This window comes from Heteronotia binoei, chromosome 10 (genome assembly GCF_032191835.1).
Source record: "Heteronotia binoei isolate CCM8104 ecotype False Entrance Well chromosome 10, APGP_CSIRO_Hbin_v1, whole genome shotgun sequence".
In the NCBI taxonomy this organism is placed as follows: domain Eukaryota; kingdom Metazoa; phylum Chordata; class Lepidosauria; order Squamata; family Gekkonidae; genus Heteronotia; species Heteronotia binoei.
Genome location: NC_083232.1, coordinates 42,286,912 through 42,359,000, shown reverse-complemented (window position 1 = coordinate 42,359,000; position 72,089 = coordinate 42,286,912).

Here is a 72,089-nt window from a genome sequence, read left to right as displayed (position 1 = left end):
TCCTAGCTCTATTCAAAGTACATTTATCACTAAAACATTGCGCTGCTTTTTCTTTCTTTGCTTTAGCTACCCCTGATGTTTATTTTTCTCCCCCTCTTTGCAACAGTTCCTCCTACTCTTGAATCCTTGATCTTCCTGCCAAGCGAGGCAGCTGAGTCCAGCCCACCAGGTGGTTGCTGGCACTGTTCGGCTACATTCTGTTCTACCACCTGCTGTTCTTGCTGAAGCTTGCGGCTGATCCATAAATCCTGTCCCCCAAAGGCATTGGTTGAGAAGCCCACTGCTTCTGGGGATGTTGCAAGAGGCGGCATCAGATTCTTTTTACCCCTGATTTAAGGGCAAATATATACTACTGGCAGCGATCATTTTTCTTTGAACTTGGTGTAGCAGAATTGTGATGCAAGTCCCAGTCAAAGCATTTCATGAAGATGAATGCACTATAAATTGTTAACTGCTGGAAAACTTGGCACTTAAATCACCACGAAGAGCAAAGTAAAAAGTGTCTTCTAATTAAACAGAGGTAGCTGCTTTATGGTAACATCTTCAATGGGCAATAAATGTCTCATTTCCTCCCACTAGATAAACGCTTATAAACTCTTATATTCCTTGATATAGTCATCTTTAAAAAATCTGGGCATAAGAAGTTTAAGTTCAAAACGCTCTTAATTTCCTGGTTTCCCCCATTAAGGAAGCTGCAGTCGGGATCTATGGTTCCATAACCCTAAGCAAACCCATCTCAACAATATGCATAATTTTGGAAGGCTGCTTCAGAGAGCTGGTCTCATTATCAGCATTAATTACGGCAAGCTTTGTAGCAAAAATGTTTGGCAGATGAACATACTATGTTTATATCAACAATCACTTGTGAACCAAACCTTGGATCTCCTGCCTCACCACCATACTTGAACCCTGTTGGGGCTGCACAGTAGCCAACGGTGATGCAGTTTTATTTCCTTGCAGTCACTTTTGCAGCAGTTCAGCAGGGAAAATAAATTTTCCCCCTAGGGTCATGGATGAATGAGTTAGGTTATTAAATGGCTCCTGAGAGAGAAACTGTGACTCTCATAAGACTCCCATGCCATGAAATAACAGCAATGGTAAAATAGCACAGCGTCAAAATAGCACAGTGTTTGTTTATATAAGCACTAGTTGGTTTATTTGCTAACAATAATTTATATGATTGGCTGCTGAGGAGTGAGGAGCAATGATGACAGTTTTGCTGGCACTGTTTGGCTACATTTTAAATTGGTCTTTTATTGTTTTTACTGTTGATTGTTTTTATGATGTAACCCACCCTGAGCCTGTCCTACGGGAAGGGCGGGCTAAAAATCAAATCAATAAATAAATATAGTGGGGGGAGGAAGTACAACCTGCATTGGATCCTTTAAGAATGCACACATGAAAAATACTGACGACTATGGGACTGTACTGTTTGAATACATGAAAAGGCTCAAGCTGCGGGCAAAAAGCAAACTGCTGGACAGAACAATTGTGACTGGAAAAAAGAAAATTGGCATAATTAGCAAGAGTTCATCCCTAGCATTAATGATAAATCAATTACTGAATCAGAATTTTTTTTAGGAGGTCCAATCATCATGAGCCACTTCATGAAAACAGATGATGAAAATGAGGATGAGGTATTGCCTGTGTGGGCAGCTGTCAGAGTTACGAAATTGCCTAGGCAATGGGAACAAGCTCTTCTAGGAGGTGGCTGGTATGATGTACATCTTATATGACAGCATAGCACTAAAATGGATTTGCAGTATGAGATTCAAACTTAGTCTTATATTTCTCTGGCTCAGTACTGGCTTGTACATTCTCAGCCACTCTCTTCTCCTATGCTCTCAGTGGTCTTCCATCATGCACATAGGGAATGAGACTCTGCTACTCCCTTCCTTTCAAGGAAAAATCTTCCTCGCACCAAGGAAATGTCTTTAAATGGAATCAGGGGCTTGCAGCCTGCAGCACAGCTGCTAGGCTGCTTTAGCCCGGTTTGCCTCCCTGGGAGGGAGGAGTCAGGGCTCGCCTGGGGGCGGGGTCTAGCGTCTTAACGGCTAGCTCCCCGCTCCCTCCTGGCATTCCGTTTGAGGATCGGCCCTACCGCCCGCCCTGTCTGTTATGTAGGCATTTGCTGGTTGCCTCATTTGAGGAGCCTAGTGGGAATTTTTTACGCCCCAGCGGATTGGCTGTTGTTGGGGTGTGGTTTTTGCCTACTCTGCATAGCAGTGCAGTGGATTGTGGATTGGGCTATTGGGAGGTGCTGTTAAATATGTGGTCACTTTAGTTGGCAGGTTTTTGGGGTTTAGGGCACTATGCGGCTAGGGGAGGACTGTGAAGCATCCCCCTTTTGGGGAACTAGGGGTCTGGCATGATCAACCTTGGGGTTTGGAGAATTTAGACTGTCCTGGAGCTCGGCTAGAGGGTGCCTTTCCATCGAGACGTGAGTCTGGGTTTGGGCCCTCTGGTGCTTGCCTCCCTGTTGGGCCTGCCTGGAGGGAGCTGAGTCACTCAGCTCCGGCTGGGGAGCTGGGTCTCTCGCCCGCTAATGGCAGGGGAGCAGTCGCGGTGACCCCTAGCCCTGGCCAGGCTGCTGGTTGGGTGCCCTTGCTGTTTGTTTTGATATTTAATAAAGTGGCCCAATTTTATTCCAATGCATTGTGTCTGACTCTTTATTCCCACCTTGGGGGGCAAAAAAGTTTCCTCCCTCCTTACTTAGCAGAAGAGAGTCAGTGAATTCGTTCCAATGTAAAGACTACTGAACATGTGTAGACCCAAATAAAGGTGAAATAAGTTCTTCACCTTTTTTGGGGGCAAGAGCATCGCATTAATTGGGAGTAAACACACACAAGCATGCATACAGAGATTTTTGGAGCATGTAAAGTGGATCTGTGGCTGGGGTAAGTACATGAACTAGACCTTTTTAAATTTATGTTTGGATAGCAAATTGGCCTGGAAAAATTCATTTTCAAGTGAGGGCAATGTTTTATTGACCTATAACTTTAAAATTGCTTTATGGATGCACTTCAAGGTTTGACAACCATTCTTTTCATTTTACAGTAGTTCTGGCAGTTTCCTATGAAAACCAGATTTAGGTTTCACAGCTTAAATGCAGCTTTGTAATAGAATGTAGTTAAATGTGCAGCTACTCAGAAGGAATGCCTCCATTTCTGCAGACAACTCTGAAGTGTCGCGGATTAAATTGGATGATGCATGTAACTGGTCTGTGATACACTTGCTGTTTAATAAGCTCACCAAATAATAATTTTTTGCTAGTGTGACATTATACCAGAAGGCCAAATTCATCATCCAGCTTCACTGTTGACCTCCTACTGTGTTTTGCATGGAGAACTGAGCCAGGATGTTACTCTTGGCTTAAAAGTTATTGCATGATACAGAAGTCTGAACACTGAGGTTTTGGGTTCTGAATACCCTGGCACAAGACAGTCAATATGCAGACTGGAACATGGAGATACTGCACAGATAACCATGTCTTACCTCAAATGTTATTTATTTTGTTAATCTGTGTTGATAATAAATGGACTTGCCAGAATGTCATTCAGTTCTCTATGAAATCATTCTTATTTTCATCTGTGCTTCATTAAAGACTATTTTATTAGCACTGAGATCCTCTGCATCTATCAGCCAACTTTTACTCTAAGCTGGTCAAAAGAAGTTTAATAAGATTCAGATGGCATACAAATGATTGGAGAGAAATAAAATCCTTGAGATGCGCAACAACAGCTCCTGTTCTTGGTACATTACTGTTTCGGCAGACTTCATTTCTGCTTTTTGTTGACTGTACATGATTTGGTTCACAGCTAAAGTACATAGGAAATAAAAGTATCCATACATAAACACTGATACGGAATGAAGGTCTTTTACAGGAGCAATACACCGTAAAGAAAAGCAAGCATTAAACAACAAGAACAGTCCCATCGATGACTGATACTCAAGAGGAAAAAATGTTCTTAATTGCATAGCCTCATCTTCATTTTTAAAAACTGCTTGTTTTTAATAAGCTTTTTTTCATTATGCAGTATAAGTGAGATGATTAGCTTAAAAATGCCCCATGTCCACGAAGTGTCCAGCCAACCTTACCATCTCTTTCCTATATTTAACTTTGCTTGCTTAATATATTATTGGAAGTTTGATCTAGAATTAGAATTCATTCATTGAAACAGGAGAGGACAGACTTTATGTCTCTGGGACTGGCTGCATTTTTTACAAGAGCCTTGGGAACTACCAATCACAAAATGGTGGCTTGGCGGCTGCATCCAGTTAAAAAAAAAAAAAGGCAGTTTCGTGAGTGTCGCCAGCCACTAAATTGTGGCTCGGTGGGCAAAGCTAGTCACTAAAGTGTGTGGAGCAGCCAATCACAAAATGGCAATTTGTACAAAAACTATAGTGTTTCTAAGTAGGCCTGTAGTGCTTGTATTGGGAAACCTTTCCTCTGCCATTTACTTAAAGCAGAACCCCATGTAAGTTTCCCTGAAAGGGGGGAAATATACTATTATCTCAAGTACCTGAGGACAAAGTTTTTACTGTACTCTCAAGCTTCATTTCCAAATTAATACTACAGTAATTAGGCTCACAATTTGTATTAAGGAATTGCCACTATCTTTTCTTGTGGTAGAAGTGTTTTAAACTCCATCAAAACATTGTTTTTTCCTCCTGCTTCAAACATGAACAAGTGCAATGAAAATTGTTATCTACCAGTTCAGTCAACTCCAAAATATAGACAGCTATACTGAAAGATTTAATTCTATTCATTAAAATTCAAACCGTTATAAAGCCACAAATTTTAACTTTTTGGTTCTTACATTACAGCTGTTGGAAAATATCCATTATACACACTGGAGCAGTAAAAACTTCATCTTTGGTGGTCAGGATTTTCTTTAAAAAAAAAAACCTTTAGCAAGAGTTTGAATAATCAGATCCAAGGGAAAAACGTTATAATCTGTCATTATATGGGGCTGGTAGACTATGCCTTCCTCAATTTTTGGAAAGCTTAGCTCGTTTACACAGAACATGTACACTGAGGGATCATTCTGGGTGGTTGCTTGTGCATGTCATTTCTAAATTGCTTTCAGGTCCTAGACCAAATCAAATAGCCGCAGAACACACAATGCTTAATAAACACATAAGCTCATTGTGTGGTGCTTAAACTAATCGTCTAGAAACACTCTTGAATCTTGGAGCCTCTTCTTACATAATGAAATCTTGCCACTAGACTTTTCAGAAATTCATACCTCTCTGACATGCCATTTGTTTCTCTTCTGATCACTGTCCCCCAATGGGGCACCCCAATCCACATTTCAAGAAAGTGGACAAGGTCAATACACAGTGTTGAATCGACGGATTCAAGAACGAGTCAAAGTTGATACTAAGACCACATTTATTGATAATTGGTACTCTGGCGCAAGCCTCTAGCTTTCTAAGAATGAAACCAATAGATTGATACATGGGTTTTAAGATACACTTCAAAAACATTCCTACGGGGGGTGGTTTACAGGAGGAAAAATTCACACATAACTACTAGATACTTTCTCAGGCGATATCTAGCAAATGCCCTTGAATTGTTATGCAAGGCTTCCTCCCACCTCAGGCCCTGAGAAGGTGCCGACTAGTTCCTCCACACCAGTTACAAATCAAAATAAGAAAGGGGGGGAAAGGGAAGTAACTAAGGTAAAACATTAGCAGCAGCGAATCCATTATGATTTTAGCAGGGCCTATTTCTTAGGCCATGATCCCCCAGTCTTAAGTCATTATTAAGAACATAAGAACATAAGAGAAGCCATGTTGGATCAGGCCAACGGCCCATCAAGTCCAACACTCTGTGTCACACAGTGGCAAAAAATGTTATATACACACATACACTGTGGCTAATAGCCACTGATGGACCTGTGCTCCATATTTTTATCTAAACCCCTCTTGAAGGTGGCTATACTTGTGGCCCCCACCACCTCTTGTGGCAGTGAATTCCACATGTTAATCACCCTTTGGGTGAAGAAGTACTTCCTTTTATCCGTCTTAACCTGTCTGCTCAGCAATTTCATCGAATGCCCACGAGTTCTTGTATTGTGAGAAAGGGAGAAAAGTACTTCTTTCTCTACTTTCTCCATTCCATGCATTATCTTGTAAACCTCTATCATGTCACCCCGCAGTCGACGTTTCTCCAAGCTAAAGAGTCCCAAGCGTTTCAACCTTTCTTCATAGGGAAAGTGCTCCAGCCCTTTAATCATTCTAGTTGCCCTTCTCTGCACCTTCTCTAAAGCTATAATATCCTTTTTGAGGTGCGGCGACCAGAACTGCACACAGTACTCCAAATGAGACCGCACCATCGATTTATACAGGGGCATTATGATACTGGCTGATTTGTTTTCAATTCCCTTCCTAATAATTCCCAGCATGGCATTGGCCTTTTTTATTGCAAACGCACACTGTCTTGACACTTTCAGTGAGTTATCTATCATGACCCCAAGATCTCTCTCTTGATCAGTCTCTGCCAGTTCACACCCCATCAACTTGTATTTATAGCTGGGATTCTTAGCCCCAATGTGCATTACTTTGCACTTGGCCACATTGAACCGCATCTGCCACGTTGACGCCCACTCACCCAGCCTCAACAGATCCCTTTGGAGTTCCTCACAATCCTCTCTGGTTCTCACCACCCTGAACAATTTAGTGTCATCCGCAAACTTGGCCACTTCACTGCTCACTCCCAACTCTAAATCATTTATGAACAAGTTAAAGAGCATGGGACCCAGTACCGAGCCCTGCGGCACCCCACTGCTTACCGTCCTCCACTGCGAAGACTGCCCATTTATACTCACTCTCTGCTTCCTATTACTCAGCCAGTTTTTGATCCACAAGAGGACCTGTCCTTTTACTCCATGATTCTCAAGCTTTCTAAGGAGCCTTTGATGAGGAACTTTATCAAAAGCTTTCTGGAAGTCAAGGTAAACAACATCTATCGGGTCTCCTTTGTCCACATGTTTGTTCACCCCCTCAAAGAAATGCAACAGGTTAGTGAGGCAAGATCTTCCCTTGCAGAACCCATGCTGAGTCTTCCTCAATAACCCGTGTTCATCAATGTGCCTACTCATTCTGTCCTTGATAATGGTTTCTACCAACTTTCCCGGTATTGAAGTCAGACTGACTGGCCTGTAATTTCCCGGATCTCCTCTGGAACCTTTTTTAAAGATGGGGGTGACATTTGCTACCTTCCAGTCCTCAGGAATGGAGGCAGATTTCAATGAAAGATTACAGATTTTTGTTAGAAGATCCACAAGTTCAACTTTGAGTTCCTTCAGAACTCTCGGATGTATGCCATCCGGACCCGGTGACTTATTAGTTTTTAATTTGTCTATCAGTTGTAGGACCTCCTCATTTGTCACCTCAATCTGACTCAGGTCTTTCAATTATTAGTCGATCTTGACATACTGCCCCCCTTAAGCTGACCCTCTCAGCCTCTGAGGGTGTTTAAATAGAAATTTCTTGATAAGGTCAGGGGCTGACACATCCTTTTCTGCTACCCACTCATTTTCACTAGGAGGGAAATGTTTCCATCTAATTAGATAATACAGCTTCCCATGTTTAAGCTTTGAGTCCAGGATTTCCTGGATCTCATGGTGACTCTGGCTCCCCTTCTGGATAGGTTGAGGTGTTTTCGGCCGAGGATGCCAAGAGGAACAACCAGGGTCCTTCTGAAGAAGACTGCAATGAAAGACAGGGTGTACTTTACTAAACATCTTTGATAACTCCAGCTCTACTGTAACCTTATTTATCACCCTTTTGATCTTAAAAGGACCCAGGTATTTGTAAGCCAACTTTTTGGACGGTTGAGGAAGTGGAAGGTTCTTTGTGGACACAAATACTGAATCCCCTACTTTGAAATCCCAGGCAGGGACACGGCTTTTGTCATATTGCTTTTTGTAAGCTTCCTTGGCTATTTCCAGGTTCTCCTGTATTTCCTTCCAACTCTTAGTCAGTGTGCCCCACCACTGATCAAAAGGGCTCGCCTCTTTCTCTACATCTCCCCCTGGTAGCAGAGGGAGGGGTTTTCCCTCATACCCACTCACCGTTTGGAATGGTGAGGCTTTGGTGGAGCTGTGGACACTGTTATTATAGCAGTACTCCGCAAAGGGCAATAGATCCACCCAATTGGATTGTTGATGGTTTATGTAGCACCTTAAGTATTGCTCTAAAAGCCCGTTCACACGCTCAGTCTGTCCGTCTGTTTGTGGGTGGTAGGCGGAACTCAACCCCTGCTCCATGCCCATCAGTTTACAAAACTCCTGCCAGAAGTTGGCAACGAACTGCGGGCCGCGGTCACTGATTACCTTGTTAGGGATTGAGTGTAGCTTGGCTACGTGGTTGAAGAATAAATAAGCCAGCTTCTTTGCGGTGGGGAGTTGGGCACAAGGAATAAAGTGGGCTTCTTTGGAAAAAGTATCTCCTACCACCAATATTACTGTTTTGTCATGAGAGGGTGGTAGCTCTACAATAAAATCCATGGAGACTATCGACCAGGGTCAAGAGGTGGTCTCCAGTGGTTTTCCTCCCCGTCTCTTGGCCATTATGCAAATAGGACACGTAAACACAAACTCAGATATATCCTTTTTCATGGAGGGCCACCAAAACTGCCTGTTAACCAGATGCAATGTCTTGATGTACCCAAAATGCCCAGCCAGTTTGTTTGAGTGACAAAACTGTAACACTTCTGATCTCATAGTCTTGGGAACGTATAGCTTTTCTCCCTTGTACCATAGCCCATCCTCTCGTTTCTGGATTTCCCCTGCCATTCTTTCTGGCCCCCACCCCTGTAGCTGGCGTTTCTTTTGTGACCGTGTAGTTACAACTGCGGCCACTTGGGTGGGCGGAACTAAGGAGTCCACTACCTCCTCTCTTTGGCTGTTGTGCTGGGGCAGGCAGGACAAAGTGTCTGCGAGAAAGTTCTTCGTGTCGGGGATGTGCTTTAGTACAAAATCAAATTTAGAAAAGAACCCGGCCCACCTAATTTGTTTTTCACTCAATTTCCTCTTCCCTGTGAGAGCTTCGAGGTTTTTATGGTCGGTCCATATTTCGAACGGCACTTTTGCCCCCTCTAACCAGGACTGCCATGTTTTTAGTGCAAACATTACTGCGAACGCCTCCTTGTCCTACATTGACCAATTCCTGGGGGGTCTGTACGCATGCGCTAAGGAAGCCGGCTGTTTGCTCGTCCTCCCCTTCGGATTGGAATTTTAAATAGCTCAAAAGAATGTAAATAGCCTTTTGGCAAGACTATTTGAAGAAGGAGCTTACTTTCGAAGGTCTGAAGAACATAAGAATTCCTTTCTGGGGTCCCAGAGGGTAAGATAACGACTTTTACTATCAAATTAACGAGGCAACGCCCAGGTTAATTACTCAGTGGTCGCGCGTAACTCCAGAAAAAAACAACATGGCTAAGACAATTAAAGAATTATCAGAGCAAATTACTGCTTTCCAGGCTTTAATAATGTCGTCCCAGGACCAGATAAGATCTGAAATTATATCAGTCAGAGAAGCAGTTTCAGAGTTGACTGCGGAGCTCAAGGACACACGGAACATCGCTATTTCGGCTAATGAGCTTGCCTTATCTAACAAACAGAAAATACTCCAGCTGAACTCGCAGCTTACAGAGCTCTCTGACCGTAACAGAAGAGTGAATTTGATCCTGGGTGGAATTTCAGAGGAAATAAATAATAAACTGCTGGAAGGAACTCTTATAGACTGGGTGGGTGAGCGAGGAGTTACTCTGCAATCTCAGGATATTGAGAGAGCTCATAGACTGCAAAGGAGACAAGATGGTGGTGCCCCAAGGGAAGTCATAATTAAATTTTCAAGGGAAAAGACTCAACAGATAGTTTTCAAGACTTTAAAAAAAAAGAAAGACCTTTCTTTTAGAGGAAGGAAAGTTTGGGTGAGAGAAGACTTCTGCCAGGAAACTATCAGAAAGAGAAGGCTAATGAGACCTTTTGGGCAAAAATTATATGACAATAAGATTAAATTCTCTTGGGGGTACCCCTCCTCAATAATTATTTTTAAAGACGAAAAAAGGCTGGTGGCCCGCAACCCTAAGGAAGCAAGAGATCTCCTCACTTGCCTGGGCATCGCCACAGACGACCTGAGAGACCCGAGAGAGGAAGAAGAAGAAGAAACAGTGGATCTCGATGTGGACCCGGGAGAAGGAAGCTCAATTAGACAAGAGAAAAGGCCAAGAACGGACTACTAAAGGGAAGTATAAAACATTTTGAGCTAAATTTAGCTAGAAGCTAGAAGGGGAGGGCGGGGTGCGTACCCCCTGGAAGGTGGAAGACAGGATGATTGTCTCATCCAGAAAGTTTTCTGTGCCACAGGGGAAGGGAATGGGGAGTGGGTTTTTAGTAAGAAGTATAGTAAAATACCCTCAGCCAATAGGGCCCAAGTTTGTTACAAATAAAGAGAATGGATAGATCTTTAAGAGTCCTTTCACTGAATGTGAATGGTCTAACATCAAATCATAAGAGATTCAGAGTAATTAAAATGGCTAAAGAACAAAGAATAGATCTGTTGTGCCTACAGGAAACTCACAAAAAAATAAATGATAGAAAACCATTGATAAAAGATTTGAGGTGGCAGGTTTTAGCAGAAGCAAGAGGGTCTTCCAAAACTAGAGGTGTGGCTACATTGATTCGTAAGGATATTAAGGTGGAGAACATTGAAAAATTAGTAGATAAGGAAGGTAGATACCTGTTAGTTAAGTTTAATCTGGAAGCCATAAAAATCACTATAGTAAATGTTTATGCACCAAATAAAAGACAAAGGAAATTCTTAAACTTGGTTTTTAAGAAGATACAACAGTTTTCAGAGGGCGAACTAATTGTAGTGGGCGATTTAAATACGGACATAACCAAGAACAATAGTATTAAGCTAAGAGATTGGGGCTTGAAGGACGCTCATGAGTTTACCGACACGAGACCCAGCCCAACACACATTTCTTGTAGACATAAAACAGCATCCCGCTTAGATTATATAATTTTGGAAAAAAATAATAATATGGTGGTTAAAGAGATCAAGACCCATCCAATTTTGATTTCTGACCATGCCCCTCTAAGTATAGAATTAGAACTAAATCTTCCCTCGACAAACAGACCTTGGAGGTATAACAACCTGGTAATGGCAAAAGAAGAGGATAGGGAATACTTAATGACACAGTTAAAATTATATTTTAGGGAAAATAGAGGAACTGTGTCAACTAATATATTATGGGACGCTGCTAAAGGTTAGGTTAGGAAAGAAAAAGACATAAAAAGAGAATGGTATAAAAAAAGGCAAACAAAACTTAATGAATTGGAGGAGTTACAAAATGAAATAATGGGAAAGTGTAATCCTAGTTTACAGATTAGAATTAAAGAGATTCAAAAACAGTTGGAGGTCCTAGATATGGCAACAATGTGGAAAAAGGAAATAATGGTTAGGAACGACTTCCAGAGGAATAGCATTAACACAGCAAAAAGGTTAGCTAATTATTTGAAAGTTAAAAAGGCAAAACAATCAATTAGAAGTATTAAAATTAATAATAATACAACTCAAAACTCTAAGAAATCACTAAGGCATTTGAAGACTTCTATAAAAATTATATATGAAAAAGAATATAACGGAGGTGTGGGACGCACCTAAGCTAATCATAGAGGAGGAAGCAAAAGCCTCACTGGGAGCTGATATTACACTCCAAGAGATAAAGGAAGTAATAAAAGCGCTCAAAAAAAGTAAATCACCAGGGCTGGATGGCTTTACTTCTGACTTTTATAAAGAAATGGTAGAAATTATAGCACCCGAATTGCAGGTAGTCTTTAACGAAGTCTTGGAAGGAAAGAAAGCCCCGGACTCATGGAAGGAAACAGAAATAATTTTGATATTAAAGCCCCAGAAAGACCCAGAAGAAGTAGGTTCGTATAGGCCCATTAGTTTACTAAATCAAGATTATAAGATCTTTGCTAAGGTTTTAGCAAATAGACTTAAGAGAGTTATCCCGTCAATCATAAAAGGGGACCAATACGGTTTTATTGAGGGTAGATCTATTGCCCATCCCATTAGAAATATTTTAAATGTACTGCACCATGGCCAAAAGAAAAAAATAGCTCTGTTAAAGTTGGATGTTTATAAAGCCTTTGATACTCTCTCACATGAATTCTTGTCGCAAATATTAAAGAAGATAGGTTTAGAGGAACGGTTCTTACACGCTATACAGGAAATATACAACGGAGGTAAGGCAAAAGTTAGAGTCAACACTGACCACTCACAAGCGTTTTCAATTCAAGGGGGGGTAAGACAAGGCTGTCCACTATCCCCGCTCATATTTATAATAGCTATAGAACAACTAGCAGAGCGAATTAGGAATGCGGGGAGAATAGAGGGGTATAAGTCAGGTAACGAAGAAATGGAAATTAATTTATTTGCGGATGATATCATAGTAATTATGTCTAATCCAAAAGACGGAGTTAAAGAGATTAAGATAATTTTAGATGATTTTGAAAAGTGTTCAGGGCTCGGAGTGAATATGGCAAAATCAGAAATTCTATACCTTAATGTTAATAGAGAGGAAAAACAGGAAATAAATAGGATTACGAATATAGGAATGGGAGCCAAGAGACTTAAATACCTAGGGATAGTCCTGCAAAAAATATGGACAAAATGATAAAGGAGAACTATGGTAAAATATGGAAGAAAATAGAGAGAGATATGAATAAATGGAATCATAAAATACTAGGGATATCAACTAGAATAAGATCTCTTAAAATGTTCTTGATACCAAAGTTAATGTATTTATTCCAAACGTTGCCTTTAGGTTTGAGGGAAAATCAAATTGAACAATGGAATAAAGCAATCAAAGTGTGGATTTTTAATAATAAAAATTGTAGGTTTCATAAGAGAATTCTATACAACCTTAAATCAGAATTAGGTTGGGGAATCCCAGATTTAAGTAAATATTATGAGGCCTTCCAACTAAGAGCGTTACTAGATCTGAGTGAGGATAAGGTACAGAAGTGGATTAATTTCGAGAATGCAGTCAACAGTGGTATTGGAAGATTTGGAATTTTTTCCACAGTGTCGACAAAAGATCTAAAATTAGCTATAGGGCCCAGAAGAGTAGCATTAGAAACCTGGATGAAATGGTACCCACAGTGGCTAAAAAGGTTTCAAGGTGGAGTCCCCTAGAAGCTATTGTTAAGGAGGTGCATGCTATAAAATGGTGGGAAAGGCTTAAAAACAAAGGCTATTTTAGAGTGGACGATATGTTTAGGGGTGGTAAACTAAAACCCTTACAGGAAATTACAGAAGATTTAGGTAATCAATACTGGTTAAACATAGCAGGCTTGCATAAAATAGTTAAGAAGATCAGTGAAAAGGGAGAGCTTTGGTTAGACGCTCCAATGGAAGAGATATATAAAGTAATGGCCAAACAAAGGAAGGGTCTAGTGGGGTTACTATACAGAAAAATGATTTCAAATAAAGATAAAATAATAGTACATTTACAAAAGATTTGGAGTCATGAAGGTCAAGTTAACAGAGAGGTTGGCTGGGAAAATCTTGGAAGGACTAGAAGGGATTAAAGTAATCAAATTTAAAGAACTGGAATATAATTTTTTCACAAAATGGTACAAAACTCCCGCACAAATAGCCAATATATTCCCAGGAATGAGTTCCAAGTGCTGGCATTGCAAACAATTTAAGGGTTGGTTTGCACATATGTGGTGGGAGTGTGAAGAGGTTAAACCCTTTCGGGGGGAAATTATTCAATTTATTAGAAAAGTCTGCAATGTACCATTAACCATTGGCTTTAATATGATGTTGTTAAGCACAATAGGAAGTCCGGAACTAAGTAGACCCACTCAAAACCTTGTCAAGGCAATGATACTAGCGGGGAAGGCGGTCATCGCTTTGGGGTGGAAAGATAAAAGTAAATGGTCAATAGAAATCTGGCACAGCTATTTGTTTGATTACATACAGTTTGACATCGTGGCAACAATCAACAAGGATTCCACGTGGGAAGATAAAGTCAAGGAAATCAAGACCAGATGGAACCCTTATTTAGAATGGATCTCAGGAGAAACAAGGAAGGACATTCAGTGGAAGATTAAGACTTTGTGCCCTTGGCCGAGGGGAAAAGACTAAGAGAAGATGGGGAGGGTTGGGGGGGGGAAGGGTTATTTGTAATCCCAACAGTCATATGTTGTAATGGTCAATTGTACAAGAGTCAATAAAACATAAAAATATTTGTAACCCCCCCCCAAAAAAAAACATTGACCAATTCCTTTGTTCTGCTGCGAATTTCTTTGAGATGTAAGCACACGGCCTCAGCTTCCCTTCCTCATCTTTCTGCATGAGAATGGCTCCAACGGCTACATCGGAGGCATCGCATTGCACAACGAAGGGTTTGAGCTCGTTGGGGTGGCTCAGGACCGGCTCACTTGTGAACAGCCGCTTCAATTTGTCAAATGCTGATTGGCAGTTTGGTGTCCAATTTAACCATGCTCCCGGTCGCTTGGCTTCCGGGCCCTTCCCCTTTGTTTTTAACAACTCAGTTAGGGGGAGCATAATTTGGGTGAACCCCGGTATGAACGTCCTATAGAAATTTGTGAACCCAAGGAACGATTGGAGTTGTCTAAGTGTCCTCAGAGGAGCCCAATCTAGTATGGCTTGCACTTTCTCTCGGTCCATTGCCAAACCCCTAGAGGACACTCGGAAACCCAAGTAGTCCAACTCTGTTTTGTGAAACTCACCTTTGGACAGTTTAGCGTACAATTTATGGCTCAACAGGGTGCTTAGTACCTCCTGCACCAATTTCACATGAGACCGTTCGTCTTGCGAGTAAATAATGATGTCATCCAGGTACACCACCACCCCCTTAAACAAAAACTTTCTCAATACATTGTTTATAAAACTCATGAACACCCCGGGGGCCCCTTGTAGTCCAAACGGCATCACCCGGTATTCAAACTGCCCCAGTGGTGTGTTGAATGCCATTTTCCACTCATCCCCCTCTTTAATGCGCACTCGAAAAGATGCGTCTCTCAAGTCCAATTTTGTAAAGATTTTCCCCTCCGACACAGTCTTTGATGAGAGGGATGGGGGGTAGGCGTTGGAGGTTGAAATCGCGTTTATCCCATGAAAATCTGTGCAAAGTCTAAGCGAGCCATCCTTCTTTTTCCGGAACAGAACCGGGGCTGCGTGGAGGGCCGTGGCTGGCCTAATAAAACCCCCGTTTTAAGTTTTTGTCCAGAAATTTGCACAGCTCCGCCTTCTCTGCCCATCCCATCGGGTACAGTTTGGCTTTGGGGAGCGACTCCCCCAGTATTAACTCGATAGCACAGTCCGTGTCCCTATGGGGTGGCAACTCATTGGCGCCCTGCTCACTGAACACCCCCATCAAGTCCCGGTATGCCCGGGGGACTTCCGGGACTTCTTCCAGTGTCAGGAACACCCTCTCGGTGGAGGGCAGGGGGCGAGGCCCCCACTCCAAGTTCCATAGGTGATCTTTACACAACAGGTCTATTAATCTTATGGTTTGCCTTCCTCATCGAATGTCCGGTTCGTGCCTTGCCAGCCACCCTACCCCCAGCACTACCGGGTAAGAGCAGGAGGGGGCTATTACAAAAGACTCCTGCTCCCAATGCTCCTCGATCCCCATGGGCAGAAATTGCGTCTCTGAGGCACAGGGCTCCCTCCGCATCACCGACCCATCCATCTGTTCGAACCGTATGGGGCAGGGGAGGGTTGTGCTAGTCAGGCCTAAAGCCTCTACTATTTTGGATGTTATTAACTCCCAGTTGCACCCTGAGTCAATTAAAGCTCTCACTTGCATAAATCTCTTGAGTTTGGGGTTCAACAGTCTCACTGGTACAAAGTATAGCGATCCAGTCACTCTCACCCTCACTGGTGCCGGCTCCTCTGCGACCTGCTGGTGGGCACCCTTCAGAGCAGGTCGTTCTCATTTCCCGATGGCTCCTCCATCCAGCCCAGCTCTCTCAGCTCATTGCTCAGGAACGGGTCCTCTTCCGCCTCCTCGATGGCCGCCACGTTGCCTTTCGCCGCATTCTTAGGGCGGCTAGGGACCTTCTTCGGCACAGGAATGTTCTGCATCGGGGCACTTGGTGGTGCTCGCGGCGGGTTCGGGCAGCTGCTTGCTAGGTGCCCGGGGTCTCCACACCGAAAGCACTTGCGGGGCCCGGCAGGCTTGCCCTCACTGGAACCCCTGGCTGGTTTCTTCGCTTGTTTTCGGGGTTGCTTTCAGGTCCCGTCCTCCTTTCCCGCTCTGTTGCTGGCGTTGTATGGTGACGCGCTTCATATTGGTCTCAACCTCACCCGCTAACTGGATCCAACCTACCAGCGTGGTAGGTCGGGCTTGGGTGAGGGCCCGATCCAATATGCCCGCATTCAGCCCCCGGGTGAAGTGCTCGATCTTCATCAGCTCACTCCACCCTCGCACCTTCGCTGCGTTGGCTCAGAAGTCTGCAGCATACTCCCAGATTGACTTCTGCCCCTGTTGCATGTTGCGCAGGGCTGCCAAAGCCCGGGTCTCCTGGAAGGGGGTCTTCGTACTGGGCCAACAGAGCCTGTAGGAACGTTGCTACATAGTCCAGTTCTGGGCTCATGGCTTCGTACAGACTCACGTACCATCTTTTAGCCGCCCCTTTCAGTTTCGACCCTAGGTAATCCACTCGGCTGAACTCATCCGGGAAGGTGTTCCCCCAATAGTGCATGTAGCTGTTCGCCTCGATTGTGAAGTATTCTACTTCGTCAGGGTCCCCATCAAAGGTAGCATCGATCTCCCTTCCTCTCCCTCCGTCTCGAGGTGCAGTAGGGGGAAGCGCCTGCCTGGGCGCTGCAGGCGGCGCCGGGGCCATGGCCGGGGCCGCTGGCACTGGAATCGCTGGTGCTGGTTGCTGCCGGATCAAGGGTGGTTGAGTCTCCCTTCTAGGCCTAGGCAGCCCTAGAGAGCAAGAGATTTCCCGGGTGATCTCTCCCGCCATGCGGTTGGTCATGGCCTGCATCTCCATCTTCAGGCCCTTGACCATGCTCTCCACTTTGTTGCAGACCTTGGCTCGAAACTCCCTGGCAGTTTCGTCCTCCTCGTCCTTAGGAGCCGCTGCACCCAGCTCTCCCTCGTCTGGCTCCGGGCCTTCTTTGTGTAGCGGGGCCACCACAATGGTGTCGATCTCCTCCGGCTCCATGGGTCCCGGATTGGGCCCTTCTGCGTTCGCCATCCACCTCCTTCACATATGCTGGGTCAGGATGGCTTTGCGTCTCGCCGTGGCCTCATCCATTGTACTGGTGGAGGTCCGGGGCTGCCACTGCCTCGGGGTGACGAGCAGTTATTGGAACTGTGGAGGAGATGCTGCTACTCTCTGGGCATCCAAGACGTGCCAGGGAATGGATGGCCCTTCTTCAGTGTTGGGAAGCTCACTGCCTTCTGGTATCTTTTCAGCTATTTGCTACAAAGTGGCCAGGGTGGTTAAGCTTCAAAGTTGATTCTTAGCAAAATGTCAAGTCGACGGATTCAAGAAGGAGTCAAAGTTGATACTAAGACCACATTTATTGATAACCGGTACTCTGGCACAAGCCTCTAGCTTGCTAAGAATGAAACCAATAGATTGATACATGGGTTTTAAGATACACTTCAAAAACATTCCTACGGGGGGGGTGTTTACAGGAGGAAACATTCACACATAACTACTAGATACTTTCTCAGGCGATAGCTAGCAAATGCCCTTGAATTTTTATGCAAGGCTTCCTCCCACTTCAGGCTTTGAGAAGGCACCGACTAGTTCCTCCACACCAGTTACAAATCAAAATAAGAAAGGGGGGGAAGGGAAGTAACTAAGGTAAAACATTAGCAGCAGTGAATCCATTAGGATTTTAGCAGGGCCTATTTCTTAGGCCATGATTGTCCAATCTTAAGTCATTATTAGTCGATCTTGACAGTGGCTGGCAGGTAGTTTCCACCTTGAAACAGTAGAGAATGGAGGAAGGGCAAGCAGTGAGCCTCCCTGAGCAGCAAACCTCATCTCAGGGATGATGGTAAAGGGCCCATCCTCGTCAGCAATGCTCCATCTTTCTGTACAGCTTCTGCACTCTCATACTAACACTCACATGGTTGCCAAGTAGACAGCAAACTAGCTTCAGAGCAGATGGTACAAGCCCCACAATGGCAGCCACCCAGAAGAACAGGAGATTGGCTGTGGTGAAATGGTGGTGGGTTTGCTTACCTTGCTCCATGGCTAGCTTAGGTGCCTTGACAATGTCACTCTCTTGTCTGAGCTGCTGTGCCTCATGCTAAGAACAGAGCAAGAAGGCAGAGAGGCAAACCCTTTCACTCATTCCAGATATACAATGGCTGGCTAAGTTTCAATAGTGGTGGAGAAAGACACCGTACATGCTCAGAGGTACCTCAGTAGTCTAAAAGTTTGTAGTTATATATGTATTATTAATATTTGTTATTGTATATGTGTGTTTCTGTGGCGATATGGCATACCATAATCATGTTTCGGTTGATAGTAATCATGAATGTGGGGCTCTACTGTCACATAGCCTCCCATTACCTAGTAACTCTCAGTTAAATATGTAAGATGCCATGCTCCTGTTTTAAAAAAATGTTCATGAGATGCAAAGTGATAGGAAAGTTCTGTCAATGAGTGCTACTTCTCATGCACAAGTCTTTACTTGTGTTGTATGCATTGAATCATGAATGTCCATGTGAGAACTCACCTGAAGTCAGAATGGAAAATGTTCTGTGGAAATTATAACCTGCTCCTGAAAATGTCAAGACTGTGATTTTCTTTGGCCTAGAAAAAGCCATGAAAAAATTAATTCAATCAGGACACGATGAGCCACAAAGAAGCATTTGTAAAACCATAATTTGTCACAACAATCAACTCATGATGTTAAAACATGATCATGTGAATAGTTTCTCAGAAATTCCAGCTAAGCAACACAAAGGGACCTTTCCATCAAATGTCTTTCATAAAATCACACAAGTGCTCCACAATTCAAATTAACCAAAGCATAAGGATTTAAGCCAATATAGATGCAATAATATCAGGGAAACTTAAAAGTGATCAGGCAATTTCATCTAAATTAACTGTTTTACATGTGCATCTGTAATTGCTTCTCTAACAATTTGGGTGCTTGAGATTTCAATCTGAAAAGCTGATAGAGAAGCAGTTATATGTGCAACAGTGTTGGGGTAACAAAATGCATTACAATCTTTTTCATGATTCTTCTTATTGTGTAATATATTTTACAACCACAGTGTATAAGTTGGTGATGCAAAACCTCCATAATCTCATTTTTCAGACAAGAGACTGAGAATGTGGCTTATCCAAGCTATTCCTGACTCAAGACTTTAACCTACCTCTCCTACCACCAAATAGTCTGCTAGATTTTCTTTTCTTCCTGTTTCTGCCTTGATTGACATTATGCTTTCAGAGAAAAAATAGAAAACCTGGGCTCAAAGTTTGGTCAAACCAGTTCCCAGGGTTTTGAGTCCATCCTGTGAATTTAGGGGGAGGTATTTATGAGTTTCCTGCATTGTACAGGGGGTTGGACTAGATGATCCTGGAGGTCCTTTCCAACTCTATAGATGATCCTGGAAGTCCCTTCCAAATCTATGATTCTATGATCTCGAATTAAATCCTGAACAATCTCTTTTATATGCCCAAATAATCGTAATATATGTTGTTTGAGATATCATGAATTAAATACACAAGGTGTTTAAGATTCAACCACGTTAGTTATTTTTTTTTTTTGGATCTGAGACACTAGCAAGATTTGTAGCATGGAATGGCATATATCTATATCCATTTACTTATTTCTTTCATTGTCTGCCTTTCTCATTGACACTCATATTACAGAATTATAAAACAGTGGAGTAAAGATTAATATAATACCTAGAATAAACAGTGCAATAAAGTGGATTATGCAATTAGAGAACAATGAAATAGAATAGTATAATATAGCCAGTAAAAAAATAACTATGTGGGAAAGTGTGTGTGGGAAGCGAAAGCCTACAATTTTCACCAACAATTAATTAAGACTAAGACAATTAACAATAAAGTCTATTCTTTTTATTAAAATGCCTTCTTGAACAATTCTGAGTTACACAATCAGTTAAACAATTGAAATATATAGTTGTTATGACCTCATCACCAGGCAGGCCATTTCACTTGGTGGGAGCCACAACAGAATGTTCAGGTACAGGCAGCTATTTACAGGATGGCACTTCCAGAAGGCTTTACTCAGGTAAGGGAAGTTATTCTAGTGGAGCACGCTGAGAGATATAATTAGGTTTGCCAACCTCCAAGTAGATCTTGAGATCTTCTGCAACTACAACTACAGAGATTGGTTCTCCTTGAGAAAATCTGCTGCTTGAAGGGCACTGGTGTAATTAGTAGACATCAAAGCCAGCAAGTAATACACCATCTTTCAGTTTGCAAAAATATATTATAAGGATTGTGTACAACACATAATAAACAATACAATAATGATAGAGGCCAGTGGTGCTAGGACCTTTTAAAGTAACAGAAACCCAAAGAGGCCAAAACCCCCAATCCCCAAATGAATAGATATAAGTCCAAATTTAGAAATAGTCCAACAGAAATTCACAAGGTGGGTGCTCCTGAGGAGTGTAGCTTCAATGCAGCTGCTTTCTTAAAAAGACATCTCTCTAGATTTTGAAGACGTTTCAATTCTTTCTTCAGTTTTACGGCTCAATTATTTAGGAACCCCATTCTACATTATCTAATCACAGCATTAAGCTTCTCATTTCAGTGTGAACATCGGGTTCTTTCATGATATAAATAGATATAAGTTTGGACTTAAATCTATTCATTTGGGGTTGGGTTTTTTTGGCCCCTTGGGGTTTCTGTTACTTTAAAGGACCCTAGCACCGCTAGCCTCTATCATTATTGTATTGTTTATTATGTGTTGTACACAATCCTCATAATGTATTTTTGCAAACTGAAAGATGGTGTATTACTTGGTGGCTTTGATCAGTCCCCTGGAGAAAATGGCTGCTCTGGAGGCTAGACTCTATGGCATTATACTCTGCTGAGGTCACTCCCCTCCCCAAACCCAACCCTCTCTAGGCTACACCCCCAAACATCCAGGAAATTCCCAACCTGGAGCTGGCTACCAAAGAGGCAGCTCTGTAAATATGTACCATAAGGCCCATGTGACCATGAAGATCTTGGTAGGCAATAACCAATGCCTTGAATTGAACCCATATATTTGTTAACCAAGGGAATGACTTCAAAATTAAAGTAATACTCATATTCTGCCTAGCATCTGATAATGAGTATCACTATTCTGTACTAAATGGAGTTTCTGTTTTTTCAGACATACCCATGGAGTGTGCATTACAATAGTCTAGCCTCAAAGTTACTGTGGCATGGATATATATGACCCTATCAGCCAAGTGAAGGAAGGGAGCCATATAGTGGACTCAGTGAACAAAAGGCCTCTTCCCAATGCTTGTGTATAATCCCCAGTGAAACAAAGGAAAGCATCACATAATCAGTTGCAATGGAATGAAGATTTGTATTGCTGTTTATGCTCCAAACCAGTGTTTCCCAAATTTTTCTTTTTACACTTCTCCTTCGTGGCCCATTAAAATTTGGGGGTGGAGCCAGGAGACTTTGGGGGTGGATCCGGGAGTCAGGAATTATGTCATTTCCTGTGGTGTCACTTCCAGGTCAAGGCCCAAGTGATGTCACTTCTGGGGCACACTGAACCAAAACTCCACCTTTTCCTGTGATGTTGAAGGGGGACCCCTGAATAATTAATGAATACCCCTATGATAATGAATAAAAGCATGCTTCTGCCTTTAGAACTAGGATGTCTGATGCAACCCTTCATTACAAGCACAGATAGCCCCAAGTGGGTGTGAATTCAAGCTTTTATATTAGATAAAGAGACATTGACCTCATTGAGGCCTCTGGATGTGTATTAGATAACAAAGGGGCCTCAGAGAAGCTTCTTGCTGGAGTTGATAAAGGAAGGAGTCAGGAGGAGTGGAAAAGTACTAGAAGTTACAGGAGGGAGGAGAATGTTGAATTAGATAAGCCTGTATGAATAAAACGGTCTGTATGTAGAATGATGGGAACTTAGTCATTTTGGGGGCCCATGTCCGACTAAGTTCTGCTCTTGGTGCCAAAGGAAATCTCGTTTCATACCAGTAATGTGTGCGGACCTCGTTATTTCTCTGCTTCAATGTCACTTCCAGGGCACTCCCCCAAACCTGCCTTTTCTTCTGAAGTAACTTCATTTTCTGAAAAATCTCTCTGAAACTCATGCTGAGCCAAAATGGGGGTGGAAATTGGGTGGCCTGCAACTTTTTCATACATTCTCAGGGTCCTCTCTTTCCACCCCCACATCTGCATGCACCTATCTGTTTGTGTGTTCTTCTCCAGCTTGCAATCACTCCTAATGCCCATGTTCAATTGCCTGCACCACCTACACTCCCCTTCCTAAACAGCATTGGCCAATGTATGCAGTTGGGAGTGCTGTTGCCACTGCCATTAGGAATGCCAGCACTGTGTACCACCCACACTGAGCCCTGGCAGCTGCTCTACCTCAAAATATGCTAACACATTAAGTAGGCCCTTCCTTCAGCTGCTACTACTGGAAACCTGCCTCAAGCTACAACCAAGCTTGCTTGGTTTCAAGAAAATCTGTTGACAGCTATTTTTCATACTTTTCCTTGGCTGAAACACTGGGAAATTGGTGTGAAAGGTAGCAGAGAATTGTACTGCAATTAATGAATTAATTTCAAGTTCTATGAAGTTCATACAAGCTTTTTTGCAGTTATCCCAAAAAGGATATTTATGAGGGGCTTAGCGTCTTTTACTGGCTGTGTTTCCCATGCCTTTAAAAGGAACCTGTTGTGCAGATATTTAGCCAGTGAACTTCTTCCATCCTTTTTAATATCTACAGGAGGAGTTTAATTTTTGTGTCAGACAGCTGTTAAAAGCAGGACCAGTAAAATGGTGCCAAGTTCATAGTACCATCACTTTCAGTGCTGCTGAGATATACAGCAGTCATCTCCAATAATCTCTTTCTGCCCCACACCTCTCACTCTCACTCACTCACACAGAAATCTCATAGAAAGAGCTCCTGTGTCTGCAACAACAGTATGGTGAACAGAAAAGTTTCACCCAGTAAAAAATGGAAGGAAAGAAAGAAAGGGAAAGAATGAAATGGAAGGAAAGGAAAGGAAAATAAAAGAAAAACATGGAAAGAAAGAACATAAGAACATAAGAGAAGCCATGTTGGATCAGGCCAGTGGACCACCCAGCCCAAAATTCTCTCACACAATGCCCAAAAAGCACCAGAATGTCCACCAGTGGGGCCAGGGCACTAGAAGTCCTCCCACTGTTGCTTCCCCACCCCCAGCATCAAGAATACAGACACCGCATCACTTGCAGGGAAAGAAAGAAAGAAGGGGGGAGGGACAAAGGGGGAAAAAAGCCTTACTCACCATCAGATGATCCCAGTCAGCAACAATTCTACCCAGGGGTCATTTGGTAAATTAAAAAAAAGCATTACTGGAATGCCCACTCCCTGCCCCTCCCAGCTGAAAAAAAACCACACACACCCCTTCTTTGCCGCCCAGGCCACCCGGGGAAATCTGCCCAAAAGAACATACTGCAAGGCACATGAAAGCCCATACCTTGAAGAACACTTCATGGATCTAAAGAGCCAGTGGACTCCAGCTTTTCTGTCAAACACTGGGAGGGGGGGAGAAGGAAGGAGAGGCAGCCCAGCTCCTCTCTACACAACACAGAGATGGGGGAAGGAAGGAAGTGAAATGGAGCTCAGGCTTTGCAGCTTGTGTCAATCTTCAAGGCTAGCTTTTCTCTGCACAGCGCAGAGACAGGGGAAGGAAGGAGGCCAAATGGAGCTCAGGCTTTGCAGCCCGTGTCAGTCTTCAAGTCTAGCTTTTCTCTGCACAACAGAGAGACGGGGGAAGGAAGGAAGCAGAGCAGAGCTCAGGCTTTGCTGGGGATGGGGTTAGCGTTGGCTTTTCTTGTGACCTGGAATCGAGGCTTCCGTGGCCTGGTACTGGGTCATGACCCTGCAAATGGGAAACACTGCTCTAAACAAATAGCTGTCTACTAGCCCTTGACAGAGTTGCCAGGTCCTCTAACCTTGCTGGTGAGGGCCTTTGGGGGACATTCCTGGGAGTGGGTGGAGATATCCCACCCCCAAATGACTTTTTGGACCTGCAGTCATTTTATAGTCAGTCTTGCTCCCACTTCTAATTTGGGAGAGGGGAATGAAACTAATTGCTGAAAAGGTTAGCAGCCTGCTTCAGGGGTGGTACTTTCAGGTTTTTGGCCCATGGTTTTACCAGAAGTGGCCCCAAAAAGTCATTTGGGGGTGGGATCTCCCCTGCCAACCAGCTGGCCAGTGGTGGGGGATTCCGCACATGGACTGGGTGGAGCTGGGATCTTTGATGTTTAATGATCAGAAAGGGTTAAATGAACATGATAGCCATGGAAATTTCTTCAGCCTTAATGTTTTCTCCTTACTTTCCATTGCTGTATTGAATGTCCTTGTGACAGAAAAGAAAGAACAAACATCAAAAGTACCTTTTAACTTTACAAATTCTTTCTATATTTCTTTAAATTTATAGGCGATGCAACTGACTTTCTACCTTCAAAGCAGGCACAAGGATGAGTGTCAGATTAAAAAAATATTTTGAATAGTTTAATAAAAATATGAAAGTGAATTGTATGACCCATGGAAAACTATGTGTGAATGAAACACTGTAGCATTAATTACACACACTTGATTTTTTCTGCCCTTGGTAGTTTCAGTGCTGGTAATAATAGTATAAGTGTTATGAGTACTTGGGAACACATATTATGCAATCAAAATTGGTTTCTTTATTCTTAGATGATGAGTTTGATCCCAACCTTCCATTCTGCTAATGTTGGAGCCTTTTGGTGGTGGAAGGAGTTTTTCATTGACTGAACATCTCTCTTCCTTTGGAGCAAGGTTCCTGTAATGCAGCATGGTTCCACAATTATTGGAGCAAAATATTTACATCCACTGCAATGTTTTTAGAGAGTCAAACCTGGTAAGCTACTATATTCTCAAATACTTTTACATTTCTAGGAAAGACTGTGCATGGTGGACCTCCATAGGGGAAGCATTTCATAATTCCTCCAAATCCAGCCTTGTTTCAAGTATCTGTATACTCTTGCTATGATGCTGTTTGTAGCTTACTGTAAGTAGGCTCCTATTATAGAATTCTTATACTGCTTAATGCATCATGTTAATGGAACAATAAATTTCTAATGCCACTGATGTTTGCCATGAGCAAATGAATTCACTTTCCTTCTGGAGATAAAAGAGTATTGAAGCACTGTACTCTCTAGTTCAGGGGTGTCAAACATGTGGCCCTATTGGGTTCCTATTGTGCCCCTGAGCAACTGGCTGTCATCTGCTTCCTTCTCCCTCTCTCTTGCTTTCTTCTGCATAATAGCTTTCTTTGCAAGACTTGCACAGGAACTACAGAGCAAAGCCTCTATTTTCTCCATTGGCTGAGGCTCCTCCCTTGGGGAGAAAGGGGAGGAGGGATAGCTTGCTTTGCCAGGCTCTCTCAATCATACAGCAGAGCTACTGAGCCAAGCCTCTCTTTCTTCTATTGGCTGAGGCTCCTCTCCCGCCTCATCCCCTGGGGAAGGAAGGAAAGAGCCAGAGCTTCCTTTGCCCAGTTCCATGGGAGAGCTACAAAGAAAGCACCTTTAAAACCGAGTGCTAATGTTTTAAGTTTTTTTTAAAAAAACCTTTAATTGTGGTTGTCTGTGTCCTTTATGGAATTTATGTCTCTGCTACCTATGCTACCTAATCTTAAATAGGTACACACATGGCCCAGCCTGGCCCAATATGGCTCGGTCAAACGAGGTCGCAGTTATGTCAGATTGAGCCCTCATAACAAATGAGTTTGACACCCCTGCTCTAGTTTGTTATTAGGGATGGACACAAACTAGGAAAATGCAGTTTGGTTCATGGCATGCCACAGACTTTTAGGCGTTAGAAGTTTGTGATGTAGTAGAAAAGCCCCCCCCCCCCCAACAGTGTGTTAGAGCCGGCAAACTTGCAGGGGATCTCTGGCTGACTTTTCTCTACCTACCCTCCAGGTTTGGTGAGGACTAGACTTAGGAATCTGAGTTACAGCCTTTTAAGTTAAGGCAGTAATGGAAACCAACAGTACAACATTGCAAATGTCAGGTTTTTAACTTCCTCTTTTGTATATCGTATCAGTATCCACAAACTTACTTTCCCAAGACAGATCAGCCAACTTTCTTTAATAATAGTAACTGAATGAGTCCACACAACTACATGCCTTGCAAAGCTGAAAAAGGAATGCCCTGAGAACTCCCAAACAGAGGGTGTTGCTGTAATGGCAAATGTCTGAGATCATACCTATAAAGGACCTGACAGCATTAGGAAGAAAAACAAAAATCTGGATTTAGACTAAAAAAAAAAACCCACAGGAAATTGAAAACATCTTTGTGGATAGGTCAGGTCTTGTTTGAAATTAGCAATAGATAGTTTTATTGGGGGTTTTGAGACAAAAATCTATGTTTTTTAGCTGTCTGGAGCTTTTGGCTGGACAGCTTGCAACTTAAATATTTATCTTGATGCAAGGTTATGACGTTAAGTACAAAGGGTGAAAGGGTTTACATTTTTCCAATTCTTATATTTCCAGAAACACATGAATCATCTGTCTCGGACTGATAGTGCCAGGGTACAGTCAATGAAGCAACTGGCAGATTCAACCACACAACCTGCCTCAGGCAAGACACTGTCCAAGTAGAATTAAAGAAAGATGTAAATTCCAGTCATTGCTATCACCAAGTATTTCAAAATACTTGCTCTAAAAATGAAGCCTTGAAAGAGCAAAACACATACAGTAAGCAAATGGTCATGTGTCAAGTGGTAATAATGCCTAAATTTGCTGTATTATGGTCTCAGTAGGGTGCTAAGCATCTGATGGGTACAAGGGATCCTCGACTCCCAGGTCCCTTGGTTCCACAAGTGGTGGGGAATTTTTTTTTTTAAAAAAAATAGGAACTCATCTACTTACAGGAAGTTCTTACAATGGAGTTCTGGGCCATTCCAAGAGCTACCCAGAAGTATTAAGGGGTAGCTCTAGGAATTGTCAAAAACTCTATGGTCAGAACTTCCAGTAAGTAGACAGAGCCTTATTTTTTTCTTTTTATTTTTTTTCTTCCAGGATGCTGCCCACTCTACAACCCTTCTACAGGTTGCCTGGCACTGCATGCTACTGTAAACCTCACTCAACTACCCATAAATAGGTTACCACCCTCTTTCATGGACAGTGATTTTATATATTATTAATTTGATCAAAGCAGCATCCACCTTGGGCTGAACTAGTCTGGTTTCTGTCACTGTCTTCACTAGTGAGTGAAGACTCTTTGTTTTGTTTTGTCTGGCTTTCCCTCAGTTATCTCACCTTTCCTGCCCTGTATTTTAATTACTGTTTTCGTCTGCTTTTAGGTATGTATTTTAGATGGGTTTTAATTACTTTATGATGTGTTTTTATATATATTTGTTTTAACTGTTAGCTGCCTTGGTGGCCCTGACTAGGCAGAAAAGCTGGGGACATAATGAATAATGAAGCCTTCCTTCAATGGAAGAAGAGCAACTTCAGTTGGAAGAAGCCTCCTTGGGCTGAAGGATGGGTTCAGACTTTGCTATGCAGCAGGATATGAGCTGGAGGTTCAAATCCATTAGTCATGTGCACAGGCTGAACAAAAAGGAGCCAGCCACATGTAGGGTAGAGATGTGAACTGGTCCTTATTTCATATATTTCACAGTTGGAATCAAAACATCATAAAACTTAATATAATATCATTTGTAATGTGTGCATGTATATATATTTCTCCCATTCTGATACTTTACAATCTTTACAAACCCTAATGCAGTGCAGTCCTCCCTAAAGGCCTATATGACTGTCAAGTTTCACTGGGGACAGCAAAGGGAATATCACCACACAGAATAACTTAATTGTTTCCAAATGTACAGACAAATGAAGCCTTGTATCAGATTTTTTTTAAGGTGGGATGATAGACCCAAAGTTCAGATGTACATCTGTAGTTTTAGAACAAAAAGGGAAATAAATAAAAACTCTTGCTGCATGGATACTTTTCAAGTGTACTCCTGGATAAATAGAAGCTGCTCAGGAAAACAAGATAAAAACAACCTCACAGCCTCTAAATCTCCTTCTTTAAAAATTAGTACATCATCATTTTTGCTGCAGAACAGTAATTAATTGCCCCTCAAGTTACCATAAATAAATGTGCCATGAATCATGTAAAAACCAGCCAAATATATACCCAAATGAATTATATGTACATTGTGACAGACAGTAATGGGTTTTAATCCAGGGTACGGTAGGAAACCTTACACAGCTACCTCCTATGCCTTTCAAGTACAAATGTCATGAAATTTTCAACAGCTTCTCAAGTCCTGCATCACAATTTCTCAGGCAGAAGCGGCAAAGCCTAAATCAAGAAAGGAAAGCTTTAAAAATGAACAGAACTGCCCTTAGCACACCTGAAAATGACTTGCAATTGCTAGCAACTCCATTCTAAGTGAACTGCATGTGAACTGCTTACAGTGCTGTGCATAAAATGCTGGGGAATTATGCAAATAAGCTTTAGTATCTTGGTCCCTTACTTTGTTATCTCTCACCACAATTTGTGAGTGGATGATGGAATTCCAAGACATTTTTAGATATCCATCTGTTGCTAGGGCCTGATCTTGCTTTAAATATAGTAGACATAAACCAGTAAAAAATCTCTTGTCCCTAGAGCAGGGATCCCCAACATTTTTGAGTGTGCAGACACCTTTGGAAATCTAAGGACGTGACTACAAAATGCAGCAGGAGGTGAAGCCAACCATAAAACATCTGCCACAAGGGCTGGAGCCAGCCATGAAATGGCTACCACAAGTAGTGGATCCAACCACAAAACATGAGAGTCATGTCATGCATAAATCTAACAGCAACACATCAGCATTTCAGGAAGAAAGTCTGCTTAACAGGATGCATTTTTAAATGAACATATTGTTTAAAATATTTTCTTGCGTATACGCATACTTTCCATCACACAGTGAAGATCCTTGTGCTATAGTGGCAGCTGCTCCCCAAACAACGTTTTTTTTTAAAAAAAAAAAATCTGCTAAATTAGTAAAATCTCCAATGGACAATCAGTAGCTCTCTTGAGCAAAAGCCCCACCTGATCCTACCCATTCTCTAAAACCACTTGGTGAGCACCAGGATTGGTGTCTGTGATGGACTGAAAACAGTCTGCATGAGTGACAGTTGAGACACTCACTTTGATAACCAATGTAACTTTGATAACCATGGTAACCAATGTAACACATTAAAGGAGGCAGGGAGAGAGACATCTCTTGAGTTCAGAGCAGACTGAGCTGGTGTTCAGGTCAGTTCCAGTTTCGCTCCGTTGGGATCAGACAGAGAGAAGTCTGTGGGAGACTGCAGTCCAGGCAGTCTGAGACAGAGCTAGTGCTTTTTAGAGCTCTTGTTTGTATGAAAGTTCCTGTTTGTTAGAAGGGGCTAACAGCGGCCCAGCCTTTCTGTATATAACAAAACCTAACTGTGCCATCATTTATTTCTGACTAGGTTAATTTTGATTCTCCTGAGGTACTAGGTAAAGAAGTGACAGGATTCAAAGTGGTCCTCTTTTTGCCCACTGATCCTGGCTCTCTCACAGTGTCATCAGGTGCCATGGTGACCATGGGCCCCATTGTTGGGGAATCCTGCCCTAGAGGCTTCTTCTATTTGATATAGGGTTGCTAGGTCTGTGCTGGAAAATACCTGGAGACTTTGGGGGGGTGGATCCAGGAGACGGCAGGGTTTGGGGAGGGGCCTCAGCATGGTACAATGTCATAAAGTCTATCCTTCAAGGCAGCCACTTTCTCCAGGGGAGCTGATCTCTGCTAACTGGAAATCGGTTGTAAAAGTGGGAGATCTCAAGGCCCCACCTAGAGGCTGGTGACCCTAATTTTGGTACAAAGTATAGGGGAACGAGATCCACATTTAAACGGATTCATGTAGTGTTTGTTGGAAATATGTATCTGTTTTGTATGTCCTTTGCAATGTTCTAAAGTTCCAGTCATTATAGAATTAACACTGTGTCTGATTCCCTATTGTCTGCATGACCTAGGAAGAAGATACTGACAGCTGTCAATCAAGGTCTAGAAGGGGAAAAACCTGTTTTTTTTGTTTGGTCAGTTAGTCAGGTGACTTCCTTTGTTCAGGCAGAGAGGTCAAGAAAAAGGAGGAAGTAGCCTCCATTAAGCACATGATCTTCTAGTGTAAGCTGTAGTTCTTTAGTATTTGTTATTTTCATTTCCCAGTACCCTTACCCTGTAGTAATAAATATGTTTTTGCTTTCATGTTAAATGCCTCTCAATGATTATTTGATCCAGTGATCCATCGCACTGTTTGAGATAAAGAAATAGAATTTCAAACAGAATTCTCTAACAAAATTGGTAGCAGATGATGGTTTTTGCCATCAAGCTGGTAGCTTACAGCATGGACTGTTTTTTGAACTCTAAATTATTTTTTTTTTAAATCTGGATTGCCTTTGAGAGCATTTAGAAAGCAATAGGCAAAAAGCTGCTATGCTGTGCAGACAAGCCTCAATTTTAAAACTACGTCTCTTTTTTTCTTGCCATTACTGAGAGCATTCTGACTTAAACGTGCTTTGAATTCAGATTGTCTCAATCTGAAAACACTCCTACTTTTGTCTAAAAGCCTCAGATGTGCTAGAAAGAGAATTTTTGGAGCTTTTTAACCCTTTTTCTGTGGATTACGTTGGAGACCTTGGAAGAGCCTTGCTGCAACCACGTGCGCACATTCAGCCGCCTTTTCTCTCCAGCGAGGAAGGAAGAATCTTTAACCCTGCCCTGCCTGATTGCTGTGAAAAATGTCGAACCCAAAGAGAGGAGCCACTGGACCTTCTGTTTCCACGTCTTCAGGAACAGCCACTGCAAATCTTGGTTTTGGTACCGTGAGTAACCTACCAGTGACAGGATTTAGTACCTTGAAGTTAACTAAGAATAATTTCTCATTCTGGCTCTTGCTCCTAACGCAAAGACTTGAGATTTATGGAGCTGAAAGAGTTTTGTCTGAAAATCCCGCTGAGAATGAGCAAGAAAAATCAAATTTTAAATGGCTAGATGGTTTTGCAAAAACTCTCATTTTAGAATCTATTGAGGCATATGAAATTCCTGAATTGCATACTCTTAAAACTGCAAAAGAAATGCTTGAATGCCTTAAAGATAAATATAACAAAACTCCCATAAGCACTATTCATGATTTAAAGGGCAAAATATTTGGTATTCAAGGGCAAGAAGGGGAGAATGTGACTAAACATCTGAAGGAACTTATGTGCATGCAATCCAGACTACAGTAGACAATATATAGCACTGCTGATGCATTCTGGATTACCTAAAGGCCTGTGGGCTGAAGCTGTAAATACAGCAGTGTATATCCACAGTAGAATACCTTCAAAAGTAACAGGAATTACTCCCAATCAAAGCTTTTATAGGCCCAATAACATCACTGAATAGCAGAAGGGACTGAACACAAAGTGACTGTCCCATACACTCCACAGCAGAATGGGACTGCAGAGAGACTTAATTGTGTGCTACAGGAAATGACCAGAGCAATGCATATGTTCCTTGAGAAAATAGAGGGAAACTTGATGCAAGGACTGCGACTGGATTCATAGTAGGATATCCCTCAGTGGGAAGAGGCTACAGAGTCTATGATCCAAAGCTGAATAAGACCAAACATTGTAATGTTGTGTTTGTGGATGACAGTAATTTGCCTAGAGCACCCTGTGTACCTGAATCTGATCCTGTGGTTACTGATGATGCTTCTGAAAATTGGTATAGTTGGTTACCTGTAGTGACCACTGGTGAACCGGCAAGTCTACCTTCTGAAGACTCTACTGAACCAGAAGGGGAAATGGGGACCTCACAGCAGGGAGCTACAGAACCTCCACACATATTAAGATAATCAGAAAGGGGCATCAAAGGGCAACCACCACAGAAATAAGGATACTGTGACATTGTGAGATCTATAGAGACTGTGAAACCTAAAGAGGAACCCAAGAGCTGGAAACAAGTGTGTGATCTACCTAATGAAGAAAAGGAGAAATGGATTCAAGCAATGGAACAAGAGATACTATCCATTTATGAAAAAGATGTATGGACTCTTACAAAGCTACCTGCAGGAAGAAAGCTTGTTAGATGCAAATGGGTCTACAAAATAAAATACAAAGATGATGGAACTATAGACTTGTACAAAGCAAGGCTAGTAGCCAAAGACTATGCACAAGAATTTGGAAATGATTATTCAGAGACTTTTGCACCAGTTATCAATAGTGCTACACTTAAAACTCTACCGAGTGTGGCATCATCTAGAGATATGCTCGTAAAGCACCTAGACATTAAGACAGCATTTCTTAATGGTGAGTTATCAGAGGAAATCTATATGGAAATACCTGAAGGTTTTCAAGTCCCTGTTAAAGAGAACTGTGTTTTCAAACTCAACAAAAGACTGTATAGTTTGAAAAAGGCCGCAAAAAGTTGGTATGACAAAATAACTGGACAAAGGATTTCAGCAAAGGAAAGCTGAATCCTGCATGTACACTAGATTTAAAGATGGAGAATATCAATACATCCTGATTTACGTTGACGATTTGGTTGTGAGCTGCAACAACAAAGAGGACATTAAAGACATTGTTGAAAAGCTGAACAAAGAGGTTGAAGTCAAAAGACTTGGAGATATTAAACACTATCTAGGAATACAGATTGAAAGACTCAATGATGGAATCTTTCAACTGTGCCAATGATGAAATATTATGAACTTTATAGAATCTCTTGGCATGAGAGACTGTAAAGAATCTAAGATACCTCTTGAACCTGCATACCTGAGAGCTCAGGGTGGTCAACCACTCAAAGACATTGGAGAGTACAGAGAAGCTATAGGAAAACTCCTGTACCTGAGTAAAACTACCAGACCTGCTTACAGCTGCTGTCGGAATACTGAGCAGAAAAGTAAGTTCGCCTAATCACCACGATTGGAATGCAGTAAAGAAACTTGCCAGATACTTAAAAGGGACTATGGACTTAAGACTGATCATTGAACCTTCTGAGAATTCCAGACTAGTTGGATACATGGATGCCAACTATGCAGAAGAATCGTGTAATTACAGATCAACCAGCGGATACTTGTTCTTCTATGGAAATGGACTTGTAGAATGGACTAGCAGAAAACAGACTATAGTGGCACAATCTACAGCAGAAACTGAGTGTGTGTCAGCAGCCAGTGCCTGCAGTGAACTTGAATGGATTTTTCATCTGCTGAAAGACTTCAAGATAAAAGAGCCTGTACCTATTGTAACGTTTGAAGGTAACCAAGCGTGTATTGCTATATGTAAAAGGGAAAGTAGAACAGCCAGAAGTAGATCTTTTGGTATTAAATGTGAGCTAGTGAAAGATTTACACCAGAAGGGGCTGATTAAGATAGAATATTGTTGTACAGAAGCTATGGTAGCTGATATACTTACAAAGCCATTACCTTGTGCTAGATTTGAACGTTTACATGAAATGATGAATCTAGTTGATATGAATGTTACAGTGAATAATGAGTAATGACTATTGAATGTATAATGACTTGCACATTAGGCATTGAGAAGGGGTGTTGGAAATATGTATCTGTTTTGTATGTTCTTTACAATGTTCTAAAATTCCAGTCGTTATAGGGTTAACATTGTGCCTGATTCCCTATTGTCTGCATGGCCTAGGAAGAAGATACTGACTACTGTTAATCAAGGTCTAGAAGTGGGAAAACCTGTTTTGTTTGTTTGGTCAGTTATTCAGGTGACTTCCTTTGTTCAGTCAGAGAGGTCAAGAAAAAGGAGGAAGTAGCCTCCATTAAGCACATGATCTTCTAGTGTAAGCATGTAGTTCTTTAGTGTTTGTTATTTTCATCTCCCAGTACCCCTACCCTGTAGTAATAAATATGTTTTTGCTTTCATGTTAAATGCCTCTCAATGATTATATGATCCAGTGATCCATCGCACTGTTTGAGATAAAGAAATAGAATTTCAAACAGAATTCCCTAACAGTGTTGAGACTGTATCCATTTAGCTGATAGTTTTAACCCTTTCTCCTAAAGCCCACAGCCTGTTACACTGGAGATGGAAAACTTTTTCATATGTGTAGACTTTGGTGTGGTCTCTGCATTAATTATCTCAGTGTTTATTGCTCCACAGAAAAAGTAATGCCTGAGTTAGCATGATGGCAGTCTAGGCTTCTAGGCAACAAATCACTGCCAAGTACAGCTAGTGCTGCACTGGCACCGAGGAATAGTGCCTGCCAACATAATCATAATCATGTTGGCTGGGTCTGTTCCATATTGCCACATCCCTTAAACAGCTTGCATTTGAGGATATGACGGCAACTGAGCCAGGCTTTAGCTGAAGATATGCTATCTGATTCCAATGCAGCAATGCCTATGAAACTGGGAACTGCTCACAGGTGGTTTTGGCCTTTCACATACCCTATTTCACCAATTATAAAGAAGACCTATCTCCATAAAGAGACTGAACAGCAATAGTGACATTGCAGTGAATGCAAAGCATTGATTTCATAAAAGGCTTAATAAACTTCAGCACAGTGACTTAATTACTATCAACAAGATGTGTTAAAGTAACTTCTATCGACAAGGATTAATCCTGTCATGGTCTGTTGTTTTCATTACATGGCTAACAATGAAGTCAGAGTTATCAATGAGTTCATTGTACAAGCTACTTAATGCAATGAATAGATAATTTGTTCTCAGCATGCTTGTTAAAGTGACATTCCTGGAATTTGACTTTCAGAATATTATTATTCCATTTAGCATGATCCTGAGCCTTGAGATACTGTAGCTAATCAATTATTTTAATTTCTGATGAAAGTATATGCACAAACCAATCAAGGCGAGAGCCACTTGCCAAGTCAACTCAGCTGGTGACTTTTTTTTTGCCAATAGTTAGGCCAAAATCTAACCCCACCACCCATCACTGAGGATGGGAAGGGAGAGTTCTGATTTGTGTTAGTATCTAATATTTGCTTCTACTTGTAGCAACTTGAACACACCAAAGAGCCTCGGAAAAGGAAGCTTGCACCCAGACCAGTATTTCTGGCTTCAACAGTAATGACTTGTATGGACAACATTTATAATATGCCTAATTAGATATTGGAGAGCTTATGCCTGATGAGAATGCGGTAAAACATTTTGCTTGACGTCAAATGTTTGTGTACAGAATTAGATTGGCTCTGGAAAAAGCAATCCTATGCAAAATGTGGGCTTAGTCAACAGACGTGTAAGGAAGAACTTCAGTCCTTTGAGCCAGACGTTTTAAGGGAAGTGGATTCCACGTATGAACTGTTGGAAGAGTCAGGACCGGATCTACATGTTTTTTGAGGGGGGGGGGGCAAAATTAAAAAATGATGCCTCCTTAAAGGTCATTCCATTTTATGGTCCCATAGAATATAATGGACTCCATACCCAATTTGGTGCCCCCCCCTCCGTCAGCGCCCGGGGCAAGCACCCCCTCTGCCTCCCCCTAGATCCAGCCCTGGGAAGAGTTGAAAATCATGGCCATTCCTTGCTTGGATTTACTCTGTGAAGACATTCTTAGTGGAATCATCACCCCTTTTGGAGTTTTTTGCTACTGTAGACTTTAGTACCATTTCTGCTTTGTATAATGAGATTTATATAAGAAATAAAAAAAAGTTTTCTTTATAATTTATTTATTTGTGAGTACACAGTTGTTTTGACTTGCTTTAATTGGATATTGTAGCACACTTTATCCTGAGAAAACTTAGGTGTCTTTTCTATTTTTGTGCTCATGATTCTTAAATATTTTAAGTTGGATCTAACCACCTTTTTCACTCAGATTGATTTCTCACTATCAGTTGCTCTGCCCCCGGGACTTCTGCTTTCATTGGCTCAAGGAATCAATTCGCCACCAGTTGCTGCTGCGGAGGCGCATTTTGATCTGCAGTTTTCTCCAATTTCCTTTGCAGCATCAGGATCAAAAAACAAACAACACCCCAAGATCCAGTAGCCATGAGGGAAATTGGAGAAAGCTGTGGATCAAAATGCACCTGCACAGCAACTGACGGGGAATTGATTAGTTGAGCCAGGGAAAGCAGAAACCCGGGGGTAGAACAACTGCTAGTGAGGAATCAGTCTCAATCTTAGAAATGCTTTTTATACCACAGTTCCCATCCCTCATGGCCTTTGTGCATTCTGTGCATTCTGGTTCCATGATCATTAGTTAGGGCTACCAGCTTCCAGGTGGGGATTCCTCAGTATTACAGCTTATCTTCCAACTACAGAGATCAGTTCCCCTGGAGAAAATGGATGCTTTGGAGGGTGGATTCTGTGGCATTGTACCCCACTGAGGTCCTTGTCCTTCCCAAATCTCCAGGAGTTTCCCAGCCTGGATTGGCAACCCTACCCCACCATTCCCCACAGGGGGCTTGTGGGGACCTGGCAACCCTATCATCAGCAGAGATTTGCTGGTGCTCCAAGAGGCCCCCTCCTTCCTTTTTCACCAGTTGAAAAGGTGGCTGGAACCCACTCACTGCAACTTGTCAAAATTGTTCACAATGTACTTCATAGAAATAATGATATGAGAAGGGGAGGGAAGTGCTTGGTTGGATTCAAATGTCTGCAAACAGAGAATTGCTTTCGTAAGAGCCTTATTTATTTCAATGCTCTTTCTTCATCACTTGCTCCATTCTGAAAATGTCACCATGAGAAATAGTGCGGAATGGTGTGTTGTGTTGAAGAGGTACAGTGAGAAAGCAGAATCAGTAGCAACAATTCACATTCTTGTTTGAATCCTTCCAGAAAGCCAGTTTGGTGTAGTGGTTAAGAGCAGTGGGCTCTAATTTGGAGAACTGGGATTGATTTCTCCACTCTTCTACATGCAGCTGCCAGATGACTTTGAATCAGTCACATTTCTCTCAGAGCTGTTCTTTCAAGAGCACTTCTCAAAGAGCTCTCTCAGCCCCACCTACCTCATTGGGTGTCTTGTTGTGAGGAAAAGGAAGGGAAGGAGATTGTAAGCCACTCTGAGACTCCAAGTGAAGGGCAGGGTATAAATCCAATCTCCGCCTCCTCCACCTCCAAGAGAGGACAGAATATCTGACAGTTCTCCCCTTCTACTGTAGCTGCCCATCCTATGCAGCTATCTAGTGTTCCAACCTTCAGCAGCAGTTTTTTTTAGAAAACACATAAGGCTGACGAAATAAGAGAAAGGCAGAAAATAACTCTTCCATTATTTAGATTCCTTTTGTAGATGCAAGGGGCAAGCAATATTACTGATTCAGGAGAAGTCATGCTGAAGTCCATGAGGCTATCCTCACATTGTTGCCGTCAATATAATAAAATCAACAAGATTTGTTCCAGAAAACCTGTAAAAATATACCTTTCCCAGTGGGGTCTTCTGACCAAGATTATGAGAATACAATTGTGTGGAGTGTTCAGTCTGCACTGGTTTGTCAGCCATTGTGTCATGGAACAGCCAGACCCTGGAGACAGTTCTGACTCCTTTGATGAGGAACAACTGGATTCCATGCTTACCAGCCACCAGCCAACTGCAGCTGAGCAACCAGATGGTATCACAGTCTGTTGTGGACATACAGCTGGGAGGCAGAGAGGCGCTGGTTTCATCCCCCAGCCCTGAATGGACAGTTCAGGGTCAGCCAGCCATTCTGTCTCCTCCAGGTCCACAAAAGCAATGCTGGCACAGGTGTAGACAGGATTTACAATCCAGATGAAGGTCAGCCCACCTCCAAGCTCAACATTAGCTGTCAGTTGCATGAAGAAGGAAGGAAGAAATTACCAGAGGAGATGTGAAGAAGTTGTCACAGGCATGACATAGGGCTTAGAGCATATAAAAGTCTGGGGAAGCAGGTCTTCTGAGTGGCTTCAACACACTTCCTTTCTATCCTGATTAGTTGCTGTTGTCTTGCTGTTCAGAAAACTGGTCTTGGTCTGCTCAGACAATGCATGTGTAATCTACAGACTTTGTTTATTAAACTCTGGCATCTTGCCTCTGATAACCAGCTCCAGTTATCTGCCTGAGTTAAAGTTGTGAACTCTGGTAGAGACAGTAATAAGGTAGTAATAAGGAATGTGTGCCAAACTAAACCTGCATGTCTGATCCCCAGAGGTGGCCTACTCACTTGACACTCGGGCAATTTCCTAGGGTGCCAGAGGGTAGAGGGCACCAGGGGCACTAAAACAGGTTAAACAATGGTAAGTGGCAGCCCAGAGCAGTGCCCTCAACCACCAGCACCACTGCCCAGGTCATCTTGCTTGCTTTCCTCTGCCTCACCCCACTCCCATACAGGAGGCAGAGAGTGAGGAAGAGCCACTGTCCCTCCTGGTTTTGTGGACCAGCCTGCCTTTTCCTGCTCTGCCCCCATTAAGGAAAGAGGAGGAGCAGGAGGCTGCCAGCTCTACTCTTACTAGACTCTCTTCCCCCCCTTCTTCATGGGGTAGGGTTGCCAAATCCTACCTTGGCTTTGGCAGGGGATTTATCTCATGTGTGGCACAATGATGTTACCCAGAAGTGACACCATCACACTGGTCATGGTACATTGGGGATGCTCTAGGATTCAAGTAGGATTCAAGTAAAAGCTCTATGGTACCATAGAGTTTTTACCCAAATGCTAGGGCATTCCCCACACAACATGCCAATGCAATGACATCACTTCCAGGTGATGTCATTACATTGGGCATGTCACACGATGATGGAGCTCATTGGGAGTGTGAATCCCCCCCAGTGGCCCACTCCATGCTGGTGAGTTGGGGGTCCCCAAACTGAGGGAAACCCCACCCCCATCAGGAGCTTGGCAGCTCTGTCACAAGGCTTGGAGTGTTCAAACCAGTGGCAGCTTTGGGCTCACCCACTGACTAGCTGTAACTCACAGCCAGCAGTTTGGAATGTGGTTGGCCTAATGGCCGGCAAGGTGACATGGCAGGCTGGCTGGCATGGAGCATCAAAAGCCCTTGGGATGGTCCTGTTGCTGAAATGGAAATTTCTGATTCCTAAAATGAAAGTCACTGTAAGAAGCTCATAGCAGCAGTTTCCTACCTAAGTACACATTTCTCTAGCCTGTGAAGAACTTTAACATTGTATATAAAAGGATAATAAAAATAAGAAACTATCTTAAGAAACAGAGGGAATGAAATATTGAAGGTGATTGATTACTTGTACTCTCTTCTTCCCCTTCCCCTTAAACACAAAGCCAAGACTGAGTGAAGAATTCCTGGTCTGAAAGAAATGTGTTGTGACTTTCTAACTGGGGCACTTGAACAAGCTGGTAGGCAAGTACAAACTGGAATTCCAACCCAGGACTGATTCAGGGTTTAAGGTCATGCAACAAGCAGATTTTCTTAGAAGTACCCCACTGAGATATTTATTTAAACCCAGTAAATTTTAAATCTCAGATTGCCCTGTGGGGGGGAGAAAGAAGGAATAAATGTTTTAACGTGAGGATAAACCAAGGTGTTTCTCATCATCAGTGAACTGGAGTTGTTCATGGTGATGATACAGTCAACAAGAAATGTAAGTTTATATGTACTTTCTATGCAAAAAAAAAAAAAAAATTAGAAAAAACCCAAACTGGTAGGAACTTGTTACTTTAAGTTGTGGAGGGGGTAGTGGAATGCTCATAAATGTCTTCATTCCCAACATTTCTTTTTCGGTACTTGTAAATAAATGATCAGATTAAGGAATGCAGGGATCATTGCTGTCAAATACGAATAAGCTCAGTTCATGTTTTAAATCTGCAAAATGTTATACAGATTCCTCCAAAAAGAAAAGACTTCCCTCATAAGTTTTATCCTAGACTGTAGTCCTGCATGATTATGTTTGTCAAAAGATCTTCCCTATGCTTATTCTGAGGCAATGGTAAATATCTCTACATATGGAGAAAGCAAAAACCTGTCTGAATATTTAGAGAACAAAACCTTCCACAGAAGAGAGCGAACAAGCTGTGAATAACTGCACTGTGTAGAGAAAAGCAAGGACTATTACGCAGTTAACGTTTTGATAAAAGACACATGCTTTAAGGATTCTCAGCAGGTTTATATCAAAGCTGTACAAAAATCTACATCTGGGAAGAAGCATCGCCATTGTCAAGAGTATCCCTGGAGTGAACATTTATAAACTTACTGCAACAGACAGAGAAGCCACCAAGGAGTGATGTTGTTCCTGAAATGAGCCTAAACTGATACTTATATTTATCTGGTAATAAACACAGCATTGCCAGGAGCAAGGTCAGCACATCAAGTTTTTTTTTAAAATGGCTTCTGTCCCAGAGGGCGTCTGGCTGAGGAGCAATGAAAGGGAAAGACAAAATAGAATATATATTTATTTATTTGCTTACTTAACTTATACCATGCTTTTCTCACCAAGTGGGACACAAAGCAGCTTACAATCTTGTTCTTCTCTTCATCATTTTATGATAGCAGCAGCAACCCTGTGAGGCAGGTTAGGCTGAGAAAGAGGATGCCTGGCCCCAGAGCACCCAGTGTGCTTCTTCGGCAGAGTGGGGATTCAAACGTAGTGGTCCCAGGCCTTAGTCAGGCACTCTTAAACTACTATTCCACCATAGCTTTGACATGACATTTCTTTGCACCTCATTCCCTTTGATAACCTGGCAGGAGTCACACTTGATCCATCCAGCACCCACATATGACTCATGAATCTGTTTCCCCAGGACGCAGTGTTGTTTGATACCAATTCTGCAGTCAATGTTGCTCTGACCCCGGGCTTCTCCTTTTGTCAGATCAAGCAATGGATTCCCCGCCAGTTGCTGTGGAGGTGCATTTTGACCCGCGACTTCCTCCAGTTCTTCCTGCACCTTCCTGATGATAGTTTTATGTTTTGTAACCCTCCTTTAGTCTCAACAAGAAAAGTGAGCTATAAATGAAGTAAAAAAATAAATAGTAAAATAAATAAATGCATAGTTTTCAATAGCCTTTTAAAATTTTTTTACCACTGGTGCCTTAATAACTTCATTTAAGCTCTGCTCCAAGTGGACTATGCGGGACCCCGCCCCCCCCCCCCCCCCCCCGCCATCAAGCTTTTTGTTTAAATGCTTCAGGGGCTCACTGCTTAATTCCATCAAAAATGCACAGTTCAACATGAATTTTTTTTTAAAAAAAAACATAAGAATCTGACACTGCCTTAGTAAAAATGGTTTTTATTGGTTTCTGTTGGATATATTTACACACAAAAATGTATTTTTTTGCATATTTATATTTTTCTGTTTTAAATTACCCTCAAAACACTTTTAGAACTCATTGTGCTATAAGAACTGCAGAGAATAATCTGAGACAATCCTGTGTTTAGCTAGAACTATTTATTTCTTACAAAATCTCTTGGAGATTAAGGGGGAAACTATGGAGCAGTGGAATTGTAATCACCACATATATATTCAGTCACATAGTCGAGTCCGACTCTTTGCAACCCCATGGACAAAGTCACGCCAGGTTATATATATAAAGGATAATGACTGGAGGAACAATGAGATATTCCACCAAGTGGGCATGTGAAAGGGAGTGAGTCAGTGCCAAAGCCTTTTGGAGGAGGGGGGCTTAGCATGCATATACCATATTTTAGGTGTGCATACAAAACCTGTTAGGCATGCAAACTTTAATTATGTAACATGTCCAACAGCTTCAGTCCAGCAAACACTGCTCCTCATAAGAAACCCTGCTGAATGAAGACATGAAGAAATGCTAAACAGCATGGAAATCAGTGACAGGAGATAAGTAATTCAAGTAGTAGGCAATAAAATCTGCAAAAATGGGATTTTAGAGTTGTAAAGGAATATGATTATGGAAATGCAAGGCTCAGTGCCGGAAAGGAAAAGCGAAGGCAAACATTCCTTCCCCCATTTTTTGCCATCTGCAGTTCTTCCCCAGCAAAAAAAAAAAAATAAAAAAATAAAAAAAAATGGATCAAGTACTGAGAGATTTTCACATTCTAACTTGCATTGGAATGCTAATATCTCTATGCATTTTCTTTAAAATGTCATTTGGGGAGGGAACAAAAAAAAAGAGAGAGAGAATCATCCTTCCCCAGTCTGGCAGAATCTCTTTTGACGTCTTCGTTCCTCTCCTGTCATGCTCCTGCCTATATGAGGATAAATGTGCGGCAACTGGAGAAGCGAGATAAATAGCATAAGGAGAAATCATTATGAAACACAGTGCTTGAGCGCTGCATTTGCCAAAAACTCACCAGTCATAAAGTCTGACCAGGTCTAAAAATAAAAAAAAAATCCTTCAAGTATAACTATAGGATCCCCACAGACCATTTTCACATGCCTTTTCCACAACTATGAGCAGGAAAGGACAGGGAGCATTTGACACTTAACACCTGGCAGGCTGAAAAAACACAGGATATACTCCCCATGCAGTTATATACAAGAACACAGAAACAATGCAGACATTTTATTTCTGCATATTTCTTTTCTTCACCAAATGATAAATGGAAATGGATGGAGATTGGGATGGCCATCTATAACCTGATGAGGCATTGATCCCTGAGAAGCTGGCCACTTTCCCATTCCTGATAATTTCATATCTGAAATCTGGTGGTGCAGAGGGAACATGGGGGGATTCTAATTATTGGTTGTCCATTATGACAAACTGAAATAGCACTCATTCCATATGGATTGATACTTTGAGAATAGACTACTACAAACTGCATTACATGGGACTGCCTCATATGTCTTGGTTTATACTAAATGCAGGGCTCTACAGCATGAATGATGTGACTTGTCAGAATCCTACTGCAGAAATTTGCCAGAATATGTCATAACTTGCTTCCTATTGTTTTCCAAACACAGTTTGAAGTGCCTTTTTTAAAAATAAAGCCCTTAATAACTTGGTTCCAACATATCTGATACATATCTTCTACTATTACTATTAAGGTTTTTTCATCATTTATTTCCTTTCCAAGGCGGTTAATAAATAATACACAAATAATTTACAAACCCCCCAATAGATAGATAAAATCAAACTTACAATTATAACCCCCCAAAGATTGCAGAAAATAACTAAAAATAACTAAAAGAGCAAAAGCTATTTAGCAATAAGCTTTGTCAAAAGGCTGGTTTAAGTTAGAATTTTCACCAGCTTCCTAGAACTCACCAAATTTTATTTATTTATGTTATATTTATATCCTGCCCATTCTACAAAAGACTCAGGGTGGCTAACAGCATAAAAATAAACAAAGGCAATATTAGTAAACAGTATTAAAACAATAAATACAATCTAATCAAGGTTCATGGAGGGGTGAGCATATCATCTATGTGTCAAATCTGGACAACTAGAACCTGAAAAGATACATTTTTACAACCAGTAAACCCCATTTCCTTGACAACTTATTCAATTCTGATAGAGCTGATTCAGACGTACCACATTTTCCAGATAGGAAGACAGTCCTGAATGTAAGATGAATTGCCCCCCACAAGGTTACACACAATTTTTATTACACACTTGTGGCTTGTATGCATATAGAAGACAACCATTTCTTTGTCTTGATAGTACACCTGGGAAATTTTAAAAAGCCAGTCTTCTTTCAGGTAAATATGGTACATGTTTATCCATTGATAGTTACATCATCAAGGGGTGACCGGTGTATGCAAATGAACTCTCTCAGATCAAACACTATAGCAATAAAATCTGGGGGAAGGAGAGCAGGGCTGAAATTTCCCAGAGGGGGACTGCTAGTGAGACAGCACAATATGAAACTGCCTGTGAACACAGACAGAATCACAACAGAGGTTTCCTCTCTCCGTCCCTGCTCCTGGCCTATGTTGGCATGATATTTTTGATATGAAATAATTGTTTCCTTTATGACATTACAACCTTTACAACAAGAGCTACTTTCTCCAAAGGAAGAGGCTCTTTAGTTAGTAGAAAGGCTTCATACTTTGCTAATTGGGATTTGTAGGGTTGCAGCCCCCATGTGGGGCCTGTAGATTTCCTGCTTTTATAACTGGCAGAGATCCAGCTGGCAGAGATCAGCTCCCCTAGAGAAAATGGATACTTTGAAGGGTGGACTTTATGGCATTGTACCATGCTGAGGCTGTTCCCCTCCCAAAACCCTGCCCTCTCCTGGATTCATCCCCAAAGTCTCCAGGTATTTTCCAGCACAGACCTGGGAACCCTAATGGTGGATTACAAATCATTGACCCAAATTTATGAGGTTTCAGTTTGAACACCAAACTCCATCTTGGAGTTAGGACTGCCAAACTCCTGCTGGGGGTGGGGGTTTCCCTGGTTTGGGGGCCCTCAACTCGCTGGCCGGCAGGGTGATCCCCATCCCCAAAAAGCTCCATTGGTGCATGATGTGCCCAATGCAATAACGTCCCCCTTACGTGACATTGTCATGCCAGGTATGTCGCACCAGGGACGCTCTAGCATTTGGGTAAAAACTCTATAGTACCTACCTGGAGTGAAATAAACAGCTAGGTTCTAGAAGCTCCTGCTTTGACACACCCTCAAGTACCCACAAGTACCTAAGCCAGGGGTGTCAAATGTGCAGTTTGGGGGCCGAATCAGGCCCCAGGAGAGCTCCTATCAGGCCCTCGAACAACTGGCCGTCATCTCCCTTTCCCTCTCTCTTGCTTCCTTTTGCATCACAGCTTGCTTTGCCAGGCTTGCTCACTCACACAGCAGCTACAGAGTAAAACCTCTATTTTCTCCATTGGCTGAGGCTCCTCCCTTGGGGAGGAAGGGTGGAGGAATAGCTTGCTTTGCCAGGCTCTCTCAATTGCACAGCAGAGCTACTAAGCCAAACCTCTCTTCCTTCTGTTGACTGAGGCTCCCCCCCCCCCGTACCCTGGGAAAGGAAGGAAAGAGCCCGGGTCCCATGTGAGAAATACAAAGAAAGCATCTTTAAGGCCAATGAGTGCTAACATTTTAAGCATGTTTTAAGTTTTTTAAAAAATATATTTGTGTTTGTCTGTGTTCTTTATAAAATGTATCTCTCTGTTATATAGTCTTAAATAGGTACACAAGTGGCCTGGCCCAACATGGCCTGGCCCAACAAGGTCTCATTTATGTCAGATCCAGCCCTCATAACAAATGAGTTCGACACCCCTGACCTAAGCATTCTAGGCACTGAACTTAGTCCCAAACTCTTTAAACCAGGGCTTTTTTTGAGCAGGACCACACAGAAATGCAGTTCTGACTGACTTAGTGTCAAGGTGTGTGGCCTAATATGCAGATGAATTCCCGCTGGGCTTTTTCTACAAAAAAGCCTTGTGTGAAACAGTGGTGACATCAGGGGGTGTTGCCTAATATGCAAATGAGTTCCTTCTGGGCTTTTTCTACAAAAAAGCACCATGCTTTAAACAGGGCTTTTTAAAAACAGGAACACACAGGAACACAGTTCCAGCCGGCTTGACATCAGGGGTGTGGCCTAACATGCAAATTAGCTCCTGCTGGGCTTTTTCTACAAAAAAAGTATTGGCTTTAAACCATCTCATGGCGCCACCTTCTAAACTTGGTAATTTACTACTCTGAGATTCAAAATTTTCTCAGATTGTGCTACAAAACGTATCTCCACACCAGCCCAGGGTGATCATTATTTGTCAGATGTACTGTAATATGTATATGATTTTAAAGAATTATTCCAAATCCCTTTGTACAAAATATATAGCAATTGTGTTTTAGCTTCTAGAAATACAGAGCTTCTTTTTCTTTACTATAAATTTATATTCTGCTTCTGTCCTACTCACTAAATTGAGATCCTGTATTCCCATTAATTCATTTCTTGCTCCTGTGGAGTGTTTCTGCAATGAAGCATGCAGTAGTCAGTTCTTAAGGTCAGGCAGAGGTCTTTTCTAGTCCTGCCATCTGAGAACTGAATGTTCTGAATGAGGACATAGGGGTATATCAAGTTTGCAATTGAGTTGACACAAAGGTGGGAAGGATAATGAGCAACAAAGGATATGAAGTCAGGATTTAACATGATCTTGACAGGTGGGGAAAATGGAGTGAGACCAATGAATGTAAAGGGATACATGTAAAATCTTATATTTTGGCACAAACCTCTGAAGAAGCTGTTATGGGATGAAGGAGACATAGTCTGTTACAAGCAATAGATACTGAAGTTCATAGACTCTGGATACAACTGTACTTTTTGAGTACAACCCTATGCAGAGATACTCCAGACTAAATTCACTGAAATCAGTCGGCATAGACTGGCGTAATTCTGCACAGGATTGCCGTGTTAGTTGATCACAAACTGAACATGAGCTGACAGAGTGATGCAGCTGATAAAAAAGCTAATGCAGTATTGGGCTGCATTAACTGAAGCATAGCATCCATTGCACCAGAAGGAACAGTTTCACTCTATTCTGCATTGCCAAAGCCTCATCTGCAGTTCTTTGTCCAGTTCTGGGCACCACATTTTAAGAATGATGTTGAGAAGTAAAATACATCTAGAGCAGGATGGTGAGAAGCCTGGAAATCAAGCCCTTTGAGGAAAAGTTGAATGAATTGGTATGTTTAGAAGGCTAAGGGAAGACATGATCTCTGTCTTTCAGGTAAATATGTCATGTAGACAGGCCTCAGATTCAGTGGGAGAGTTCCACCTCCTTGTCTATTGAATAGTATGCGCAACTGCATAACAATCCCTGGATGAGCTCCACCACCTATTTTTCTACAAATTGACCCGTGCATGTAGAAGATGGAGGGGATTGTTCTCCACATGGCAAGATTAGAATTAAGGGATGAAAATTTCATGGAAGTATGGTAGATTTTGGCTGAATATTAGGAGAAACAGTAAGAGCTGCTCAGTAGTGGAACAACACGCTGCCTTGCCTTGGGAAATGGAGCACTCTCCTTTTAGAAGCCCTTCAGCAGGGGCTGGATGGTGATCTGTCATGGATGTTGTAGTTGCGTATTCCTGCACTGAAAAGAGGGTTGGTCTTGATGCCCTTCAAGACACTTCCCACTCTATGACTGTAACCTTTAACTGAAAACAAACCTGGAACTTTGTACAAAAATGGCGCTTCACCACTGAACTTTGGCCCCTGTCTTTGGAAAAGATATGATGCTAGAATTACATGTTAGGATTTCAGCACCAGCGATGTCAGCATCTATATGCTGGAACTGAACTCCAACTCAATCACTAGTGCCATTCAGAACCAGATTATGACACACTGTTAGAAATAGGCCGTTTTCGCACTAGCGTTTGCTCCGGCGTAGCGCCCCATTTACCTCCGGATCTTCTCTTGGATTTCGCACATGTTGCTCCGGCGCTGCGCTTTGCTCCGGCGCTTCAGGGATTTTACGCCGGAGTATGTTTTTCAGCATGTTGCCGGAGTTTCCGAAAACCTCCGGATCCACTCCGGATCCACTCAGCGGAGTTTCCTGTGCGAAATCCATCCACGCCGGATCGACTGCTTTGTGGGCGTCACCCTCTCCCTTTCCGTCCTCCCACCCCATCCACCCGCTTGGCCAATCATCAGCCTTTCGCGGCGCTTCCCCAAAGTGCCGGCACGGCCATTTTTTTTTTAAAACTTCACAGTTTTGCGTAATAGCGATATTTCGAAATTAACAAATAGAAAAAAAAAACCCTCCTGGAATAGCCTCAATTGCCACTTCAATTGGTTTCGTTAGAATTTTTTTTATTATTATTGACTTTAGTTGCGTTATTTCGCTGTTGCGTTATCTCGATAATGCGAAAACGACCATTGTTGGGGGGGGGGGAATCTAGTGCCGGTGCGGGCCAAAGCGTTCATGTGTGTGTGTTTTAAAAAGGGAATGCCTCCCTCAGCTGTGCCACCAGGATTTCTGGACCTGCACAAAATCGCCATGTATAAAATGGGAAGTTGGAGTCCTGCATTCTTCTCCCTGGCTACATTCCGCTCGGTTAGAAAATAGACGCGACCTCGGGCTTCACACGCGCCATAGAAGGGGAAGGAGAGAATGGAGCGGGGGGGGGGGAGCTCTGGCAGCAGGAATCAGTCAGGTCCCCGTTGCAAGCGCCAGCTGGGGAGGGGAAAGAGAGCGGAGGAAATTTGGGGGGGGGGGATCTAGTGCTTCAGAATTTGGGGGGGGGGGAATCTAGTGCTAGGATTCTCCACTGTGAATGCTTCCGTTAATACATAAAGGGCTGTGGAGGATTCTACAGCTGCAGCCAATCCATAAGCAGCAGCAGCACACGTGATGCGGTTTGTCCAAGAAAAGAAGGGGAGGGAACAGCTCGATGTTACGTTAGTACGTCATTACGCAACCAGACTTGCGCTTAAAAAAAAATGATTGACAGGGCATCGGACTTAAGCCGATGCCAGTGGGAAAACGATTTGAGCCGGGGCTTCAGGGAAGGCGACTCCGCAAGGAGTCACTAGTGGGAAAACGAGAAAAATGATCCGGACATAATTGCGCCGCGGAAAAAGGGGAGCAAACGCTAAGTGCGAAAACGGCCATAGTTTCTCCAGGCATTACTATGCATTTGCTAGGTCATAGATAAGTAGGAGTGAGGAGACACCAGTGCCTCCTTCAGTCAAAGCTATATGCTATGGACTTTTCTAGAACATGAATTTTGAAATCTAGTTGGAATCAACACTGGCTGAATATAAATGTACCAAGATCACAAAGGTTTCCTGGCAACCAAGACCTGATCTGGATGTTTTCACCATTCTTATAGAGAACAGAATGGGCTTGTAGTGCTAAAGCTGAAGCTGATCCATAGAACTGGGTGGTTAATGTTACTGCCTCTTGAAGTGTCCAATGCAAGGAATATAATGACAAATATTCACTGATGTGCCTTAAAAATGAAATACAGCTGTTCCATTGTTTGCTTTTTCTCTGTTGTTCAAGAAAATACCAGCATGTTTGAATTCAGGTGCCTATTTATCATGTCAATACAAGAGTTCATTTCATGAACTGGAATTGGTAGACCTTTTGGAAGTGCTGCAGATTTTTAATAATGTTATGTTTCATTAACTATAGTGCACAGGAGCACAATGCTCCAGGTCTTTTCCAAAAGCTTAACATTATCTGTCTTTAGTGATGACATTTGGTTTAACAGAGAGGCAAGGTTTATTGGTCTCAAGCACCTGTGGTGGAACACCAACATCATTAAAACGAGGTACGCTTATGTGAACAATGCAGCCTGGTGGTTGGTGTAAACAAGACAGACACTGCTGGGCTGTAGGTTTCAGCTCATTGTTGATGGGATGGACTCATTCTATCTAACATTTCCAGCTGTGCAAACAACTGTACCAAGTGAATGGCAATTAACTTTATTAATACATAGGGATTAGAAGAGAGACTGTGAAACATATAAATGATTCTGTGTGTTTAAAGTAAAGAAAGAAAATTAACTAGCTAGTTTCCCAGCTGTCACATAATGGGAATCAGTTCCATATATATTTCAAAACTTAATTCCTAAGATTGGTTCAAGCTTGTCAAGCTGATCAGTCTACCATCCTCCACTGAGCAAAGTCTAAAGCCAGAAGACCAACAAGTTGAAGGAAACCTTCAGCTGAAAGAAGCCACCTTATGCTTCGTTGGTTGAACTTTTTCCATAAACTCACATTGATTTCATGGATTCACCAAACATTTGGAGAAGAAAGCAGGACTCATTCACAGGACTTAACCCTAGCCCAACCTCCATCTGTTCAACAGAAAGCTTGAACAGAAACTGAATGTAATCAGGAACCCTGTCTTTTGAGGAGTTTCTGCTTGTGAATGAAGAGATAACTTGTATGTAAAAATATGATAAACATTCACATCTTCTGCTGAACCTTCAGTGAGGACTGGCTGTGCAATCCTGCTCTGTCTGTCATGCATTCATTTGAATGAATGAATATCCCTGGAGATACAGAAACCCACATATTTTTGCCCTAGTTGTCACTTGAACTTCCATCCTCCTTGGATCTAACCTACCACTCTTTCAAAACACTGTCCACTGACTGTTAAAATTATCAACATTTTGCTGGTTCTGCTCCTAAACTTTTAATAGCATCCTGACATACAGAAAAGTAGCAGATGCCATTTTTCTTGGCATGGAGATAAAAGTTGTTGGGAAAGTTTATTTTGGCATAAAGACAAAGGAGTAGTAAAAACGCTGACAAACTTAAACACATTATATACCATGGTGCTCTGCTTTCTGTCTATATCTTGTCAATACATGATCCTTCTATTCCACCATGCCACAATACAGTTGAAGGATATTTATCAAGCTGCAACTTTCCTCCCATAGTCCTTTTCTTCATACTCTTCCCTGCCATATTTTAAACGAAGCTCAGATGCCTAATCAAGATAATTTTACTACTTTATCCTTTTTCTTCTTGAATGCTAGATTAAAAAAAAATACTCCAGTTTTAAATTCTGAAATAAAATAGATCCATAATTAGTTTGTTCTCATACCTCAGTTCTTTATTTAGCCCTAAACAAATTACAAAAAACCCTAGATGAATGCAAAGTTTAGGGCTACAGTTTGGAGTCCAAAGCAAACACAAGCCCCCTGATGGCAGCAACAGAAGATGGACACCTGCTCACCTGTGATACATGGTGGTGATGGAACCACCAGATTTTTCAGCCTTATTCCATATATGTTTGTTTAGAACCAAAAGTGTGTTCTGTAGAATTCACTGGAGGTCACTCCTAAGTAAATATGCATGGAAATGCCACTTTAGAAAGGTTTGCTTCTGAGTAAAATGGAAAAATAATGAAGAAAGCAAAAATAATGATTGTAACAAATGTGCAGATGATCAATACAACTGGAATTAAAAGGCACAAATTTTATATGATTTTGTTGGAATATAGTCTAAATTAATTCACATGGAAATATGGATAGAAATCAGGGTATTGGTGCTAATTTTAAATTCTCTACTTCTGTTCATTTAATATAAAATACAAATATGAAAGCAATAGCTCTTAAGACCAAGGTTTCATTCTAGTAATGGTAGAGCTATCTTCCAGCACAAGGAGACATCCATTGGTGAAATGTGCACATTCCACCAGAGGAAGGTTCTTTGCACCTGAGGAAACACTCCACCATTGGAGAAACACAAGCTCAGGATCTAGTCGTAGCTGGTTCAGTAGTGGTTAAGAGTGGCTGAGTCTAATCTGGAGAACTGGTTTGATTCCCCACCAGAGAGAGCCAGTTTGGTGTAGTGGTTAAATGTCCAGACTCTTACCTGGAAGAACCGAGTTTGATTCTCCACTCCTCTACTTGCAGCTGCTAGAATGGCCTTGGGTCAGCCATAGCTCTCATAGGAGTTGTCCTTGAAAGGGCAGCTGCTGTAAGAGCTCTCTCAGCCTCACCCACCTCACAGGGTATCTGTTGTGAGGGGGGGAGGTATTGTGACCACTCTGAGACTCTGAGATTCAGAGTATAAGGTGGGATATAAATTCAATATAATTTTCTTCATCCACATACAACTAGCTGGGTGACCTTGGGTAGTCACAGTTCTCTCAGAGCTGTTCTCTCAAGAGTATTTCTTTCAGAGCTCTCTAAGCCCCACCTACATCACAGGGTGTCTGTTGTGGGGAGAGAATGCAAAGGAGATTGTAAGCCACTCTGAGACTTTGAGTTTAGGGCAAGGTATAAATCCAATCTCCCCCTCCCCCCTCCTCCTTTTCTTCTTCTTCTTTAAATGAGGAGCACAGTATGCCTTAGTGCAGATGTTTAGGACAAGGTCATACAAATTTAGTGTAACAAATTTTCATGGTCAAGAGCCTAGGGTTATCAGTTTGATTGGATCAGAGGCCGAGGGATGGGGCTTACTTTTCCAAAAACGAGGAGGGAGAAGCAGGAATCAAAAATCATTACCTAGAAATGACATAGGCATGTCAGTGATGGGGGTGGGGGGAAGAGATGCTCAGGGTTTGGGGCAAAGCCTTATGGTTTGAAGCTAATTCCACCACAGAATTTTGCCAAAACTGGATTGTTGCCCATGACTTCACCAACATGCCTACATCACTTCCTAGTTATGTAGACTCATCATATTTATTTCCAGCTTCTTTCCTGTTGGGATGTAATTTCCACTGTGGAGAGGAGCGCCCTGTGGCCATTCCTCCCTGCTTTCTCTAGCTCTTAAGCAGGAGAAGGGGCTCCAAACTGGGGGATCTCCTGCCCCCAGCAGAGGTTGGCAACCCTACAAAAACCACAGTGTCCCTGCACGAAAACTGTATGTCAGTGGGTTTCCTTGTTCATGCTTCTGGTCAGGCAGAGGTGACAAGGATATTGGCCTGATCCAATTATAACAGCAACAGCTTTTTCCTTGCTGCAGGGGTGAAGACAGGAGTCAACGAATGAAGTTTCATTTAACTCTGCAGGTTCTCCAAACATTTAAACCTTAATATATTGAGAATGAGAGTTGGGGAAGTGAAAAGGGGTAGTTGGAAAATTTCAGGGTGGAAAAGGTCCTCCTTTGGATAAAACATTAACATGAAAAGCAAAAAGTGGCAGCTGCTGTCTGACATTTCTGTACATTGTACAGATAGAAAGCTCTGGTTCAATACAGTGCCAACTTCCAGATGGTGAGACCTGGAGATCTCCCAGAATTACAACTGGTCTTCAAACTGTTCCCCTGTTTAAAATTGCTGCTTTGGAGGATGGACTGTATGGCATTATACCCCACTGAGGTCCTGCCCTTCCCTAAACCCAGGAATTTCCCAACTCAGCAACTCTACAGATCAGTGAATTATCTGATCCTAAATAATAGTTCAGGGTTTTTTTTGTGAAACAGCCAAGCAATTTATGTAAAATGTTGCTAGCAAAATAGTTCCCATATGGATATTACAGCTAACAAAGACAAATGTCAGTACCTTCCTTGAGATTTAAATGAAAAACTTGCATGGCTGATATGAAGTGTGTCATTTCTACCTGTTCTGCAGAACTTGAATACTCTTCAGAATCAGATATATCTCCCAACTGTGACTGTACTAAACCAAGTGGATGACTATCCTTTGTGCTTCAAAAGGTTCACTCTGTGCAAACATCATCTTGTCCTGATTTTTTCCCATCTTGCTGGCTTTCCCCCCACCTTTTGCCACTCTTTTCCTTTCTAGCTGGAGATGTGGGAGACCATTTCCCTTTGGAGCTTATGTCTCTTCAAGCAGCAGGGGAATACTATAAATATGGTCAGGCCCGTCCTCCTTAACCTTAATAGCGGAGCTCTTTGTGTTCACTACAAACAAGATTTCAGCTAACCTCTTTGACCTTATCTGGATCCAGATACAGCTCAAGTAGCCAGCCACTATAGCAGCTACCACATCGCAAAATATATAATAATTATTATTAAAATATAAATTATTATGATTCAGGAACTGGAATTTCAAAGGCTCATTCTGATTACTGCAAAGAAAAGGGAGAAGATTTTGTCTTTTTAATTTTCGGTGCCTTTGCTTTCAACAAAGGAAAAAAGTAGTCAGGAAAATTTGTTTCTAAAAAGTAATTAATGTTTAGCTCTTGACCAGATATCATCCCCACCCTTCAAAACCATGATTTTATTCAGCTTCCTCTGTTCTTCATGCATAAGTGTAAAATTGCACCAAATGTATCTAAAGGTTAGATTTCTCTATTTGAGAAAAGATGTAAATAAGAGTGGTATCATTTAAACAGATGTTAAATTAGATGCGGATTCAGACAATATCTGATCCCTAAACATGATTATGTTTACAGTAGAACCAATCCCACCAATAGTTTTGGGAGCTAGGGTGACTGTTTCATATGTGTTTGCTAACAGCCAGGAAGTAGAAAATATTTATGGAAAGGAAAATCCAGACTTGCATGTCTTCTTTATACTATGTGCAGGTGTGTTTTTAACATGCAAATACCATCCTATTTGTAGTAATGGTGATGTCTAAAGGCACCCTAAGAGTCTGATTGTGCTAAACATAAAGCATGTGAAATACCAAGCAGAAGCCCTTTGGTTGCCTCTATTATGAATGTTCTGTAGGTAAATTATTTCAGCATGTAGTCCTGTCAATCCAAGACTTTCCACGAGCAGTCTGTGTATTTTTAAATATTTTAATGCTTTGAAGTAAATGGCTTCACCCACATTTCCATTTTGGCTCCAAACATAATTCCCTTCTGAATGGTTGTTGAATTACCACATCCTTTTGGATCAAATCACAGTGTGCTAATCATATTGAAGATCTGTATACCTTGATACAGAAGAATATGATTTTCTTAGTCAAAATTCCCTCAGGATATGATTCCCTCCGTTAAAATTCTCTAAACAGGGAATTTTTTATCACCATTTAAACACATCTATTAGACTGGCAATGATCCAACCTAGAGGCCAAGGAAAGACGTTTTCCCTCCTGAGGGACAAGTAAACAGTTCAACTGCCAGAAGAGGAAATTTGTTTCAAGACAGATTTATACAGAATAGCAGCATGAACTATGTTCTACTAAGCCTCAGCACCGCCCCACTGATTTCAATTATGTTTTTGCCAATGGCTACAAAATCAAGCCACAATACTTATATAGGGTTATGAATTGTTTCCTTGTCCTTTCAGTTGCTAAAATAAACCAAATTAAAGTGAGTATAATTGAAATTAGAAAAGTATGAAATGTCACAAATCTCCTTGATTGTTCAGGGTTGCACAGCAAGGTCATGGAATAAAGAACAATGAACATTAGATATTAGATATTTTATTTTAGGGAGAATCACCCATTAATTGTATAGGCCAAGCCCTAGTTTTTCATGCTAAGCCCTAAATACACAGTCTTGATATATGATAAATCATATTTTCTGGTCTTGTTTTGGAATACACTATAAGGATTCATGAGCAGGTTCTTTGTGTAATCCTATGAGCATTTACTAGGGAGTAAACCCTACTGAATACAGTGAGACATTTCTCTGTATCCTTAAATCAATTCAGGACTGCCAAGATTGGGAGAAGACAAAATTTCAGGGGTTCCTTGAAGGCAGGGTTTGAACTCAGGAAAGTCATGTGGTTTTATTTTTGAGCAATATTTGGGATTGGTCAAGGTTAGGGATGGGCATGAACTGGGAAAATGCAGTTTGGCTTGGTTTGTGGTGTGCCTGGTTTGCAAACTATAAACTGTCATAAACTTTTAGATGTGGTAGAATGCCCACAGTGTGACAGGTGGGCATTTTGACAGGTGCAGGTTCAGAAGATTCAGAAGTGTGCAAGCTACAGACATCGACTACATGCCCTCCAAGTTCTGCTCCCCTGTTGCTTTGACGTTTGTTAAACATCTAGACTGAGTGAAGACAGTCTGTCTGGAAATGTATCCATTCACAAACTGGCATGAATCTCCATGAACAGCCTGAAAGTTCATGGAAAGTTCATGCCAGTTGACCTGCCACAATTTTCACTTTGCAAACCATGAATAAGCCAAAATTCATCACAAGCTTTAGTTCATGAGACAGTCTTTGCCCATCCCTGGACAAGGTAGGGCAGAGAGAGGGAATCCTCATCTGGGGACCAATGGTAGTTCTAAATGATCTTGCATTAAAGCCTGACAGCAAAAAAATTAAAGAGATTATGGTTCCATGATCATTTAAATATCTGTGTCTTTGTCTGTAATTAGCAATTATTGTGAAGGTTCCAGTAGACAAACAGATTAAAGAAAGGTAATCACTATTCTTCTGATGGATAGGGCACTTTGGTCCACCTGTCACTTGTGTTTACAAAGCTTTTCCTTCAGTTGTAAAGAATGGGTTAGAACATACATAAAGGAAGACCAAATATACATTGACATTCATGTGGAGCTCTGATCAGGGTGTAGCAATTGCTGCTGCTGTTCAAGAGACTTTTTAGAATGTCTCAGATGCTATGGGCAACAAAATATGCCATTCTCAATGCTTAAAGATCTTGAAGGCTGTCTTCCCTGCTTCTCAAGATTTGAAATTTCATCCCACATGTGCTCATTATCAAAGACGGTGAAGTTCAAATAAAAAATTATACTTCAATAATGTGCCAAATCTGCTGGAAGACTTGTTAGAAATAAAAATGTTAGAAATAAAAATGAGAGCCCCCTTCTAAGCACAGTGGGTCTGTAGGCTCTCTAGTTGCTAAATCAGGGGAAAGAAGAAGGAATGAGTGACTCTTTTGGAAGATAAACCTGTTTTAAGAAGGATTAAAATATATAAACTGATCTACTCAGTTGGGCATATCTCCTAGCTCTGCATGCGCTCACTCTATGCCTGTTAACTATTTTTAACTGGAAAGAATGTATGCTCTGCATGCAGACAGTTGTACTTTAATAAGGATTTTGCGTGTTTAATATGTTGCCTTTTCTAAGCTCTCACCCATTAAACATATATTTCTGTTCCCTCACTCTTAATACTGACTTCTTCCCTACCATCTCTCCGTAAGGTTGCCAGCTGTTTCTGGTAAGACCTCTTATGCCATTAACTCAGGGATGTCAAACTTACGGCCCATGGGATGCAACCGGGATTTAATCAGGTACGTAACTGTTTTCTCCCCCTCCTGTTGTCACCCTTCGAAGGTCTGAGTTGTTTCTTCCAGATATTTAAGTTGCTTTTCTCTCCAGTCCAGGTCTAAAACTCTTTGCCCCCCAAGGTTGGAATAAAGAGTCAGACACAATACATTGGAATAAAATTGGGCCACTTTATTAACTAACAGCATAAACAGCAAGGGTACCCCACAAGCGGCCTGGTCAGGGCTAGGGGTCACCACGACCGCTCCCCTGCCATTAACAGGCGAGAGACCCAGCCCCCCAGCCAGAGCTGAGCGACTCAGCTCCCTCCAGGCAGGCCCAGCAGGGAGGCACGCACCAGAGGGCCCCAAACCCAGACGCATGTCTCGCCAGAAAGGCACCCTCTAGCCAAGCCTCCTGGACAGTCTGCAGTCTCCAAACCCGGGTCTCCAAACCCCAGGTTGTTCATGCCAGACCCCAAATTCCCCAAAAGGGGGAAGCTTCGCAGTCCTCCCCTAGCCGCATAGTGTCCTAAACCCCCAAAACCTGCCAACTAAAGTGACCAACTATTTAAAGGCACCTTCCCTGAGCCAATTCCACAATCCGCTGCACTGCTATGCTGGGTAGGCGAAAAACACACCCCAGCAACAGCCAATAAGCCAGGCATAAAAATTCCTACCCGGCTCCTCAAATGAGGCAACCAGCCAAGCCTACATAACAGGCAGGGCGGGAGGGAGGACCGATCAACGACGGAATGAACTGAGGGGAATGTGGACCTAGCCGTTAAAGCGGCTAGCCCTGCCCCTCACATTGCGCGCCCAAACGGGCGACTTCTGACTCCTCCCTCCCAGGGAGGCAAACAGCGCAGAAGCAGCCTAGCAGCTACGCTGCAGGCTGCAAGCTTCCGATTGCCCCCCAAGGTCGGAATAAAGAGTCAGGCACAATGCATTGGAATAAAATTGGGCCACTTTATTAACTAACAGCATAAACAGCAAGGGTACCCCACCAGCGGCCTGGTCCGGGGTAGGGGTCACCGCGACCGCTCCCCTGCCATTAACGGGCGAGAGACCCAGCCCCCCAGCCAGAGCTGAGCGACTCAGCTCCCTCCAGGCAGGCCCAGCAGGGAGGCATGCACCAGAGGGCCCCAAACCCAGATGCACGTCTCACCGGAAAGGCACCCTCTAGCTGAGCCTCCTGGACAGTCTGCAGTCTCCAAACCCGGGTCTCCAAACCCCAGGTTGTTCATGCCAGACCCCAAATTCCCCAAAAGGGGGATGCTTCACAGTCCTCCCCTAGCCGCATAGTGTCCTAAACCCCCAAAACCTGCCACTACTAAGGCCAAGTCTCTACTTAGGGCTTAGCGCCCACCGGGAGGCCCAAAGCCACCCGCAACCCTTGCTGTAAATCTCTCAGGAAAAGCATATTACCCTTTCCCGAGAGATAGGAAGGGTGGAGGCCAGGACATTTTACAAAAATATCCGGATGGGGCAAATAGTGGCCCAACCCCCTTTCAAGCAGCTTTTAAAGTTCCTTGTTGGCCTTGTATCTAGCCCTTTCTATAACTGCGGGGTCCAAAGCACAATGCCATACCAGGCGGGGCAGCATGGCTGACCACACTATGATGGTCCCCGGCCATCACTCCCGAATGTGCTGGAAATCATCACGGGCTTGCCATACCAAGGCCTTTCCCTTCAACAACCCCAGATCATTACCTCTCAGGTGAACAATTAAGATCTGAGGAGGAGGACCCGCTCTATAATTGAACCATAATGGCAGCAAGCCTGGCCACTGAAGGCCCCGGCGCCCCTGCCATTTGATAACGGCATGCTGGCTGAGTCCCAGCTGAGAGCCAACCACAGTTCTCTGTGCCTGAAGAGCGGCCCAAAACACGTGACTATGGCCGCAGATGAGAACTTGGCTCCGACTCCTCTGGCCAGGAACAGCAGCATCTAAAGAGAAAAAACAATTAAACACAAACAGAACCAATAACCTTCAAACCCCAGGTCACTCACGGCTTGAAAAAAGGTCGCAATATGCCTTATAGGCCGATGAACGCCACCGGCCCAACCTCTGAATCAAGGTGGAAGGATACCCCATGGTGGCTGCCGTAGAAGCCGCCCCGATCCTAAGAGAGTGGGTCCCAAACCGCACTCCTGCCAACCCCAGCTCACCCAATGCCCAGGATGTCACAGCCCAAAACTGGTGTCTTGTCAATGGGTTACCATCCAAATGTAGAAACAAAACCCCCTCCTTGGGCCCCCTGCCTGCTAAATAAGCAGCCAACGCGGTAACCAGACACAGCTCAAGCTCGGAACAACTACCAAGCTCGAGCGCAGTACTCCGCTGCAACTGATCCGTCTTGGAACGACGGACCGTAATGACTGCCTTCCCCCCAGACAGCTGCAAATCCCCCAACCGCAGAGCCCTACCAGAGATGTCGTTTCGAGACTGAGCCACCAGTTCACTCACCCTAAGAGCCCCGAAAACGACTAACAAGGACGCAGCGTGAAACAAACATGCTTTGAAAGACGAAGCACACACCACGTCCCATACCCCCTTCAAACCACGCAGAATCAACAGAGACACCAGATTCTGCATAACAACCCTGGGACCGGCCTCTCTTAAACCACCCCTCCAAGAAAGTCTGCTGTATCTTCCCTATAACCCAACGCCTTGCTGGCAAAAGCCAGAGCAGACAAGTGCCCCCTAATGGATTGCACTGCCAACCTCTTACCTCTCAGTGACACACAGTAATGGAGCAATTCCTCCACTGGAAGGGGCCGAACCCTGCGATACCCTACCTCAGCCCTAAAGTCTTCAAACTGCCGCACAGCCCGTTCATAAGACTTCCAAGTGCTAGGCGCAATGGCTAGACCTATTGCTCTGCAGGCCTCGGCTCTCCAATCAGCCATAGCTCCTGGGGCATTGGCACCGGCTCTTCGTCTGCCCCCGGGGCCAGCTGACGAAATCTCCCCATCTATTTATGAGATAGAGCGTCAGCCACCCCGTTACTTACCCTAGGAACATGTTTGGCTAAAAACAAAATATTAAGCCACAAACAACGCAGAGTGAAGGCCCTCACCAATCTTATAACCCGGCCAGATTTGGATGAAAGGGAATTAATGATGTGGACCACCGCCATATTATCACACCATGGAGAAGGGACACCTGACGCCCGCTCAAGCGCCCTCAGCCTGCGCAGTATACTAGATTCTACTGCTGCTCCATCCTCATCCTCCGAAGATGACAGGGGTGGTGGCCTCCTAGCAGGCACTCTAGATGGTCTGGGTGCAGGCTTCTTGCATTTAGGCTTGCCTGCGCCCATACCCCCAGCCATATTACCACAGAATTGTCTGAGCAAACAATCACCTCCAAAATAAGAACATATGAACATATGACGCTGCCTTATACTGAATCAGACCCTCGGTACATCAAAGTCAACATTGTCTCCTCAGACCGGCAGTGGCTCTCCAGGGTCTCAAGCTAAGGTTTTTCACACCTATTTGCCTGGACCCTTTAAGTTGGAGATGCTGGGGATTGAACCTGGGACCTTCTGCTTACCAAGCAGATGCTCTACCACTGAGCCACCCCTCCCCAAGATGGAGAGCTGAGTCAACCTGGAGCCGGCTACCTGAACCCAGCTTCCGCCGGGATTGAACTCAGGTTGTGCGCAGAGGGCTCCGACTGCAGTACTGCAGCTTTACCACTCTGTGCCACAGGGCTCTAATCCAGTCCTAAAATGGTTGCCGCACACCCTACAAGAAAGGAGACAAAATGGCCGCTCCACTCTCTCACTAAGTAAGCAAAATGGCTGCTCTCCCTTTCCCCAGGGAAGACACACAAAATGGCTGCCACTAGTCTCTTAAATGCCCTATCTCCCTCCAAGAAAGGGCATAAAATGGCTGCCTAATCTTCCCTCAGCAACAGGACTAAAATAGCCACCAAAGGTCCCCTCCAACCCACCAAGGCAATCTGATCCCCCAAACAGCTGGGGGGGGGCCAGACCTGAGCAGATCTCAAAATGAGATCTTCAGGGACACAGGCTGAGGTTTTTCACGCCTGTCTGCACCCCCTTATAGCTGGAGATGCTGAAGATGACCACCGAGCCCCTGTCCCTCCTGGCCATCAGAGTCGCAGGCTGAGGTTTTCCACACCTATCTGCCTGCACCCTTTATAGCTGGAGATGGTGGAGATTGACCACAGAGCCCGTGTCCCTTCCCCAAAAATAAAAGGGGGGGAGGCAGACCACCCCATCTCCCAAGAAAACCCCCCGCTCAGAGACCCCTGGAGCCACACAACTCGCCCAAGATACCAATGACCCCTTCACAAACAGGGCGACCACCCGTAGCCCAACACAGCTGAAACTCCCTGGGACTCAGCCAGACGCTGCTGTCACTGCTGCCGCCGCAAAACACCGCCTAAACGATCCTCAGGCCAAAGGAATGGCCCGCCGACGCAGCGACAGGCTCCCGACCGTCTGATCGGAAGAGCCTGCAACGAAGCCCCCAACGTCGTCCGATCAATGATGGAATGAACTGAGGGGAATGTGGAGCTAGCCGTTAAAGCGGCTAGCCCCACCCCTCACATTGCGCGCCCAAATGGGCGACTTCTGACTCCTCCCTCCCAGGGAGGCAAACAGCGCAGAAGCAGCCTAGCAGCTACGCTGCAGGCTGCAAGCTTCCGATTCTTGTTCTCAGTCTGTTTGTTTGGGGGAGGCCCTCCACCATAGTTGGTCCTGGGAAGGAATTACAATTGTTAGAGGATGAATACAAAAAGAGCATCTACATGTGCATGCATCTGCATTAGGAGCCAGGAGCAAACTTTCAGAAAACAAATAAGCCCTTTCCTGAATTTTAGCTGAGAAAGTTCATAATTACTGATGCATGATAGGTTTTCCTATATTTATTTGAAAGATTTAATATATTTTTATTAGATTCATGATAGCATTAATTTGTTTTCATTTTGTTCCCCTTTGGTTTAATTTGGAAATACATTTCCAGCTGTAACTTGCTTGTTTTCCACCATGCTGAAGTTCAAAAAAGGAGTACAGATCTCAGTTTTGTAGGTAATTAAAGGCGGGTCATATTTCCAACTGTAACATGTCATTTTTCTCAGGACTTTTTTTGAGCAGGAACGTACAGGAACGCTGTTCCAGATGGCTTGGCATCAAGGGATGTAGCCTAATATGCAAATGAGTCCCTGCTGGGTTTTTTCTACAAAAAAGCCTTGTGGTGAAGCAATGGTGATGCAAGGGAGGGAAGCCTAATATGCAAATGAGTTCCTGCTGGGCTTTTTCAACAAAAAAGCCCTGATTTTTCTTCCATTATGAATCCCTTGCCCAAAATTTCAGAGGTATGTGAGAACTGATCCAATTTGTAGGCGATTGTGGAAGAGTGGACATCCCAAAAGTTGGAAAATACATACACAGGGTTGGATCCAACCACATTTTCTGCTGGTGAAACAGTCAGGAGGCATCCTGTTTTATCACCCAAAAAGACTATACTGAGAATAATATCTGAAGAAAACAAAAACTATGTGGAATGGGGGCTGTCATGTGGAGGGCAATTGAGTAAGACTGAGTGCAAAAGTTGGCCGGATCCAATCCACTGGATACAAGCTCCATAAAGAACCTGATAATGCTTAGTCCCAAACAAAGAAACACTATAATCAGGCTGTGATGGAATCAAGAAAGCTTGGTCAGTCCACTGAATTAACAATTTGAAACTCAAAGTAAATGAACAATTAGAGTCATTCCTGTTACAAGATTTTATTTCAATGACTGGGAAAGTTTCTGTCAGTTTCATCTCTCCTCAACACCCCTGAGTTTGCAATCTGGCTGTGCAATCATAAGCAGCAATCATAAGCAGCTTCTAAATCCACTGAAGTCAATAGGTTTAGAAAAGTGTTGCTGTACTTAGAACTGCACTGTAAATCATGGAGATGATTGAATTTGTCCATTCATTGGCTTTCCCCATTTTTGTTATCTGAATACCAGAAACAAATGAAGTTTTTTTTTTGTTTCCTGCTTTTCATTTGTTGTTTAAGACAATTCCACATCATTATTGTTAAACCAAATCTTAACTAGGCTGAAGGAATTTCATCACCACCTTTAATAGTTACAAGGCTGGGAGAAAGTTATTAGCAGAAGCCTGACATGGGTGATGGAAATGCAGTGATGGACAAAGCAGCTTGTACTGATGTTAGCAACAAAGATGACCATCTGAGAAAAACAAAGGAGTCCAGATCCCACCAAGAGGCAACCTGGTAAACAAGCTGGCCATTATATTACATTGAAAAGGGGAAATGTTTTAAAGATTTCCACTGTACAAACTTTATTCTACTGTATGAGATAAGAGAAGTTCCACAGATGCACTGAATCAATTGTTCAGTTTAATGTCTTACTGGTCATTATCCATGGCTGGCACTGTGCAACAGATCATAGGATCAGACTATAAAGCTTACAAGGCCTTTAAGGATTTTCATTGAAATGTGTCAGCCTGCAGGTATGTAATGGACTATAAAAGAGCACCTATTAACAAGTAGGGTTGCCAACTCCTGGCTTGAAAATTCCTGGAGATTTGGGAGAGAAACCTCTGGAGGGGTGGGCCGGGCTTGGGAAGAGGAGGGACTTTAACAGGGTATAATGACATGGAGTCCACCTTCTGTAACAGTTAGGATATCTCCAGAGTCCAGACCCCACCAAGAAGCTGGCAACCCATGTAAACAAGCTGGCCATTATATTACATTGGAAAGGGGAAATGTTTTAAAGATTATTACTGTACAAACTTTATTCTACTGCAATGAGATAAGAGAAGTTCACATAGATGTACTGAATCAAATAAGTTCAGTTTAATGTCATTATAATCCCAGAACCATATGTTCTCACTGTTTTTACTGGTCAACACGCATGCTGGGTTCATTAGATTGCTGAGGAAATGTAATATGTTTCTCCTGCTATGGAAATTCTAGTTTGTACTTCAGCTGGGCTGTTGTAACAACAAGACTCAAACTCTTTTTATCTGTGGGAAAATTTTGAAATTACTTTGAGAAGTTTAAGTTTGTGGTTATGTTTACAATGTATGATGTATGTGTAAAGTACATTTTTACAATAAAGATTTAACTTTGAAAAAAAAAACATCATCAGGATAGAACAATGATGTTTTCTAAACCAGAATATACTGATTGGGAGAAAAGTATGCTTCTTAGGCAAACTCTGTGAATATCCCAGTGAAATTGGGAAGAAAAGCCACCACAATACAATTTAGAATATGATTTCTTAATATTCTACTAAAATCAGTGTTTTGAACTAAAAACACTTCACTAAGGTCTCTGAGGTTCTAGTCAGGGTGTTAATTGGAACACAATGTCAATATAAATATGTTGTGTTCTAGGCTTAAATGGGAGAACTGTTACTTTTGGAGGGAACTGTTACTTTTGGAGGGAAGCTGAACAAGCCAAAGCTTGTACTCCACACCAGGGTTCCAGAGAAGGCCTAAGCGTGCCCAATCAGGGGAAGGATTGAAACATAAGTAGCCAATCAACATCTAGGCTCATACTGTACCCTGATAGGCCCTTAGGGGCCTGTAAATAGCCAATCCATGTAGATAGTTAAGGACCAATCAGAAGGGGGCAAGAATTGTATAAAAGAGTGGGAAGTTTGAATAGAGCTCAGTCTGTGTGTGTGTTCCTGAAGTAAAGCTTGCTGAAATCACTCTCCGACTCTGGTCTCTTACTGCGCCAACCCCAGTACTTTACATTATATTCATAAGCAACTGGCAGTCCTGAGTAATTCTAACATTGCAAAATCTCTACAGGCATCATCCACACATTTGGATTCAAGAATTCTCACATTCCAAGTCAGACCATTGGTTTCTCTGGCTCAGGACCACCTAGGTTGGCACTGCCTTTCCAGAATTTCAGGCAGTGTATGGTCTTTCCAGACAACTCCTATCTGAGATCCTTACTATAGATTCTAGTTATCAAACCTGGGATTTTCTACAAGACCAGGTTTGGGTTGTTTATAAGGACCAGGTTTGGGTTGTTTATAAGGACTACTAGAAACTCTTGCTTGAAGAGTACTTGAGCAGTATGCCTACTCTCTGCTTCTGATGCATTACATCCTAGACAGTGTCTTGACCTGCCCAGGGCTGACTCCAGTTTACAGAGCCCTGGGAAGAGACGCTCTAGTAGCCCACCCGGTGAATCACCCAGTGAAATTCCAAGGCAGAGTGGGAATTGGTACCTGGGTCTCCATGACCATTTGTTGTTGTTGTTCAGTCGCACAGTTGAGTCCGACTCTTTGCGACCCCATGGACAAAGTCACGCCAGGCCCTCCTGTCTTCCACCATCCTCTGAAGTCTGCTCAAATTTGTGTTTGTTACATCAGTAACACTGCCCAGCCATCTCATCTTTTGCCATCCCCGTCTTCTTTTGCCTTCTGTCTTTCCCAGCATCAGGATCTTCCCCAGTGAGTGCTCCCTTCTCATTTGGTGGTGCAAGATCCTAGTCCAATACAAACCAGTACATCATGCTGGTAGTCTTTCTGTGTACTTCTAATTCTTACAATTGCATATGCCATTAAGTACATAACAGATCATTTTGCTTCCTCTTTCCAACAGTGGTCAACCAAATGTCTCAAAGAAAATTATAAAATGGGCATAAAGGCAACAGAGCCAAAGATAAAAAGGATCTAGAATGATTCCCTTTAGATAGCGAGGCTAGGCAATTGCCAGACCATCCCTCAGTGAGTTTGAAAACATCATATGCATTTTCAGAAAGCTAGTATGGTGTAATGGCTGGAGTGTTGCACTAATCTACTTTCCCAAGGTTGAAGCAAGGATAAAATAGAGGAGGGAGAGCAATGATGCTGTCCTGAACTTGCTGAGGAAAGAGTGGATAAAAATGAGATAGAAGAATGAAGCCACCAATATCATGAAATCTTACTCTATCACAAAACAAGAAAATCCGTATTTTTCCTTAGAAAGTACATTTGTCAGGCTTCCATCTGAACATGGATTCTCTACCCTCCACAGTAGCTGACACCCTTTGAACCCAATGCCTTTTGTTTTCATAATTTTTTATAGTGAAAATCATTTCAATTGGGAAAAAATATCATTTAATGTTTAATAGCTTTCTTACCAGTGGATTTAGAGGATGGGAGTCAGCTACATTTATTCATATCCCCTGGATAAACCAGAATAATTTAAAGGAATAAATTAAGTAAATTCCTCAGGACTTTTGCCTTTAATAAAGAGGATTAACATTAACAGGCAACAGTATCTACAATCTTTGCTTATGGTGTAGCTTAGAGTATGTTTTGCCCAACATGATTAGCCCAGATCAAGCAGGTTTCATTACTGCTGGAAGTATTACATTATTTTAGGTTTTTCATTATGAATTAAATCAATTTTGTTTGATTTTATTTATTTAGTCTCTACTACTAACAAAAAAGTCCAGTCATCAAGGCTTTTTTTGAGCATGAAAGCACAGGAACACAGTTCTGGCTGGTTTGGCATCAGAGGGATGGCCTAATATGCAAATGAGTTCCTGCCAGTCATACAGAAATCTGTTTATGCTCTGTTGAATACAATGCACATCTTGTTGAAATGGATGGTTAAATTTTATGCTGGATGGTTAATTTTTATGCAGATTTCAGAAACTAGGGAAAAGTCCTAGGCTAGGCAGGGTCAGAACCAGGGCGTTTTTTTGAGCAGGAATGCTGTTCCTGCTGGCTTGGCAGGGGGTGTGGCCTGATATGCCAATGAGTTCCTGCTGGGCATTTTCTACAAAAAAACCCTGTGTAAAACAATGGTGACATCTGGGGGTGTGGCCTAATATGTAAATTAGTTCCTGCTGGGCTTTTTCTATTAAAAAAGCCCTTGTCGGAGCTGATTTGGACATGGATGGGAGACCAGCAAGGAAGTCCCAGATTGTTACACAGAGGCAAGCAATAGCAAACCACCTCTGAACATCTTGCCTTGAGCACCCTACTGAGTCACCATAAGCATGCTGTACCTTGACAGCACTTTCCACCACCATGGAAAATTCAGTCTCCAAAACCAGATTCACAGGGCCATTCTAAGCAATGTTGCACCCTTCTAAGTCAATTGAACTCAATACATTTAGAAAGAAGTAACTTTACTTAGGATGGTACTCTCCTTTACTACTGCCACTGAATCTATTTTTACAAATTAAATTTCCCCAGAAATCACATTTACTGTATCCCTGTACATGAACAGTGAATGTGCGTACAGGTAGGTAGGTTTATTGCAGCACCAGGCCAGCATAAAATCTAGATTACATCAACAATAAAAATAGCTAAAAATTGTGCAAGTAGAATATGAAATAAGGGAGGACTGTACAAACAATATATAAATTAATTTGAATATATAACTGCCTACCACATATCAAAAGGGGATTAAAAATAAATTAAAATAATTTAACAATTTGTGCAATTCTTATGGATACTAAGACAAATTGCACAAAATTTGGCTACACCTTTAGTGATAGCCTGATTCTCATCAGCTAACAAATAGGTAATACAATCGAGTTCCATTGGGGCAAGCATATTATGTGCACAATATTTTTCTTTTTATACATATTGAGCATTTTTTATATTACACTCAATGTAAGTATGACTGAATGCCATGAACTGTACATTTATCTAAATATTGGTCCCAGCTAAATTTTAAATAAATATATTTTAGTTGTTTCTTACAAATGCACATGTGTACCTGCAGGATGTACATGAGTTTCTTGTAATGTATATATACAGATAGTATGACAGAGCAGTAGCAAAACATGCCATACTATTCTAGTGATATTATTCCTGTTTGCACCTTTCAGATGTTTAAGTCATCTAGTGGTAGCATTGTAATAGTCTTTAATATGTTCTTTCCAGGCAAATTATTAAGAGAGCAGTAGCAGACCAGTTCCAAGTCCTCTTGGATAACTTGGTGGTCCTGCTGGTTTTAGTTGATGACCTGATAAATATGGGTTCTGTCTCATGAAAGCTTATATCACAAAATAATTGTTAGTCTTAGCCCTGACCTGCATAACCCAGACAAGCTCAGACAAGATCTGTCATCAGATCTTGGAAGCTAAGCAGGGCCAACCTTGGCAAGTACTTGGATGGGAGACCTCTTGGAATACCAAAACTGGGAGGTGAAGGCAGGTTGTACCAAGCCACTTCTTTGAATGTCATCCATGTCCCAGGAGGGGTTGCTAGAGGTTGCCATGCCTTCCAGGCATGCACACAAACACACAAATACAAAAAAAAATATTAGCCTTTTATGGTCTCACAATAATCTGCATTGTTTTGCCTCAAGAACAAGGATCTTGAGTGGCCTCCACATGGAGGGTGTAATAACTGAAGAATCCCTGCTACCACTGAGTAACTTGTTCAGGTTAGGTTGTTCTGCTGCCGTCCATTTAAATGAATGCATTTTCTAGAGTATAAATGAATTTGAGCCAGAAATGAGAGTCTTACTGAAGCTAGCGTAACTAAACTGGTTGAAGGACATAAGAGTTTTATGGCCCACATGTAAGAAAGAAATGTCTCGGGCTTCAAATATACTTTGATATTGTAGAGACCATGACTGAGGTATGGCATTCTCCATCCACCGATTCCAACAGGAATACTCAAAGAATAACATTTTGCTCACTTGGCCTGTATTAAATAATTTGAAAACTCCAAAGTCAGATTTACATAATGGATGAAAAGTGACAATGCTCACAGAGGCACATGCAAACTCAAAGGAGAGTGAAAGAACATTGGCTAAAGTACATTATTGTAAAATTTTGCTTGCCGGGTAACTTTCAACTTAAGAGTTCTTTGTTAACAGTTTCCCACAGAGTATCAGTCTCTGTCCCCGCTGTGCTGATCTGCAACTGTCTTCTTTCTCTCTTTATAAATCTCTTCTCCTGTCTGCTTCCAAAATGTTATCTTAACTAGTATTCATAAAGATATACTGGAGAGAGTCTTATCTTTTATAAGAATTATGTTTATAATAAAAAAGGCTTTAATCTTAGAAGGGAGATAGAAGCTACAAAGTCAAATTAAAGTATCCGAAAATGGCAAAAGAGACTAGAGCCATCCCCTGTATAGAAGGACTTTAAATCAAAAGCCTGGGGATGATTCTAATAGGTCCAAAACATTGTAATTAATGTATCTGTCTACTGGTGAATGGGAGTCTGTCACTTTTAAGATTTTTTTCAAGTAAAATAATTAAATATTTGATTTTTATTATGCCTTTTCTCAAAGGAACTTGGGTGTGTGTGTGTGTGCACAATTTCCCCCACTTCTATTTTATCCTAATATTATCCTATTCTCAATATGCTGAATAAATAAATTCTCACAGTAACCCTGCGAGGTATGCTGGACTATAAAAAGTGAGGCTGAATCAAGATAATCCAATGATCTTCTTGACTGAGAGAAATTTGAATCTGGGACCCCCAAGAATCAGTACAATAGCCTAACCATTACGCCACACTAGCTCTTTTTATGGCAAGCCCATGAGCTACTCTTTTTGTATATCCAAACCATCTATGAATATGCATCCACATGAGCAACTGTAATAAGAGAACTGGGTCTGCAGTATTTTATGTTAACATGGCAGCTAGAAATATAATACTTTAATTCCACAATTGTTCACTTCATGTATTGGGTTGTTTTTTACATACCTGTTAACACCTGGGACCACTTGTAAACACCAAGTGTTATGTGAGCTGGTCCTTAATTACTCAGGTTTGAATTCAGAAAACCTCATTTCTTCTATGAAGCCACAAAATGATGAGTAAATGTAAAACTGTAAAAATGCAAGTGAAATGATACAAGGAATCTAATGATGAAGCTACATTTCTTTATGCTTTAATCAGTTTTCAGATTCAAACCATTCACCTTTCTAAGACATCCTTTAAACAGTGGAAAGCTAGTCCAAGTGAGATTAATAAAAGGGAACACAGGCTGTGGCAAATCAAATGCAAGACTGTGATCAGGCAGGCAAAAAGGGACTATGAGGAGCATATTGCAAAAAACATAAAGACCAACAATAAAAATTTCTTCAAATATATTAGAAGCAGGAAACCAGCCAGGGAGGCAGTGGGGCCCTTGGATGACCAAGGGGTAAAAGAATTACTGAAGAAGGATAGGGAAATGGCTGAGAAGCTGAATGCATTTTTTGCCTCTGTCTTCGCTGTGGAAGACGAGAAGTGTTTGCCTGCTCCAGAACCACTAATTTTGGAAGGGGTGTTGAAAGACTTGAGTCAGATTGAGGTGACAAGAGAGGAGGTCCTACAACTGATAGACGAATTAAAAACTAATAAGTCACCAGGTCTGGATGGCATACATCCAAGAGTTCTGAAAGAACTCAAAGTTTAACTTGTGGATCTTCTGACAAAAATATGTAGTCTTTCATTTGTAGCTGAGGACTGGAAGGTAGCAAATGTCACCCCCATCTTTAAAAAGGGTTCCAGAGGAAATCCGGGACATTACAGGCCAGTCAGTCTGACTTCAATACTAGGAAAGTTTGTAGAAACCATTATCAAGGACAGAATGAGTAGGCACATTGATGAACACGAGTTATTGAGGAAGACTCAGCATGGGTTATGTAAGGGAAGATCTTGCCTCACTAACCTGTTACAGTTCTTTGAGGGGGTTAACAAACATGTGGACAAAGAAAACCCAATAGATGTTGTTTACCTTGACTTCCAGAAAGCTTTTGATAAAGTTCCTCATCAAAGGCTCCTTAGAAAGCTCAAGAGTCATGGAGTAAAGGGACAGGTCCTCTTGTGGATCAAAAACTGGCTAATTAATAGGAAGCAGAGAGTGAGTATAAATGGGCAGTCTTCGCAGTGGAGGACGGTAAGCAGTGGGGTGCTGCAGGGCTCAATACTGGGTCCCATGCTCTTTAACTTGTTCATAAATGATTTGGAGTTGGGAGTGAGCAGTGAAGTGGCCAAGTTTGCGGATGACACTAAATTGTTCAGGGTGGTGAGAACTGGAGAGGATTGTGAGGCACTCCAAAGGGATCTGTGAGGCTGGGTGAGTGGGCATCAACGTGGCAGATGAGGTTCAATGTGGCCAAGTGCAAAGTAATGCACATTGGGGCCAAGAATCTCAGCTACAAATACAAGTTGATGGGGTGTGAAGTGGCAGAGACTGACCATGAGAGAGATCTTGGGGTCGTGGTAGATAACTCACTGAAAATGTCAAGACAGTGTGTGATTGCAATAAAAAAGGCCAATGCCATGCTGGGAATTATTAGGAAGGGAATTGAAAACAAATCAGCCAGTATCATAATGCCCCTGTATAAATCGATGGTGCGGTCTCATTTGGAATACTGTGTGCAATTCTGGTCACCGCACCTCAAAAAGGATATTATAGCATTGGGGAAAGTGCAGAAAAGGGCAACTAGAATGATTAAAGATTTGGAACACTTTCCCTATGAAGAAAGGTTAAAATGCTTGGGGCTCTTTAGCTTGGAGAAACGTCGACTGCGGGGTGACATGATAGAGGTTTTTAAGATAACGCATGGGATGGAGAAAGTAGAGAAAGAAGTACTTTTCTCCCTTTCTCACAATACAAGAACTCGTGGGCATTCGATGAAATTGCTGAGCAGTCAGGTTAAAACGGATAAAAGGAAGTACTTCTTCACCCAAAGGGTGATTAACATGTGGAATTCAATGCCACAGGAGGTGGTGGCAGCTACAAGCATAGACAGCTTCAAGAGGGGGTTAGATAAAAATATGGCACAGAGGTCCATCAGTGGCTATTAGCCTCTCTCTCTCTCTCGGCTTGACTTCGCGAACAAAGATTTAAGAAAGGTGCAGTAGTCCACGTCTGTTGCAGGCTCGCTGGTGGCTGACAAGACCAATGCGAGACAGGCAGGTCCGGCCACAGTGGCTGCAGGGAAAAGTCTGATTTGGGGTTGGTGCTGTAGCAGTACGATTCTTCCTCAATCTCCTTCAATTTCTATCTTTTCAATTGGATCGTTCAAAACTTTTTGCATATTTTCAGTTAGGGGCTCTATTTTTAACTTTTGTAAATCATCCATCTTCTCTTTCTTTACTTTAACACCTTTAAACAGTTTGGCATAGTACTTAAAAAATTCTCTTTTTATTCCCTCTTGAGTAACCACTTCTCTTCCATCTATCACAATTCTAGTAATAATTTTATTTTCTCTCTTTTTCTTCAATTGCCAAGCCAAATACTTTCCCGTTTTATTTGCCCCTTCAAACGATTTCTGCTGAAGTCTTTTCAAATTCCATTCCACTTCTTTATTTAACAAATGTCTCAATTGAGTTTGTAATATTGAAATTTCCCTTAGAATTTTCTTTTTCCCTGGTCTTTTCTCAGCTCCCCTTCTTTTTTCTTTATTTAATTTTGGATGTTTAACAATTGTTTTCTGTTTTTCTTTTGTCTTTATTATTCAAAGGAATCAACACCCCTCTCATTACTGCTTTATAAGCATCCCAGACCGTC